Here is a 72,089-nt window from a genome sequence, read left to right as displayed (position 1 = left end):
AACAACAACACCCATCATGCATTGTGTCAAATTGCAGACCGAACAAAGATACCAAAAACCATTGTGGGAGAGAGTGTGTTCTTAGTCTGTTTGAGTCTTTTGAACCCCTTAGAAACACGTAGGAAAGCCATTGACTTTAGATCTTCTACTGTACGTGTCATCTACTGTACGTCTTCTGTTTCTGACATCTATTTCTTCTTTTCTCAAATGCTTTAACTGTTTAAAATGATTGAAAACAAACAAAAACAGCAATATGTATAGCAGTGTTTGTTCATTTCGTAATTTAAATCAATAATTATAATAAAAAAGCATTTTCAACAAAGAATTCTTGATCAGTTGTTGTGTTGGCCTGTTCATCTTGTGTCCACAAACTGTGTCCCATGAGCAATACAGTGTCCTTACATTTGTCGCACTGAATATTAGGCACATTTTATTTCAAAGGCGACGTACCCCTAAACTACTTAGTGGGGTAGATAGACTAAACCACCTGTTATGTTATATCTCATGCAACAGCAGGATATAACACTGCCTTAAAAAATGCAATAATTGACAGCGTGGGAAATATCTTTATTATACATGCAGACTTTTTGGTTGGTCATTCAGTGGTCAGTTTGTCAGAACCTATCTACAGTGACAACCATAAAAAAAACGGCACTTTTTGACCATATGCCTGAATGGCCAATTAAACATTTACAAGTAAGTGATAGGTGTCATTATCCTTCTCGTTTCAAACGTTTTTATCCATTTCACAGTTTATACTTATTTCTAGTGGTTAAAATGAGACATAGAGGATAGAGAACATCTGTAAATCCAACGTCACAGGGTATGTTTGAGATTCTTTGAATATAATTCAATCATGAAAAAGAGTCAATGACTTTATCAACCCTAAACCCTTGGTAGAGAGGCTCAGTGAATGTGGAGCCAGAATGTGTACAAGTGTGCCAGTGGAGACGCTGTAGAAGGACCAACCAGTCCAGATACCCCCACCTGCAACAGAGTCGTAGTGTATGTATGGTAGTCTGCGTATAGTTGTGCCATAAAGAATATGTAGTTAGAGCACAGCAGACTCCATGACTTATCATTGTGTCAAAATCCTCTCCTCTCCCGCTAAGTCTTTTACATGTCACCCCTACAAGAGCCCATATCCCACTCCAGTTTGCCTCCCAATAACAGTACCCGGTCAGCCCTTGTCTACACAGCAACTGTGGCCACACCTCAAAATCACAGGAGGTTGGTGGCACCTTAATTGGGAAAGATGGGCTTGTGGTAAAGGCTGGAGCGGAATAAGTGGAATGGTATGGACGACATCAAACACATGGTTTCCATGTATTCCATTTGCGCCGTTCCAGCCATTATGAGCCGTCCTCCCCTCAGCAGGCGCCTGTGCTTAAATATCTTAGAGTGATCACAATATGGCTGTGTTTTGGTCCTGTGTGACCTCAAAGGCATCAGTAACACTTCAAGTCTCCAGGTATAGTACTTTATTACTTGTTATAAGCATGTAAAAGCCTTTATAATGTGTTATTGAAATGCTTATAATAAGTTTATGTCTATGTCGAAAATCGTTGAGTCATTGACTCAAAATGTCTGGTATTTAGTCAGAATCATTATGAGATGGTTATAAGCATTATATGGGGTCATACTTGCTTATGACAAAACCGCATCATAATGAATTATACCTGTAGGCTTTATGTAAAGTTCCCTTCACATCATGATGTTGTTAGTCACTTTCGTTACTGTAATGACCAAAAAAGATATTATTAATAAATTATGAACTTAATCACCATATACAAATATCAAAGACTTATGGCAAATATAGGTGCTCAATACAATTGGAACAACACTGCTGTCACGTCCTGACCAGAAAAGGGGTCATTTTGTTATTGTAGTTGGTCAGGACGTGACAGGGGTGTGTTTGTTTTGTGTGTTTTTTGGGGTTATGTTCTATGTTTACATATTTCTATGTTTGTTCTAGTTCTTATATTTCTATGTTTAGTTTATTGGGCTGACCTTCAATTGGAGGCAGCTGTTCCTCGTTGCCTCTAATTGAAGGTCCTATTTAGTTGGGGTGTTTTTTGTGGGTAGTTGGGTTTTGTGGGTAGTTGTTCCGTGTATAGCTGTGTAGCCTTACAGGACTGTTTTTGTCGTTGTTTGTTATTTTTGTTATTTTTGTTCTAAGTGTTCACGTTTATCCAAATAAAAAGGAAGATGAGCACGATACCCGCTGCGCCTTGGTCCACTTTTTACGACGCACCTGACAGAACTACCCACCAAACGAGGACCAAGCAGCGGAGAAAGGAGCAGCAAAGGAGCTATAGGGTGTCATCGACCTGATGAGTTGTTGTTAGGTTGGGGACTAGGGCCAGAACCAGAGCCACCTCCGTAGGGGGGAGTATTGGGGAAGGGGGGGTGTTTGCACAGGAACCGTCGGTGACGGTGGCCACCCACCCTTCCCTCCCTGTAGTTTTGGGTTTTTGTTGTGGGGTTTTGTTTGTCTTATGGTTAAGGTGCATTCGTTGTCTGCACCTTTTGGGGGGGGGGGGGGGGGGTACTGTCACGTCCTGACCAGAAAAGGGGTCATTTTGTTATTGTAGTTGGTCAGGACGTGACAGTGGTGTGTTTGTTTTGTGTGTTTCGGGTGTTTTTGGGTTATGTTCTATGTTTATATATTTCTATGTTTGTTCTTATATTTCTATGTTTAGTTTATTGGGCTGACCTTCAATTGGAGGCAGCTGTTCCTCGTTGCCTCTAATTGAAGGTCCTATTTAGTTGGGGTGTTTTTCCATGGGTTTTGTGGGTAGTTGTTCTGTGTATAGCTGTGTAGCCTTACAGGACTGTTTTCGTCGTTGTTTGTTATTTTTGTTCTAAGTGTTCACGTTTATCCAAATAAAAAGGAAGATGAGCACGATACCCGCTGCGCCTTGGTCCACTTTTTACGACGCACCTGACAACTGCAGTTTTTAGGCAGTAGCTTCTTAAAGGTTACTTAAACCCTTTACTACTACCAGGTAGCCTGCCCTTAAGTGTGCACAGGTAATAGTTTCTCCAGTTTAGTAGAGACCAACTTCCTTCCAGAGTCTCCCGGGTTATTGTAGCTCACATCCAGCTCTCTCATATGTGAGGGGTTTGACTTTAGAGCTGAGGCCAGTGAAGCACAACCTCCCTCTGCGACAATCTACAAATTGATATAACAATCAGAGTAAAGCTGGCTCACACTAGGCATCGATTACAACAATAACGTCAATGTACTATAATACCCATTCTAATGTCTCATTAACCACATAATACCTTCGCTCAGTGTTTACAGAGTGGACTCGAGTTAAGCAGAGAGCAGCTTCACTCCTGAATCCTGCAGGTCGTTGTCCCTTAGGTCCAGCTGCCTCGGGTGTAAGGAGTTTGAGCTGAGAAATGAGGCCAGCTCTTCACAGCATCTTTCTGTGAAGTTACATTTCAACAGCCTGAGTGGGAGAAAAAATGACATATTTTAAACCAGAATTCAATCAGGATGTGCAATATGATGCTTTAAAGGGGAAGTTCAGGAGTTTACAACTTGATGATTCCTCACCTTGAAAGTAGTCTATGAGCAAGGAGAACATGTAATCCATGATTCGGTTTTCTTTATACAGCCATTACAAACTTCAACTAACTTTAGCCACCGCTAGCTTAACATCAATAGAAGTGATAGGGGTAATTGTTTAGTTTAAAAAAAAACGCCAAATCACCTTTTACACTAGAACTGCTTGGCTTCTCAGCCTTCAAGTACCCGCTAGAAAACGTGCTGTCAGGCGTCCCCTTTAGCCTACATATCAGATGAATCTACTGTTGTTATTAGAGGGTGGCTATATTCATAATCATATCTGTAAATTGACAGTTGATACTCATGATGGGAAAAAAACGTAAGGTTATTATGTCTAAGTACCCATCTCCATGCAGGTTTATATAGCTGCAGGTTAGGACCAGCACGCAGAGGTGTGTGTGTGACTGTGTGTCCTGTTCTCAAAACTGTCACATACAAGGGTGTCATCACTCAGTCAGAATGTGCATCAGCGTTTCTACTGATTTATCATAGTGGCAGGCTAACAGGAGGCAGCAGCAATCTAAATGATCAGACCGAAACGTGATGAGAAGTGATCGGGTGAAATATGAAGCTACAAGAGAGTGAACGAAGACAGCTTTGGGTGAAATATGAGACCGGTCAACTATCCAATCAGAGCAGCAGGATCAACATGGAGCCCGTCCTTCTCTTATTATACAGCATGTTGCTTTCAAAATGGCAGATTTATTTTCCTTACAAAATCAAACATCTATGGCCAACGCCCCCAGACGTAACATCGAACCAAATATGGAGTTTATTTGAATTGATTTTGCCATTATATTTTGACAATTGCATGATTGCCTCTAACACTTATGTTATGTTTTCGCTAGCAGAGGCTAAAGTTGAAGTGTTTAGTGGCAGTTTAGAGGAAACCAAACCATGGATTACACTTTCTCCTAGCCCATGGACTACTTTCTGGGTGAGGAACCATCTAACATCAAGTTGTAAAATCTTGAATTTCCCCTTTAATTGAATTTGCAAGAATATTATGTGATTCAAACAAAAGTATGTGCACTTTATTGATTTATTACAACAATAACCATGAAAATTTCTCACTTCATTGTCTCTAGTTTACAGAAGTGAAATCCCTAGTCCAATAGAAAGCAGTTTCACTCCTGAATCCTGCAGGTCGTTGTCACTCATGTCCAGCTCCTTCAGGTGTGAGGAGTTTGCGCTGAGAACTGAGGCCAACACTTCACAGCTTCTTTCTGTGAGGTTACATTGTCTGAGCATGAAATAAGAATAATTACACACAGTGAAACTATATCACAATAACTTGAACTAGAGCTCAAGAAAGAATGAGGAAAACTTGTGGAAGTTATAAAAGAAAATGAAACAAGATGTATTATGGGGTATACAACAGGGAAATAGCTATTGGGATGGCAGCGTAGCCTAGTGGTTAGAGCGTTAGACTAGTAACCGAAAGGTTGCAAGATCAAATCCCCGAGCTGACAAGGTACAAATCTGTCATTCTGAACAAGGCAGTTCACTTTTCCTAGGCTGTCATTGAAAATAAGAATTTGTTCTTATCTGACCTGCCTAGTTAAATAAAGGTAAAAAGTTATTCAAGCACTCATTTAACTGTTCTAGAGGCTTTGACCACTGGCACCAGCCTCAGAAGACTCTCATTTGAGGGTCAAACACATCCAGATTATTTTCTGAAGTCAGTAACAAAGACCAGAACTGACCACTGTCCAGGTGAGAGTTTGGTTTCTGAGAAACTCCCTGAGCTCAGGTAGCTTTATATTCCCTCCACCAGATAATGGTCATACAGCTCATTCAGACAGTGGAACAGATTGATACACCTCTCTGGAAAGGGATTCTCTCTGATCTTATTTTTGATGTATTTGACTGTGTCCTTGGGGGTCTGTGGGCTCCTTGTTTGTGTCAGTAGGCCTCATAGGAGAGTTTGATTGAACTCCAGTCAGAGGCCAATAAGGAAGCGGAGGAAGAGATCCAGGCGTCCATTCTTGCTCTGTAAGGTCTTCTTCACTGCGCTATTGTGTAAATTGTTAATTGATTTGTGCCTGAAAGGTAATGTAGATTACCAGGATAATGATCTCTGTATCGCCAGTAGATTTGTGCTGCTGTTGGTGAATGTGAGGAAAACTTATAAAGCAGCCAGAAACTCCTGGATGCTCAGGGGAACAAAGGAGTACACCCCTCCTCTCTGAATATCTGTGTGCACACTCCTGAGTACACTGACACTTCTGTAACATCAATGCCATTGTTCTTGAGCAGGTCGGGGTTTAAAGAAGTCATTACATTTGATTGGCATGTTGTGTGTTGTTAGTCTCCTGGATGCTGTTTCAATATGTTTCACCTGGATTGGGCCAAGGACCTTAGCTAAAACTCCCATCTGATTCTGGTTCATTATATATGAAGCTCATCTGAATGGTCAAACAAAACACAAAACTTTAGTACTCATAGATGCTTTGCGTTTCAGATTTTTTATCCAGTAATATTTATTATCTTTGGAAACACAGTTCACACATATTTCCCCCTTTAGGAGGCAATGAGGCCTTTTATTTTCAATCACGTTTAGGTGATAATGTACATTTCTAAGTGAAAATAACGAACCAGTAATCACAGTGAATACAATACGGCACAGTGAACTAGATTGCTTACCTTTCTCCATTATGTCAGCTGGCTCCTTCTGGTTCATGTTCCTCAGGAAATGCAGTGTGATCTGCCGAGCCCCCTCTCTGGCAAATGCTCTCCTGCTTCTCATCTTCAGCGTCCACCATTTCTGCATCCTCCCTCTGACTCTCAAAGCATTCTGGAAGATCAGGACTCAGAAACATTTTGAACCTCTTCAGCTCTTTCATCACAAAATAGATAGTGGTCTTCGAGCATCTGAAATCAACAATTCAATAGGAAAAGACAGAGAAATGAAGTGAAGGATAAAGCTGATATTATATGGGTTTTTAACAAGCACTTCATATCTGCTGGTTCAGTTTTTGATAATGGTGGGGCCCAGGCCTCTAATGTAAGCTCTGTTACAGTCAACTATGACATAGACCCTCATGTGAACCATTTTAACTTTGAGTCTGTTTCTTATACGGAGGTCTATAAAGTCTTCAGGTCCAGACAACTTGGACCCCTACCTCTTAAAGATAGCATCTGGTATTATTACTGAACCTGTGGCTCACATTTTCACTTGAGTCTCTTGACCAATTCCCTACCCAGCATTTTGAAATCAGCTTAGGTCCTCCCAATGCTAAAAGGTGGAGATCTCTCAGATGCTAATAATTATCATCCTATCTCCAAACTCCCTATCCTGGCCAAAGTCTATGAATCCCTAGTCAACTCACAGTTAAAAAAACTTCTTAATTGAAAAGAACATAGTGAGCGGGGTTCAGTCTGGCTTTAGATCGGGGCACAGCACCACAACTGCAGCTATGGCAGTGGCAAATTACATCATTAATGCACTGGATAAAAAGCAACATTGTGCTGCTCTGTTTGTGGATTTATCAAAGGCCTTTGATTCAGCTGACCATGAATTGTTGCTAGCTAGACTCAGAAACATTGGTCTCAGTGAAGGGGCAGGAAATTGGTTTAGGAACTATCTTTCTGTCAGAACACAATCTGTACAGTACGTACTGACAAACACAAGTCTAGCTTTCTTGAGATTAATAGAGGTGTGCCCCAGGGTTCCATTTTAGCTCCTGTGTTGTTCTCCATTTTTATTAATGATTTGGGAAATGGGATGCAACCAGCAAAGTTACATCTATATGCAGATGATACAGTCATATATTCATGTGCTCCTTCTCTGGTTCAGGCTGTTGAGCTCCAGACTGCTTTTCAGTCACTGCAGGCCTCCCTTTATGGTCTCAAACTGGTATTGAATGTACAAAAAACTAAATTCATGACCTTTAGCAGAGCTAGAACTCTGCCAGAGAAGGTTAGCATTGTCACATCTGGTGGCTTATCCACTGAAAAAATGTCATCTTACAAATACCTAGGTATTTGGTTGGATGACAAGTTGTCCTTTAAAGTTCATGTGGATAATCTTGTGACAAAACTTAAATTGGGTTTTTATTTTTGTAATAAGGCTTGCTTCCCGCTTATGGCTAGAAAGAAGCTTGTTCAGGCCACTTTTCTCTCTGTAATTGATTACGGTGACTTGTTATATATGCATGCAGCCTCCTCCGTCTTACAGAGACTGGACTCTGTTTATCATGCATCCTTGCGCTTTATTACAAATGCCAAGTCACACACCCACCATTGCACATTGTACCAAATGGTAGGTTGGACCTCACTTTATATGCGCAGAAAGATACATTTGATGTGTTCATCTATAAAGTCCTTTTGGGTAAACTCCCTCGACCTCTGTGGTCTGGTCTCCTTCACCATCAGCAGTTACCATACCCGGTCTGCTAGGTGGTTGCTACTTAAAGTCCCCGGGACATTCACAGTATTAGTCAAGACTGCCTTCTCTTCTTGTGCATCAGAGGCATGGAATAGTCTACAATCCATGCTTCATCTAGATATGTTAGTCCCACTGAATGAATGTAAAATATTGATGGGAGACTGTTACGGGGGGGTGTAAATGCTTTTTTTTGTTTTCGTGTTGTATGTTTTAATTATGTAATGTATTGTTTGTTGCTGACACCTTTGCCAGGTCTCCCTTGAAAAAGAGACTCTGGGTCTCAATGGGCTTTTCCTGGTTAAATAAAATAAAAATAGAGCAATGAAAATAAAATGAATAATTGAAATGTTTGCTGCTGCTATTTTCTTTTCTTTAGCTGTAATACTAAAGTGTTTGACCATTAATGGTCAGGTTTCTACGTAGCTTTTAAATCCCACCCATTTTCTATTTCATACGAGCTCACTGAATATGGAGGCTATTTCTGTATGATGACTCTGGGTAGACTGACCACTGAGAATCTGTGAGTCTGATCTCTCCTCTTGGTTTCTGTGAGATACTGTATGTGTAAAGACATGAAAACAAGCCATTTTATCCAGACATTGTACTTAAGAAAACAAGGGTGTAATTTTGCAAAAATGCCTTACAGGCATTGACTTCAGTACAAAGTAAAATTAGTAGAGTAAAATGTCACCCTTCCCACAAAAAATATATGAATAAGTATTTACCCTTGTTTTGTCTGGAAGACTGCCTGTCTGAATTCTATAGGCAGCTTCATTGACTGGTCACTCTTCATGGACACAGCTGGGTACAGGTGAGTCTGATCTCTCCTGCTGGACCCTGTCAAAAACAAAACATTGAATATTACAATCACTAAACAGAAAGAATATTATGCCCTTTTGGTTATGTCAAGTCACTCTCTTTCAGATTTATTAATAGTGTACTTTCCATCTGACAGTGTTTTGATTTGTATGTGTCATTTCAAATGTAGCTAATAACATTGTTACATTTCATACCTTTATCCCATAGAGTCCTGTAGAGAGTAAAATTAGTAAAGTAGAGTAAAATGTCACCCACCGCACAAAAAAGATATGCACGGGTATTTACCCTTGTTTTGTAGGGAAGGCTTTCTGTCTGAATTCTATAGACAGTATCATAGACTGGTCACTCTTCATGGACACACAGCTGGATTCAGGTGAGTCTGATCTTCCCTGCTGGGCCCTTTCAAAAACAAAATGTTTAATATCAGATCAACCATCTCACAGAAAGAATATTATGCCTTTTTAGTAAATGTGATGTCAGGTTACTCTCTTCCAGGTGAATAATAATGTATTTCCCATTTCACAGTGTTTTGACTTCTATGTGCCGTTTCAAATGTCATAACAATGTTACATTTCAGACTTTTGTCCTGAAGAGTCCATAAAAAAATATATGTATAGGAATTGACCCTTGTTTTATAGGCTGGCTGTCTGAATTCAGTTGGCAGCTTCATTGACTGGTCACTCTTCACGGGCACACAGCTGGGTATAGGTGAATCTGGTCTCTCCTTGTCGATTGGGCTTCAGGACAACACAGAAAATTCTAAGTCCATAGACAATGTTATTGCGTTGAGCTCCTTGAAAGATTTCAGATCTCAAGTCATATCTGCACACACAGACACTCAAACATACAGCACATCTTAGCTCCATGGTGGGGGTCATTGTCCACAGAAGGACTAATTTCAGAGGCTGAACCCCTCTCCTTGAGAGACTCCTTTTCTTGAGAGACTCTATCTCCACCTAGAGAGACTCCTGATATCTCCTTGCACAGTGAATGCATATGCAGTACATTACAGGTGGAATTTACCCCTTTGGATGCATTTTCTCATGCCTATAAATCTGCGCCATTGTTTGTTGTATTCAGTCACATATAGCATCTACTGTGGTTGCAATTAAAACTACTATCTTAAGGAATCTGCAACACACACGCAGAGAGAGAGAGAAAACAGCAACTTATGGTTGTGATCTCTGCTTGCTGCTCTGCTTTAGCATCCTGCTTTGATAAGTGAAGGGAGTCACCTTGGTCACAGCATAGACGCAGTAAAGGAGTCAATGGAATGCAGACATTGGCGCATTCATCAAATCCATCATGATTTATGTATTGTAACAGGCCCACAATCAGATTTGGATGTATTTGGTTGTTTTCTCTGAATAGCATGTAGAAGTTGTCCCTTTTCAGGTTTAGAAGTAGTGACTGCTAATTGCTAACTCCCATTCGCATAAGCTCGTTAGCATTGCTAGCATCCAAAAATCGGTGGTGGTCGTCAAAGCCGTTTTTAACTGTAATGCAGTTGATTGGTAATGATGACCTGAGACTGTGACCTGCTGGCGTAACCTGAGACTGTGAGTAGCTGGCACACACATTCCTCTATAACCGCAACCAGAGGTCATAAGGGCACAGAGACTGTACAATACGTTTTTGGACTACACAATAACCTAAATTAATATTAGCTAGATCACCAATCTTTATACTGTATGCATGCCTCATCTAACAAGATTGAGGCTGTAAAATTATCTTCAATATGGAGTTAGCTTACTGCCACCGCACCTGCAAGGGGTGTATACTTGTATCTTACTGTACATTTATGTACTTTGCATTCTTCTTGACTTTGTGTGTCCACCATCATCACCATCATGTGATGTGGTTACAAAAAATATTTTATGGGTGGTTGATTGTATGTAGGGCTCCCGAGTGGCACAACGGTCTAAGGCACTGCATCTCAGTGCAAGAGGCGTCACTATAGTACCTGGTTCGAATCCAGGCTGTATCACATCCAGCCATGATTGGGAGTCCCATAAGGCAGCGCACAATTGGCCCAGCGTCGTCATAACAATATACGCTGAGAGTTGGGAAGCAAGTTCAGGGAGTAAATATTACATTTACGTCATTTAGCAGACGCTCTTATCTAGAGCGACTTACAAATTGGTGCATTCACCTTATGATATCCAGTGGAACAACCACTTTACAATAGTACATCTATATATTTTTTTGGGGGGGTGGTTAGAAGGATTACTTTATCCTATCCCAGGTATTCCTTAAAAAGGTGGGGTTTCAGGTGTCTCCGGAAGGTGGTGATTGACTCCGCTGTCCTGGCGTCGTGAGGGAGCTTGTTCCACCATTGGGGTGCCACAGCAGCGAACAGTTTTGACTGGGCTGAGCATGAACTGTGCTTCCGCAGAGGTAGGGGGGCCAGCAGGCCAGAGGTGGATGAACGCAGTGCCTTTCTTTGGGTGTAGGGACTGATCAGAGCCTGAAGGTACGGAGGTGCCATTCCCCTCACAGCTCCGTAGGCAAGCACCATGGTCTTGTAGCAGATGCGAGCTTCAACTGGAAGCCAGTGGAGTGTGCAGAGGAGTGGGCTGACGTGAGAGAACTTGGGAAGGTTGAACACCAGATGGGCTGCGGCGTTCTGGATGAGTTGTGAATATGTTTCATAAATAAACGAGCATGACCAAAACAAAAACCACGAACAGTGCACCACCGTGAAACAGTTACAGAAACAATAATGCCTGGGGAAGGAACCAAAGGGAGTGACATAAATAGGGCAGGTAATCAAGGAGGTGATGAAGTCCAGGTGAGTGTCAATAAGCACTGGTGATGGTGACAGGTGTGTGTAATAATCAGCAGTCTGGAGACCTAGAGGCCAGAGAGTGTGCAAAGCTGTCATCAAGGCAAAGGGTGGCTATTTGAAGAATATAAAATATATTTTGATTTGTTTAACACTTTTTTGGTTACTACATGATTCCATATGTGTTATTTCATAGTTTTGATGTCTTCACTGCTATTCTAAAATGTAGAAAATAGTAAAAATAATGAAAAACCCTTGAGTGAGTAGGTGTTCTAAAACTTTTGACCGGTAGCATATATCTAGCTGGTTTTTCTATGCATCTTCAAGACCGAACGGTAGTTTCAGAAAAGGTTAAGGGAGGAGGTGTGTCTCTTTGTCAACAACAGCTGGTGCACGATCTCTAATGTTAAGGAAGTTTTGCTCACGGTTTTGCTCACCTGAGTTAGAATACCTCATGATAAACTGCACACCATACTATTTATAGAGAGAGCTTTCATCTATATTTTTCATAGCTGTCTATTTACCACCACAAACCGATCCTGGCACTAAGACCACATTCAACACAGTGTATAGGGTCATAAGCAAACAAGAAAATGCACATCCAAAAGTGCTGCTCCTATTGGCCGATGATTTTAATGCAGGGAAACTGAAATCTGTCTTACATAATTTTTACCAGCTTGTGAACTGTGCAACAAGAGGTGAAAAAACTCTAAATCACCTTTACTCCACACACAGAAACGCAGACAAAGCTCTCCCTCGCCCTCCATTTGGCAAATCTGACCATATCTCTATGCTCCTGATTGCTGCTTACAAGGAAAAACTCCAACAGGAAGTACCAGTGACGTCCTCAGATGAAGATGAAGTGGATGCCAAGCTACAGGACTGTTTCGCTAGAACAGACTGGGATATGTTCCAGGATTCATCCAATAACATTGAGGAGTTCACTACATTTTTGTATTTATTTTTATTTTTATTTTACCTTTATTTAACCAGGTAGGCAAGTTGAGAACAAGTTCTCATTTACAATTGCGACCTGGCCAAGATAAAGCCAAGCAGTTCGACACATACAACAACACAGAGTTACACATGGAGTAAAACAAACATAAAGTCAATAATACAGTATAAAAATAAGTCTATATACAATGTGAGCAAATGATATACAATGTGAGCAAGTGAGATAAGGGAGGTAAAGGCCATTAGTCCCCAGCATCGTTAATAAGTGCATCGACGACATCGTCCCCACATTGACCATACGTACATATCCCATCCAGAACCCATGGATTACAGGCAACATCCGCAATGACCTAAAGGCTAGAGCTATCACTTTTAAGGAGCGGGACAGTAATCCTGACGCTTATAAGAAATCCAACTATGACCTCGACGAGCCATCAAAACAGTCAAAACGTAAAATACAGGACTAAGATCGAATCCTACTACGATCTGATGCTTGTCGGATGTGACAGGGCTTGCAAACTATCACGGATTACAAAGGGAAACCTGGCCGTAAGCTGCCCAGTCACACGAGTTTACCAGAAGACCTAAATTCCTTCTATGCTCGCGTCGAGGCAAACACCACTGAACCGTGCATGAGAGCACCAGCTGTTCCAGACGATTATGTGATCTCGCTCTACGTAGCCGATGTGAGTAAGACATTTAAACAGATTAACATTCACAAGGCCGCAGGGACAGATGGATTACCAGGACACGTACTCAGAGCATGCACTGACCAGCTGGCATCTTCACTGACATTTTCAACCTCTCCCTGAGTTTGTAATACCTACCTGTTTCAAGCAGACCACCATAGGTTAGCATGGCATTCTTGGGCACAGGGACTGTCTAAATGACTATCGCCCCGTAGCACTCACATTTCGTAACCATGAAATGGCTCACATCAACACCATCATCCCAGACACCCTGGACCCACTCCAATTTGCATACCACCCCAACAGATCCACAGGTGACCGAATCTCTATTGCACTCCACACTGCCCTCTCCCACCTGGACAAGAGGAACACCTACGTGAGAATGCTGTTCATTGACTATAGCTCAGCGTTCAACACCAGAGCGCCTTCCAAGTTCATCACTAAGCTCAGGACCATGGGACTGAACACCTCCCTCTGCAACTGGATCCTGGATGTCCTGACGGGAAACCCCAGGTGGTGAGGGTAGGCAACAACACATTCGTCACGCTGCCCCTCAACAATGGTTGCGTGCTTAGTCCCCTCCTGTACTCCCTGATCACTCACGACTCAAGAAGCTGATCAAACAGCATGATCATTACACAGATGCACCATGTGCTGCGGACAATAAAAGGCCACTCTAAAATGTGCAGTTTCGTCACACAAAATAATGCCACAGATGTCTGAAGTTTTGAGGGAGTGTGGAATTGGCATGCTGACTGTAGGAATGTCCACCAGAGCTGTTGCGAGAGAATTGAAATGCCAGATATTACCCCTTAGAGGGGTGCCCTGTTCCAAAGAGACACACAGGACACATCAAACTTCTCAAATCGGGTGAGACGCAACACATGCTCCTTCTGCTCCTCAGAAGAAGGACAAAGATCTTGTGATCCTTAAAGCCTTCACTTCACCGAGCACTCTCTCCACCAGTTTGGATATATCAAATGGATTCTTCAAAATTGGTAATCCAATCAGCTGCTCCTTATTAACAAAACGTACTCCTACAAAATAAGAAGGGACATTCTCATCACTGTATGCCATTTTCTATTCTTTTGGACAATACTCCAATTCTCCTTGATTCCCCCACCATTATATTCACATTCCACATCAGCGTGCGCTTCAGCAATCCTTTCCATCCACTCACCGATCCTCTTACTTGGATTAAAGCGTCTGCTAAGGGGGCTCCCGAGTGGCACAGCAGTCTAGAGGCGGTGCTAGAGGCGTCACTACAGACCCTGATAATAAGGATCCCAAAAAGGAAAACATTTGGGTAAAAATAAAAGATCATTCAACCTACCAATTACCTCAAACTACCTCATTCTAATCAGGTCCCAACACAGGTTCAGAAGCCTCCTGTGAGGGTGGGACATTTCCTAGCGACAATAGTCCTTGTAGTGCTTCTGCCATGAAGTCTTGGAGCCCCAAAAACTTCTCGGCTGCAGATATAATGATATCCAGCTTCTTGGACTTCTTAGACACTTGTGCTGTACAATTAATTACTGTGGCTATAAATGCCACAAAATCCACCTTCTTCACAATGAGCGTATCCAGATTACTTGATTGACTTAAAACACTAGCAACTGGTTGCAATGCATCCACCGCCATATCTTCAACACTGTTGCCTCTTGCTCCTTAGACTCACTTCACCGCCTCCACATAGGAAATCTGCTGCACAGCCCTGATCCTTGACACCTCAACCTCTTTCACCCTAACAGGGCACTCAAGGAAGTCCAGAGTGTGATCCCCACCACAGTTGCAACATTTTCCATTCACAGATTCTTCAATATCATACTTCTCCAATCTGCAAACATATAACATGTGCCCATATACTTTACCATTCCCACACTGTAATGGTTTGGACACAAATGCTCTCACAGCATACCCTCACATTTCCAAGCTTCACATATTCAGGTTGAGTCTCCTCAAACAACAAGAATATCGACAGGGTTTTCTCCTTCATTCCATTTACCATACGGGTCAGGCAACATGCACTGACCACTCCTGGGATTTTCTGACTAAGGTACTCCTCATCTATATCCAACGAGACTCCAGGCTATATGACAGCATAGTAGTTAGAGTGTTGGGTCAGTAACCGAAAGGTTGCTGGATTGAATTTCCGAGCTGACAAGGTAAAAATCTGTCGTTCTGCCCCTGAGCAAGGCAGTTAACCCACTGTTCCCCAGGCACCGTGGATGTCAATTAAGGCAGCCCCCCGCACCTCTCTGATTCAGAGGGGTTGGGTTGAATGCGGAAGACGTTTCAGTTGAAGGCATTTAGTTGTACAACTGACTAGGTATCTCCTTTCCCTTTATAATGCCTTTGGTAGGCACCCTCTTCCGAAGATTAAATGAAACTTCTGACGTGGACAATTTTGCTTGGCCACGCAGTTGTGGGTGAACAGGGAGTACATGAGGGGACTAAGCACGCACCCCTGAGGGGACCCCGTGTTGAGGATCAACATGGCAGATGTGTTGTTGCCTACCCTTACCACCTGGGGCAGCCCGTCAGGAAGTCCAGGATCCAGTTGCAAAGGGAGGTGTTTTGTCCCAGGGTCCTTAGCTTAGTGATGAGCTTTGTGGGCACTATGGTGTTGAACACTGAGCTGTAGTCAATGAACAGCGTTCTCACATAGGTGTTCCTTTTGTCCAGGTGGAAAAGGGCAGTGTGGAGTGCGATTGAGATTGTGTCATCTGCGGATCTGTTGGGGCGGTATGCGAATTGAAGTGGGTCTAGGTTTTCCCGGGATGATGATGTTGATGTGAGCCATGACCAGCCTTTCGAAGCCCTTTATGGCTACCGACGTGAGTGCTACGGGGCAGTAGTCATTTAGGTAGGTTCCCTTCACTTTCTTGGGTACAGGGATTATGGTGGTCTGTTTGAAACATGTAGTGATTACAGACTCGGTCACACTTTCCAGTCCGCGCATGCTCTGAGTACACGTCCTGGTAATCTGTCTGGCCCTGCGGCCTTGTGAATATTGACCTGTTTAAAGGTCTTGCTCACTTCGGCTACGGAGAGTGTGATCACACAGTCGTCCGGAACAGCTGGTGCGGTAGAGAGAGAGTCGAAAACAGCATGTCCGGTGAACAGGTCAGGGTTCCATAGCCGCAGGTAGAACAGTTTAAACTGGAGCAGCAGCACGACCAGGTAGACTGGGGACAGCAAGGAGTCATCAGCCCAGGTAGTCCTAAAGCATGGTCCTAGGGCTCTGGTCCTCCGAAAGAGAGAATTAGAGGGGGCATACTTAAAATCACACTGGACACCGGATAAGACAGGAGAAATACTCCAGATATAACAGACTGACCCTAGCCCCCCGACACAAACTATTGCAGCATAAATACTGGAGGATGAGACAGGAGGGGTCGGGAGACACTATGGCCCCGTCCGACGATACCCCCGGACAGGGCCAACCAGGCAGGATATAACCCCACCCACTTTGCCAAAGCACAGCCCCCACACCACTTCACTTGCCGCACTTTCGGATTCAAGCACACTCGTCATTTCCTCTAGACCGACCTCACTCCAACTCTCTCACCAAGGAGCCATGCTGGCGTTGTATAAGAACTCTCCCTTGTTCTTCTACCAACTTGGGCACATCGCCCTCGTGTGGCAACATTTGCAAACACAGAAAAGGGTCTAGATTTTCAATGTTAACTTCAATTGGATAGTGACATCCCAAGGATCCCTCATTGAAATTCCCATTTATTTACAGAGAGCAGCTAAGAGCACGTCTACGTGGTGATCGAAGAAGAATAAGTTATTTTTTTTCAAGCAAAGAATAAGGGAGTTGTACTCCAGTCTGGTAGGTGGCGGTAATGCAACATTTATTGGATTCCAACCGCCGTTAAACGTCATCGTGGTGACGGTTTGTCTCTGGTCACGTGACTCATCCGAAAGGTAGCAGCATGGCGGAAACGCATGTGGAACCTCAAAACAAACTCCTGCAATTGTACAGTTTTAGCTAGCAAACCACCGAAACCGAGCGACAGGCCGGGGCACCGGCGCCCGAGTACACTGCAAGATGGACGAGGAGAATAAGCTTCAGTTCCCGTCCCTTCCTCCGTGTAAGGAGGATCTATTGGTAAGTTCTAGCATGCAAAGCTAACGCAGCTAGCTAAATGTACAAGTTAGCGTACTCAAAAACAGCCCTTGTTAGATTAACGTCACGTTCATTTTACATGTCATCTCTCACTCGACAAATGTGACTAACGTTAGTTAAATGTAATCTTGTCTGAAGCATTTTTAAATGACCGTTAATGATATTTCTGCTCAAATTAGATGTGTTCCGCGAACTAGCTACCCAACGTCAGCTAACTGTCAAGTTAGTTTGTATGGCTAATATACCACGGCGAAAGGTTGTTGGGCACGACACAACGCCTAAATGCTATTATAAACTGCTTACAAACGTAATTAAAAATAAACAAAAAAGTTGTCATGCGTATTTTATATGGTCTCATACTACGGGTATGACAAAACATTATTATTTTTTTTTTTACAGCTCTAATTACTTTGGTAACCAGTTTAATAACAATAGGTTGTGGTATATGGCCAATATACCACGGATAAGGGCTGTTCTTACACACGACGCATCGCAGCTTGCCTGGACACAGCCCTTAGCCGTGGTATATTGGCCATATACCACACCCCCTCGTGCATTATTGCATAAATATACCGTTAAGTAGCTAGTTAGCCTGCCAGCTAACATCCCTTGATTTTTCTGATATCTTCCACAGGATTGGGCGTATCCAATGAGACGAGAAATGCAGGTAGCTATGCCCTTTTCTCCCCAAAGTGGAATTCTTGAAACGGGCAACAGAATTGCTGAGTCATCATATCTCATAATGATGCCAAAACATGTTTCTCCGTTGTGTTAGGAAATTCTACCAGGCCTATTTTTAGGTCCCTACTCAGCTGCTATGAAAAGCAAGGTAAGTTGGTATACTGTAAGTAAAACAGGGGTGGCTATACTGATCTGCGAGGGCAGGTGTGGGTGCAGACCTTTGTTCCAGACCAGTCAAGCAGTAACACCTCATTCAATAAGTCAGTCTTGACTGACGATGGGGGGTAATTCATTAGTAGAATCAGGTGTGTTTCTGCTTGGCTGAAACAAAAGCCTTTACGTGTAAAGGGCCATCCACACCAAGGACGATAAACATTGAAGTAGTTCTAATTCAAGTGAACAGCAGCGTTCACACGACGACAATAACTACAAAAACGGTGGAAAACTATGGCTATCATTGGGGTCACTTTCAGAGTGCGGTCAACAATCAAATCAAAACGTCTTCTGAAGCGTTCTAACTCGGAATAGCTGCGGAGAGGACAGGAGGCAGAGCGCACGGTGAGCTTTCCTGAATAACTGGTTGTGTGAGCATGTTGTTGGCCACATTAATTATAGGATGACTTGGGAGACTGATTCTCCACGACAGACAGCACATCTGTGTCAGAAGCCAATTTCTTCCAAAATACACCATATGAGGGGCCTGCTAATATACCATTCTGAACCTTGTAAACCACTTGTGTCCCACTCATTGTATGGCGGGCTGAGTGTATGTGGGTTTTTGCTCTTCCTTACTTGATTGATGAATATTAGTAAGGAACTCTGCACACCTGGTAGTCAAGGGCTTAATTGAAAGGAAAAAACTAAAACCTGCAGACACTAGGTCCTATGGAAAGCCTTTGACAGCCCTGTTGTAAACTGTCGAATAGACCCATAACTGATCCAAATGGTTGCATAATCAGGCCTTGACTATGCAGTTATTTCGGCATGAGGCATGCATTCAAAATAGGACTTTTGAGCTGTTATTCAAATTAGTCTACGTCACTGCAGTTTACAGCCTAGACAATAATTGTGTTGCCTACTTACTTGATAACAATAATACAATTTCTAATTTTACTGTTAGCCTAGGTAGAGTAATTTTGTTTAAAACGTAGGCCTAATCAATAGTGCAACTTTGGTCTGCAGAGCGCAGCCATTTTCATAATGTTAACTCCTTTTTTTCCCTCTCTGACAGGTAAATATTTATAGCCCTAATATTTAATGAATGGCTTAATATCTTGCTTATATTTAGTTTTTTACTGGCTACACATCTTCAATCTTCCCTCTTCCAACTGTTCCCCGGCTCAGTAGGCTACAGGCTACGCAACCCTCTCCACTATTCCTCGTTTCGTGGAGTCCCAGGAAAAGCTATAGGCTACAAAAGCTATAGGACATTTATTTTGAGATTTTTTGTAAGACTAGGCCTGTTCAAGGAGAGAAGCAGGTTTGCTCTTGCTTATTGCTGAATGTAAAATAGGCCTACAGCATAGGCCAAAATAATATTAACTTCAGTTATATAATGCTTTTCAATACAAGTAACAATGCTTAATATAATAAAAGTACTAAAGAAACAAAGACTGGAGGATGGAGAATGAAAAAAGATGGCTTATTAAAATCATACTTTGAAATCATCTTTATAAAAGTGTCTTCAGCAGGGATTTAAAGAGGCACTGAATTTGCATGCCTGATCTCCTCTGGCAGATCATTCCAAAGTTTTAGGGGGCCTAATTGCAAATTCCCGGTTTCCTTTTGTGTTCAACCTAGACTTTGGAATGGTCAACAGTGCCCTGCCAAAGAATCTCCGGTTACATCCTGGCTCGTAAGGAGATTAAAATATCAGAGATATAGGATGGGGCTAAACCAAGCCTTAAACTTGATTAATGCAATTATAAAATGTATTCTGAAAGGGACTGGTAGCCAGTGTAGAGAAGCTAAACTCTCAGCTACAGCATGACAAGTGGTACCGGAGAGCCAAGTCTTAGACCAAAAGGCTCCTTAACAGCTTCTACCCCCAAGCCATAAGACTGCTGAACATTTAATCAAATGGCTTCCCGGACTATTTGCATTGACCCTTTATTTTATTAGTTATTATACTTTTTTTGTTGTTGCTCAGGCTCGATGTACACTCACTGGACCCTAACCACACACAGACATGCATATTAACGCCACACGTATACATTCACACCCTTCACATATGCTGCTGCTACTCTGTTTATCTATGCATTGTCACTTTACCCCTACCTACATGTACATATTACCTTGACTAACTCGTACCCCTTGCTATTGTTACTTTATTGTTCCAAGTTTTCCTTTAGTTATTTGTCAAATTTTAAAAAAAATACTTGGAAAAAACAACGTCCCACTCTATTCAACAGCCAGTGGAAGAGCGTGGCGCGAAATACGAAAACCAAAAAAAAACTATAATTTCAATATTTCAAACATACGACTATTTTACACCATTTGAAAGATAAGACTCTCGTTAATCTAACCACATTGTCCGATATCAAAAAGGGTTTACAGCGATAGCAGACATTAGATTATGTTAGGAGAGTACATAGACACAAATAATCACACAGCCATTTTTCAAGCAAGCATATATGTCACAAAAACCCAAAACACAGCTAAATGCAGCACTAACCTTTGATGATCTTCATCAGATGACACTCCTAGGACATTGTTATACAATACATGCATGTTTTGTTCAATCAAGTTCATATTTATATCAAAAAACAGCTTTTTACATTGGCGTGTGATGTCCAGAAATTGTATTCCCACCGAAAACCTCCGTTGAATTTACTAAATTACTCATGATAAACGTTGACAAAATACATAACAATTATTTTAAGAATTATAGATACAGAACTCCTTTATGCAATCGCTATGTCAGATTTTAAAATAGCTTTTCGGCGAAAGCACATTTTGCAATATTCTGAGTACATAGCTCAGCCATCACGGCGAGCTAATTTGACACCCCCAGTTCGAGGCTCACTAAACTCAGAATTAGTGTTCGAAAAATTGGATTACCTTTGCTGTTCTTTGTCAGAATGCACTCCCAGGACTGCTACTTCCCCAACAAATGTTGTTTTTGTTCCAAATAATCCATAGTTATGTGCAAATACCTCCGTTTTGTTTGTGCGTTCAGGTCACTATCCAAAGGGTAACGCGCGACCGCATTTCGAGACAAATGTCAAAGTTCCATTACCGTACTTAGAAGCACGTCAAACGCTGTTTAACCTGTTATGGCTAGGGGGCAGTATTTTCACGGCTGGATAAAAAACGTACCCGATTTAATCTGGTTACTACTCCTGCCCAGTAACTAGAATATGCATATAATTATTGGCTTTGGATAGAAAACACCCTAAAGTTTCTAAAACTGTTTGAATGGTGTCTGTGAGTATAACAGAACTCATATGGCAGGCAAAAACCTGAAGATTTCATGCAGGAAGTGGCCTGTCTGACAAGGTGTCGTTCTTCTTGTCTCTGTTTATTGAAGAGTGAGGATCTTAGCTGTCCCGTGACACTTCCTACGGCTGTCATAGGTTCTCAGAAGGCGGCAAAATGCTGGATCGTGGCTTTGCAGGCTCTGGCTGAAACAAAGTAGCGCGTTTGGGTAGTGGCTGGTTACAGTACTGTGAGACTCAGGCTCGTGCCCGCGTCGACCGAAAGCTTTCTTTTCTTTCCTCTGTTTAGCTAAATGGACATTCCCGGTCGGAATATTATCGCTTTTTTACGAGAAAAATTGCATAAAAATGGATTTTAAACAGCGGTTGACATGCTTCGAAGTACGGTAATGGAATATTTAGATTTTTTTTTGTCACGAATTGCGCCATGCGCACGACCCTTCTTTACCATTCGGATAGTGTCTGGGACGCACCAACAAAATGCCGCTATTCGGATATAACGATGGATTTTTTTTTAACCAAACCAACATTTGTTATTGAAGTAGAAGTCCTGGGAGTGCATTCTGACGAAGAACAGCAAAGGTAATCAAATTTTTCTTATAGTAAATCTGAGTTTGGTGAGTGCCAAACTTGGTGGGTGTCAAAATAGCTAGCCCGTGATGGCGAGCTATCTACTCAGAATATTGCAAAATGTGCTTTTGCCGAAAAGCTATTTTAAAATCGGACATAGCGATTGCATAAAGGAGTTCTGTATCTATAATTCTTAAAATAATTATGTTTTTTGTGAACGTTTATCGTGAGTAATTTAGTAAATTCACCGGAAGTTTGCGGTGGGAATGCTAGTCACATGCTAGTCACATGCTAATGTAAAAAGCTGGTTTTTGATATAAATATGAACTTGATTGAACAAAACATGCATGTATTGTATAACATAATGTCCTAGGGTTGTCATCTGATGAAGATCATCAAAGGTTAGTGCTGCATTTAGCTGTGGTTTGGGTTTATGTGACATTATATGCTAGCTTGAAAAATGGGTGTCTGATTATTTCTGGCTGGGTACTCTGCTGACATAATCTAATGTTTTGCTTTCGTTTTAAAGCCTTTTTGAAATCGGACAGTGTGGTTAGATTAACGAGAGTCTTGTCTTTAAAATGGTGTAAAATAGTCATATGTTTGAGAAATTGAAGTAATAGCAATTCTAAGGTATTTGAATATCGCGCCACGGGATTCCACTGGCTGTTGAGTAGGTGGGACGATTTCGTCCCACATACCCTAGAGAGGTTAACAGTTTTGGAAACTTTAGTGTTTTCTATCCAAATCTACCAATTATATGCATATCCTAGCTTCTGGGCCTGAGTAGCAGGCAGTTTAGTTTGGGCACGCTTTTCATCCAAAAATTCCAAATACTGCCCCCTATCCTAGTGAAGTTAACTGACTTGCCTAGTTAAATAAAGGTTACACACACACCACTGACCAAAAAGTTTTGTTGCCATTTACGTATGTCCCCATTACCAGTAAAGCATAATCAAAACCTATTTCTTTCACTTATTTGCTGTTTCATTGTTTATTTGTTCAGTCGTTTCATTCTCAACCAGGATTTCTATGGAACGCCGTTTGGGTCTTTGCATGTCAAAAAAGATACACGTCAAATAAGCTTGTTGACCAATCAGGACCTGAATATGACTGCACATCACATAATAAGTTAACGGGTTGGTTCATTTTTTACGCAGTTATTACACATTGATTACACTATCACTCGTATTTCATGTCACAACGATTCATCGATACATATACTATGATGCTGGTGAAGTTGTCTCGCGCACCTACAGTGCTGGTTATAAAAAAAAGAAAACCGCTAGCTAGCTCATGGATGCAAACAATGTTCTTCCCAAAAACAGCGCAAAACGACAATCTGTTTCAGTAGCTATAGTTAGCTAGCTAACAATATAGCTAGGTGTTAGGTTCTAATTCTCAGAGTAAAAAACTCAAAGGACACTATAAAAGCTTTCCCCAGAGGAACAATACAGCTGTATTAGACACAAACATTTTCACACAAGCACTGATATTTAACCCTTCCTCCTAGGCTGAGTCTCCTCCTTCACATCTGTACAAACATTGTCTTTACTGCTAGGCAGGACACTGAGTGATGTGGGCCGTAAACTTTTATTTCTCCTTTAACCTGACCTGATCTCGAACCCCCCCCCCCCCCATCGCGAATCCATGGCTCTCTCCCGTTATCAATGCCTGCCACGTGATCGCTTCCCTGCACTCAATATTTCAATAGGATACCTGATATAATGTAAATGTTACACATTACCCTTATTACCCTTCTTATTTGATTAATGGTGGTCGGACCCATCTATGTGACGCTAGCCACAATAGTGGACTTTGCGGTTAGCCTTCAAAATAAGTGTCATTGACAGTGATGCAAATGAATACAAATCGTAGAATTATGCCAGAATTGAATAGATCATGCAAACGAGGTTGGAATGTTATATACAAACAACAAAAGACAATTTATTTGACAATCTGTTTAAATCACACTAGATGTATTATACTTTAGAATTAAATTGGGGGCATACTTATTTCACTGTACAGCCTTACCTATGGATTGTGGATCAATGACATGGGGTATCAGTCTACTCAGTGACACCCAGAGAACATTAGCATTGTAGCTCTTATTGTGGGATTCAAACAACTGTGGATTGAGCCACATTTATTGTCAACCTATGTGTATTGAACACTATTCCCAAGGAAAAACAATACTGTGTGGATGTTTTGGAGTCTGATAACTCACAGGAGGACGTTGGGGGGAAAAATGTATTGAGTAGACTGATACCTAAGGATTGGTGATCAATGAAATGGGGTAAGGCTGTACAGTGCAATATGAATGTCAATACACACAATAGGCTGACTGGGGAGATGATTTGACATTAGAGGTCGACCGATTAATCGGAATGGCCGATTAATTAGGGCCGATTTCAGGTTTTCATAACAATCGGTATTTTTGGCCACCGATTTGCCGAATGATTTATTATTATATTATTATATATATATATAAAAAAAAATTTTTAAACCTTTATTTAACTAGGCAAGTCAGTTAAAGAACACACATTCTTATTTTCAATGACGGCCTAGGAACGGTGGGTTAACTGCCTTGTTCAGGGGCAGAACGACAGATTTTTACCTTGTCAGCTTGGATGCAACCTTACGTTAACTAGCCCAACGCTCTAATGACCTGCTTTACGTTGCCAAGGTAAGTTGCTAGCTAGCATTAAACTTATCTTATAAAAAAACAATCAATCAATCATAAACACTAGTTAACTACACATGGTTGATGATATTACTAGTTTATCTAGCCTATCCTGCTTTGCATATAATCGATGTGGTGCGTATTCGCGAGAAAGGACTGTCTTTTCTCCGACGTGTACCTAACCATAAACATCAATGTCTTTCTTAAAATCAATACACAAGTATATATTTTTAAACCTGCATATTTAGTTAATATTGCCTGCTAACATGAATTTCTTTTAACTAGGGAAAATGTGTCACTTCTCTTGCAAACAGAGTCAGGGTATATGCAGCAGTTTGGGCCGCCTGGCTTGTTGCGAACTGTGAAGACTATTTCTTCCTAACAAAGACAGCAGACTTCGCCAAACGGGGATGATTTAACAAAAGCGCATTTGCGAAAAAAAGCACAATCGTTGCACGACTGTACCTAACCATAAACATCAATGCCTTTCTTAAAATCAATACACAGAAGTATATATTTTTAAACCTGCATATTTAGCTAAAAGAAATCCAGGTTAGCAGGCAATATTAACCAGGTGAAATTGTGTCAGTTCTCTTGCGTTCGTTGCACGCAGAATCAGGGTATACAGAATCTGTCTCGTTGCGAACTAATTTGCCAGAATTTTACGGAACTATGAAATAACATTGTAGGTTGTGCGATGTAACAGGAATATTTAGACTTATGGATGCCACCCGTTAGATAAAATACGGAACGGTTCCGTATGTCACTGAAAGAATGTTTTCGAGATGATAGTTTCCGGATTTGACCATATTAATGACCTAAGGTTTATTATATTATAGTTAAGTCTATGATTTGATAGAGCCGTCTGACTGAGTGGTGGTAGGCAGCAGCAGGCTCGTAATAGTCAAAGGTATATGGTTTAGAGAGAGAGTTCCTGTAATAACATAATTCCTGTAATAACTTGCGGCTGAACTTGAAAGGGGTTCCTTCGTTATTTTACCGTTCATGTCTTCCATAGAGAATGTCTTGATCTACTTCAAATAAGGTCTGTGTTTTGTGCTTAAACCGCCTCGGCGTTTTGATACCTGTGTAAATCTCACTAGGTAACGTTTGTCAACATATTTTCATAAATCCACTCTACAAAAAAAAAATTATTCGCTTATATTGATCAGGTTATATCCTATGGATATCTACACAGTTATAAAATTGGCAAGGTGGTGTAAGCCTAAACCAAACACAGACCTTATTTTAAGTTAATCTAAAAATATCCTATGGAATAAATGAAGGAACCGCTTTTCAGATTTTGCTAGAAGGTGTCATGGGAATTGTGACTCGCACTTTGGTAGTCAATTCTTACCATGCCCATTATTAAAATAGGATTTCCTGCATATATAAATTACAGTTTTTGTTTTCAGCATTCATCACAGGTAACTTCAACTCTATTTTTATTATTTAAACAATATATATATATATATATATATATATATATATATATATATATATATATATATATATATATTAAAAATAATCGGCCGATTAACCTCTCTAGGCTATGTGGGACGAAATCGTCCCACCTACTCAACAGCCAGTGGAATCTCGTGGCGCGTTATTCAAATACCTTAGAAATGCTATTACTTCAATTTCTCAAACATGACTATTTTACACCATTTTAAAGACAAGACTCTCGTTAATCTAACCACACTGTCCGATTTCAAAAAGGCTTTACAACGAAGGCTTTACAACGAAAGCAAAACATTAGATTATGTCAGCAGAGTACCCAGCCAGAAATAATCAGACACCCATTTTTCAAGCTACCATATGTCACATAAACCCAAACCACAGCTAAATGCAGCACTAACCTTTGATGATCTTCATCAGATGACACTCCTAGGATATTATGTTATACAATACATGCATGTTTTGTTCAATCAAGTTCATATTTATATCAAAAAACAGCTTTTTAGATTAGCATGTGACGTTCAGAACTAGTATACCCACCGCAAACTTCCGGTGAATTTACTAAATTACTCACGATAAACGTTCACAAAAAACATAATTATTTTAAGAATTATAGATACAGAACTCCTTTATGCAATCGCTATGTCCGATTTTAATATAGCTTTTCGGCAAAAGCACATTTTGCAGTATTCTCAGTAGATAGCCCGGCCATCACGGCTAGCTAATTTGACACCCACCAAGTTTGGCCCTCACCAAACTCCGATTTACTATTAGAAAAATGTGATTACCTTTGCTGTTCTTCGTCAGAATGCACTCCCAGGACTTCTACTTCAATAACAAATGTTGGTTTGGTTCAAAATAATCCATAGTTATGTTCAAATATCCTCTGTTTTGTTCGTGCGTTCAAGACACTATCCGAAGGGTGACGCGCCCGACGCGTTTCGTGGCAAAATAATTCTAAATATTCCATTACCGTACTTCGAAGCATGTCAACCGCTGTTCAAAAGCAATTTTTATGCGATTTTTCTCGTAAAAAAGCGATAATATTCCGACCGGGAAACCCTGTTTTTTTTGTTCAAAGACGAAAAAATAAAAACATGGTGTCGCCTCGTGCACGCGCCTCAGTCTCATTGTTCTGTGATCGACCACTATCCAAATGCGCTACTGTTTTTCAGCCAGGGGCTCCAAAGGCATCATTCACTGTTTTGCCGCCTTCTGAGAGCCTATGGGAGCCGTAGGAAGTGTCACGTTACAGCAGAGATTCAATAGTGTAGAAGCCCAAGAAATGGTCAGAGGGCACTTCCTGTAAGGAATCTTCTCAGGTTTTTGCCTGCCATATGAGTTCTGTTATACTCAGACACCATTCAAACAGTTTTAGAAACTTTAGGGTGTTTTCTATCCAAAGCCAATAATTATATGCATATTCTAGTTTCTGGGCAGTAGTAATAACCAGATTAAATCGGGTACGTTTTTTATCCGGCCGTGAAAATACTGCCCCCTACCCTAGAGAGGTTAATCGGTATCGGCTTTTTTGGTCCTCCAAAAATCGGCATCGGCGTTGAAAAATCATAATCGGTCAACCTCTATTTAACATAGTCACAGTCCCGCGATTAGAGCTACAACCCTAATATTTGTGTAAACCCTTCAGTTGTGTTCTGTGTGTGTCACTGAGTAGACTGATTCCCCATTTCATTGCTTCACATTCCAACTTTGTTTAACATTATGGAGTGTAAATATGGCATGATTCCACCAATTGTAACCTTCTGAATCACTTTCAAAGAGGTACTTTTATTTTGAAGGCAAACCGCAAATTCCACTTCCACCGTTCTTATTGTGGCTAGCTTCACAACACATAACCTGGTCATTTCGAGCCTCACTAGCCAGATGAAGCTAGCTGGCTCCTTGTAATGTTAGATTTCGGCAACAGGGTTAAATAGCTGGCTAGCTATTTATGTTCATGAACTGAAGTTCAATTTCAATTTGCGAACAAGTGTCTACCTAGCTAATACTTACTCACAAGGATTCCTAAATCATTGCTAAGAATAGTGAAAATGACTGCAGTTTCTACTGGTCATTATTTTCAGGCTGGTTGTATTGGTGCTAGCTAGCTAGGTACCAAGCTAAAGCTTGCAAGGTACCCCAGAAGTTGCGGTCAAACAAATAATGCTTTATTACCAACGTGGTATTGTAAACGCATCGTTCGTGGCCGGTGTTTGCAGACTTTTTTGCACAGCTTTGACAGTGCTACTGATGGTAGTGGTGGTGCTTGGCTTACATGTGAATTCTGAACACAACATTCTATAATAGAACTGTTATTTTACGTGTCAAATGAAAAGCTTATTTAACACATCAAATAGTGTTATTGTCAAATAGTATTATTTGACGTGTATCTTTCTTGACATGCAAAGAGCCAAACGGCGTTCCATAGTATGTCGTGAAGCAAGTAGCAGTGACGCTATTACTGTGTAACTCCGGTAGGGAAACATTTTGAACAATGGCGCACTTGGTAACGTTAGTGTGTACCGGTGCTCGACCAGTCGCGAAAGCCAACATCCCACGGCAGAACGACTGATTGTCAAGGGCAACGAATTACATTATCTTGACGTTAATGGATTTGGCCTTGGAGTTGTCTCGCTGAAATATTCCTGCTCTTTCAAATGACTGCTCGATCCACACAGCAGACACTGGGCTCGGTTAGGAATGCTGTGTTGCACATGTAGCACAACATTTTACGTGGCTTCATTGCGTCATGTACCTACGTTATATAGGTATGCACGTCAGCATTGACATCGGTTTTTCACATCGGCGTTAAACTAAACATTGCGCCGATACCGATATCTTCACCGATATATCGTGCATCGCTAATTATCACCGCATATTGGCTTTGTTTGAATTGCCATTTAAAAATATATATATTTCCAAATTTGAGGTAGGTTATGATCACACTTTAGAAAAGTGCAATCACTTTGAAGATGAAGATTAGGGGCTCAATTAAATCCAACCCACATTGCACTATTTACGCAGTAACTCTTTTTCCAATGGTCAAATGTATTCAGACTGGTCATGGGTACTGTATAAAAACCTACAACTACTACCAGGGCGACCCCTCTCACAGGTATGCTTTCACTTTTCATCATTAGAAGTGTGTGGGCGCAGGATTAATATTTTAAAGAGAGGATTAAAAAATAACATATCTTCCCCATGTGGGTTTAGAACTCACAACCATTGAACTATAAGCCAACTGTATTTAGTGGACTGTGCCAACAATCGGTTATAGCAGTTTGGAAAAATAATACGAGTTGACATGACTACCATTGTCATCTATTTCTTGTGCCGATGGATGTAGCTACAAATATAAATCCTCATAGCCTACATGTTTTCTTTGTAAAAGCACATAGATGTGTATGAAACGGTAAGCAAAAACTTTGAATTTGGTCATATGCGGAAATGTGCCTTACTGCCTTTAGAATTGTGTAACATCAATAGCTTAGTCAAGGTAGCATCATGAAAAATACATTTGCACACAGCAGCAACACCATTGCCAAATAAGGTGCACAGTCACCTGCTAACTAAACCTAAAACATCTGGATTTAAATGTTTTTTTCCCATTTTTTTTCAGAAGTTACTCTTTAAGTAACCTTCTGTCTTATGTAACCATAACATACTAATTTGAGTTTGCCAGATTTACATTTACTACGTCTAGTCTGAGACCAGGCTGTATTAATAGGCCTACAGCGTGCAGTAGGATGTGTTGATCAGTTGATTGACAGATGTACTGTAGAACGATGACCTTTCCTCTAGTGTGGATGTTCGCCAACATTTTCTAGTTGTGTAGTTTATTCTCATAGTTATAGTTAGCGTCTTTGGGGTGGATGGCCCTTAAAATTAGTTATCCAAATGTTGAAGGTCCTGGACCATAAAAATACATTTTGAGTTTGTACAATGTGCTGTTAACTGAACCTTTTTGTCCTCTTTTAGCTTTCCATCCTTGAAAGACAGGAGATAACGCATTTAGTGTGTGTTCGCCAAGATATTGAGGCAAATTTTATAAAGCCCAACTTCCCACATAAATTTAGGTAAGAAACAAACTGAGAATGGGTACGTGTTTTAAAATTCAGCTACATGACATCTCTCACTTAATCAGCTAATTCATGTTGCCTTCTTTCTTCTGTTTTCAGGTACCTCGTTTTAGATATTGCTGACAATCCTGTGGAAAACATAATTAGATATTTCCCTATGGTGAGTTTCAGCATGAGCTAAATGTGGTGGGTAATGTTACAATGTACTGCAGCCTAACCTGCCATGTTATTGTTAGTAGGCCTAAATGTATTTTCTCCTCTATCCACAGACTAAAGAATTTATTGATGGCTGTTTAGCAAGCGGAGGTAATAAAAATGTATTTAATTGGATTGAATATTGTCTTTAGAATTTCATTCCAAAAACCTGAGCATACAACAATGTGCAGGTACTTATTTTCCTTCTACAGTGCCTTCAGAAAGTATTCACACCCCTCAAATTTTTTCAACTTTTGTTAGTCTGAAATTTTTATTGATTACATTCATGTTTTGTCACTGGCCTACACACAATATCCCATAATGTCAAATTGGAATTATGTTTTTCAAAAATGTCTTGTCAATAAGTATTCAACCCCTTTGTTTATGGCAAGCCGTAAAAATTGGCTTGAATAAAAAATAAAGCAGACATTGAATATCCCTTTGAATTTATTAATTACACTTTGGATGGTGTATCAATACACCCAGTCATTACAAAGATACAGGCGTCCTTCATAACTCCGTTGCCGGAGAGTAAGGAAACTGCTCAGGGATTTCACCATGAGGCCAATGTTGACTTTAAAACAGTGACAGAGTTTTTAATGGCTGCGATAGGAAAACCTGAGGATGGATCAACAACACAATACTAACTTAATTGACAGATTGAAAAGAAGGAAGCCTGTATATAATATTTACGGTACTGGTAAAAAAGTTTGGACACGTACTCATTCAAGGGTTAAAAAAAATAATGACATTCTAGAATAATAGTGAAGACAAAACTATGAAATAGCACATATGGAATCATGTAGCAACCAAAAAAGTGTTAAATAATATAGATGTAATAATTCATAGATTTGAGATACTTCAAATAGCCACCCTTTGCCTTGATGACAGCTTTACACACTCTTGCCATTCTCTCAACCAGTTTCATGAGGTAATCACCTGGAATGCATTTCCAAAAGTCTTGAAGGAGTTAACATATGCTGAGCACTTGTTAGCTGCTTTTCCTTCACTCTGCAGTCCAACTCATCTCAATTGTGTTGAGGTTGGGTGATTTGTGGAGACTAGGTCATCTCATGCAGTACTCCATCACTCTCCTCCTTGGTTAAATAACCCTTATACAGCCTGGAGGTGTGTTGGGTCATTGTCATGTTGAAAAACAAAAGATAGTCCCACTAAGTGCAAACCAGATGGGATGGCGTATTGCTGCAGAATGCTGTGGTAGCCATGCTGGTTAAGTGTGCCTTGAATTCTAAATAAATCACTGATAGTGTGGGCAGCAAAGCACCATCACACCACCTCCATGCTTCACGGTGGGAACCACACATGCAGAGATCATCCATTCACCTACTCTGCATCTCACAAAGACACAGTGGTTGGAACCAAAAATCTCATATTTGGACTCATCAGACCAAAGGACAGATTTCCAGGGGTCTAATGTCCATTGCTCGTGTTTCTTGGCCCAATCAAGTCTCTTCTTTTTGTTTGTGTCGTTTTAGTAGTGGTTTCTTTGCAGCAATTCGACCGAGAAGGCCTGATTTCATGCAGTCTCCTCGGAACGTTGATGTTGATGTCTGTTACTTGCACTCTGAAGCATTTATTTGGTCTGGAATTTCTGAGTCTGGTAACGAATGAACTTATCCTCTGCAGCAGAAGTAACTCGGGGTCTTCCTTTCCTGTGCGGTCCTCATGAGAGCCAGTTTCATTATAGCGCTTGGTCTTGGCGACTGCATTTTGAAAACGTTCAAATTTCTTGACATTTTCCGGATTGACTGACCTTCATGTCTTAAAGTAATGATGGAATGACGTTTCTCACCATAGTATGGACTTCGTCTTTTACCAAATAGGGTTATCTTTTGTATACCAACCCTGCCTTGTCACAACACAACTGATTGGCACAAATGCATTAAGATATTCCACAAATTAACTTTTAACAAGGCACACCTGTTAATTGAAATGCATTCCAGGTGACTACCTCATGAAGCTGGTTGAGAGAAAGCCAAGCGTGTGCAAAGCTGCCATCAAGGCAATGGGGGGCTAGTTTGAAGAATCTCAAATGTAAAATATATTTTGATTTAACACATGTTTGGTTACTACACTGCTCAAAAAAATAAAGGGAACACTTAAACAACACAATGTAACTCCAAGTCAATCACACTTCTGTGAAATCAAACTGTCCACTTAGGAAGCAACACTGATTGACAATAAATTTCACATGCTGTTGTGCAAATGGAATAGACAACAGGTGGAAATTATAGGCAATTAGCAAGACATCCCCAATAAAGGAGTGGTTCGACAGGTGGTGACCACAGACCACGTCTCAGTTCTTATGCTTCCTGGCTGATGTTTTGGTCACTTGAATGCTGGCGGTGCTTTCACTCTAGTGGTAGCATGAGACGGAGTCTACAACCCACACAAGTGGCTCAGGTAGTGCAGCTCATCCAGGATGGCACATCAATGCGAGCTGTGGCAAGAAGGTTTGCTGTGTCTGTCAGCGTAGTGTCCAGAGCATGGAGGCGCTACCAGGAGACAGGCCAGTACATCAGGAGATGTGGAGGAGGCCGTAGGAGGGCAACAACCCAGCAGCAGGACCGCTACCTCCGCCTTTGCAAGTAGGAGCACTGCCAGAGCCCTGCAAAATGACCTCCAGCAGGCCACAAATGTGCATGTCTGCGCAAACGGGCAGAAACAGACTCCATGAGGGTGGTATGAGGGCCCGACGTCCACAGGTGGGGATTGTGCTTACAGCCCAACACCGTGCAGGACGTTTGGCATTTGCCAGAGAACACCAAGATTGGCAAATTCGCCACTGGCGCCCTGTGCTCTTCACAGATGAAAGCAGGTTCACACTGAGCACATGTGACAGTCTGGAGACGCCGTGGAGAACATTCTGCTGCCTGCAACATCCTCCAGCATGACCGGTTTGGTTGTGGGTCAGTCGTGGGGTGGGGTGGCATTTCTTTGGGGGGCCGCACAGCCCTCCATGTGCTCGCCAGAGGTAGCCTGACTGCCATTAGGTACCGAGATGAGATCCTCAGACCCCTTGTGAGTCCATATGCTGGTGCGGTTGGCCCTGGGTTCCTCCTAATGCAAGACAATGCTAGACTTCATGTGGCTGGAGTGTGTCAGCAGTTCCTGCAAGAGGAAGGCATTGATGCTATGGACTGGCCCGCCCGTTCCCCAGACCTGAATCCAATTGAGCACATCTGGGACATCATGTCTCGCTCCATCCACCAACGCCACGTTGCACCACAGATTGTCCAGGAGCTGGCGGATGCTTTAGTCCAGGACTGGGAGGAGATCCCTCAGGAGACCATCCGCCACCTCATCAGGAGCATGCCCAGGCGTTGTAGGGAGGTCATACAGGCACGTGGAGGCCACACACACTACTGAGCCTCATTTTGACTTGTTTCAAGGACATTACATCAAGTTGGATCAGCCTGTCGTGTGGTTTTCCACTTTAATTTTGAGTGTGACTCCAAATCCAGACCTCCATGGGTTGATAAATTGGATTTCCATTGATTCTTTTTGTGTGATTTTTGTTGTCAGCACATTCAACTATGTAAAGCAAAAAGTATTTAATAAGATTATTTCATTCAGATCTAGGATGTTATTTTAGTGTTCCCTTTATTTTTTTGAGCAGTGTATATGACTCCATATGTGTTATTTCTACAATGTAGAAAATAGTCAAAATAAAAACCCAGGAATTAGTAGGTGTCAGCTTTTGACTGGTACTGTATATATTCCAAAACATGCATCCTTTTTGGCACTAAAGTAATACTGTGAAAATGTGTCAAAGCAATTAGCTTTTTGTCCTGAATACAGTTGTTTGGGACAAATCCAATACAACACATTACTGTTTACCACTCTCCATATTTTCAACCATAGTGGTGGCTGCATCACGTTAATGGGTATGCTTGTAATCGTTAAGGACTCAAGTTTTTCAGGATTAAAAAGAAACGGAGCGAAGCCAAGGCAAAATCCTAGAGGAAAACCTGGTCCAGTCTGGTTTCCACCAGACACTGGGAGATTAAATCACCTAAAACACAAGGCCAAATCTACACTGGAGTATCTTACCAAGAAGACAGTGACTGTTCCTGAGTGGCCGAGTTAGTTTTGACCTAAATCTGCTTGAAAATATCTCAAGACCTGAAAATGGTTGTCTAGCGATGATCAACAACCAAGTTGACAGAGCTTGAAGTATTTTGAAAGGAATAATGGGCAAATGTTACACAATCCAGGTGTGCGCCAGCTGCCAGTAAGATCTTAATCGCTGCCGAAGGTGATTGTAATACGCATGGACTCGGGGTTGAATACTAATCTATACTGAAAAGAAATATTAACGCAACATGCAACAATTCTAAAGATTTTGCAGGGTTACAGTTCATATTAGGAAATCAGTCAATTGAAATACTTTCATTAGGCCCTAATCTATGGATTTCACATGACTGGGCAGGGCTGTGGCCATGGGTGGGCCAGGGAGGGCATGCGCTCACCCACTTGGGAGCCTAGCCAATCAGAACTAGTTTTTCCCCACAAAAGGACTTTATTACAGACAACTACTCCCTTTGACAATCACGCAGGTGAAGAAGCTGCATATGGAGGTCCTGGGCTGGCGTGGTTACAGGTGGTCTGCGGTTGTGAGGCCGGTTGGACGTAATGCCAAATTCTCTAAAATGATGTTGGAGGGTGGTTTATGCTAGAGAAATCAACATGAAATTCTCTGGCAACAGCTCTGGTGGACATTCCTGCCGTCAGTATGACAATTGCACGCTTCCTCAATTTGACATCTATGGCATTGTGTTGGGACAACTGCACATTTTAGAATGGCCTTTTATTGTGCCCAGAATAAGGTGCACCTGTGTAATGATAATCAGCCTCTTGATATGCCACATCTGCCAGGTGGATGGATTATCTTGCCAAAGGATTAAATGCTCACTAACAGGGATGTAAACAAATTTGTGCACAACATTTGACAGAAAGAAGCTTTTTGTGCATATGGACATTTTTATTTAATCTCGTGAAACATGGGACCAGCACTTTACATGTTGCGTTTATATATTTGTTAAGTGTAGATAGTGCTTTATTCTGACACTTTGACATTTGAGTATTTTGTGTAGATCATTGACCAAAAATTACAATTAAATCAATTTCAATCCCACTTTGTAACACGAGAATTTGCAAAACGTCTTTCAGAAGGCACTGTATATGACATTTCTTGTAGTCTGCACCTGGATAATTGTTGGATTGTGCGAAACAGTGCTTTTGAATTATTACTATTTCCCTGTAGATTTCTATCTTGACCCTTGTCTTGTTCACATAGGAAAGGTACTAGTTCATGGAAACGCAGGGATATCGAGAAGGTTGGTTACCTCGTGTGAAATATTTGATTTTGAACAGATCCAGTATTTTGAAAATTGCCTGCTTGTCTATTGATCTGGATTGATCTTCCTGAATCTGACTCTTACTAAAGATGAAGATTGGTATCTATCTTAATCTAAATCATTCTCTCTTCTTTCAGTGCTGCCTTGGTTATTGCATACCTTATGGAGACATTTGGTGTAAAATACAGGTAAGTCCGATCAACAAACCAAGCAGGCTTCATCTATTGCTAGCTAGTTCAGAGTAGTAGAGCTGGAATGATAAACCGAAAATGTCCAACACTGACATTGCATTCCTCTTACCAAAGCAAATGTCGGTGATTTTGCTACACAACGTTCGTGTAGATGGTTATAAAACCATAATTTGTTCAACAGTAAAATCCTTTCGGAACGTGCGGAGGAGAGAGCGATGTATTCTGAGTAGCACAAGCATGTGAATGTTGTTCAAAATGCTATTGCGGGAAAAATACAGTTTTCAATGCAGCTATTGTTCTAGTTACAGAGAGGAGATTCGCCGTTTTCTGTGAGTGTGTGTATATACAGTTCATTCGGAAAGTATTAGGCCCCCTTGACTTTCTACATTGTTACGTTACAGCCTTCTTCTTAAATTGATTTTCCCCTCATCAGTCTACACACAATACCCCATAAAGACAAAGCAAAAACAGCAAAAAAATGTTTTTCAAATGTATTAAAAATAAAAACACTGTCACATTTACATTATTATTCAGACCCTTTACTCAGTATTTTGTTGAAGCACCTTTGGCAGCGATTACAGTCTCGGGTCTTCTTGGGTATGACACTACAAGCTTGACACACCTGTATTTGGGGAGTTTCTCCTGTTCTTCTCAGCAGATCCTCTCAAGCTCTGTCATGGAAGTTTTGCTGCCAAGCTATTATCAGGTCTCTCCTGAGATGTTTGATAAGGTTCAAGTCTGGGCTCTGGCTGGGCCACTCAAGGACATTCAGAGACTCCTGTATTGCCTTGGCTGTGTGCTAAGGGTCATTATCCTGTTGGAAGGTGAATCCTTGGCCCCAGTCTGAGGTCCGGAGCAGGTCTTCATCAAGGATCTCTCTACTTGCCTCCGTTCATCTTTCCCTTGATCTTGACTAGTCTCCCAGTCCCTGCCACTGAAAAACATCCCCACACCATGATGCTGCCACCACCATGCTTCACCGTAGGGATGGTGCCAGGTTTCTTCCAGATGTGACGCTTGGCTTTTAGACCAAAGAGTTAAATATTGATTTCATCAAACCAGAGAATCTTGTTTCTCATGGTCTGAGAGTCCTTTAGGTGCCTTTTGGCAAACTCCAAGCAGGCTGTCATGTGCCTTTTACTGAGTGGCTTCCGTCTGGCCACTCTACCATAAAGGCCTGATTGGTGGAGTGCTGCAGAGAGGGTTGTCCTTCTGCAAGGTTCTCCCATCTTCAGAGGAACTCTGGCGCTCTGTCAGTGACCATCGGGTTCTTGGTCACCTCCCTGACCAAGGCCCTTCTCCCCTGATTCCTCAGTTTGGCCTGGGTGGACAGCTCTAGTAATAGTATTGGTGGCTCTAAATTTCTTCCATTTAAGAATGATGGAGGCCACTGTGTTCTTGGGGACCTTCAATGCTGCAGAAATGTTTTGGTACCCTTCCCCAGATCTGTGCCTCGACACAATCCTGTCTTGGAGCTCTACGGACAATTCCTTCGACCTCATGGCTTGGTTTTTGTTCTGACATGTACTGTCAACTGTGGGAGCTTATATAGACGGGTATGTGCCTTTCCAAATCATGTCCAATAAATTGAATTTACCACAGGTGGACTCCAATCAAGTTGTAGAAACAGGATGCCCCAGAGCTCAATTTCGAGTCTCATAGCAAAGGGTCTGAATAATTATGCAAATACGTTATATATATATATATATATATATATATATATATATTTTTTTTTATATATATATATATATATATATTTGTAAATGTATCCCCTGTTTTCGCTTTGTCATTATGGGGTGTTGTGTGTAGGTTGGTGTACACTGAGGAGTATTTCTGTCTGTAATAAAGCCCTTTTGTGATGAACTCATTCTGATTGGCTAGGCCTGGCTCCCCAGTGGGTGGGCCTGCACCCTTGCCTAGTCATGTGAAATTCATAGAATGGGTCCTAAGGAATTGATTTCAATTGACTGATTTTTTTTTGCTACTATCTCTCCCAAAAAGTATTTACTGTAATTTATCGCTGATTATTGCAATATGGATTTTTTTTGTCCACATCGCTCTAGTTCATAGACATTATAATAAGTTCACTCCATGTATTGCTTCTGTCCAGATGCATGGTGACCAAAGATCTAGTCATATGTCCTGCTTTATTTTGCTGGTTCTTCTGCAGGGATGCTTTCAGCCACGTTCAGGAGAGGAGATTCTGCATCAACCCTAACGTCGGCTTTGTGCATCAATTACAGGTAGGGTCCTCTGTATCAAGTTGTGGACTCAACCTTCCAAACAGCTCTGACCAATGTCTGCTCAAAACAAGACATTTCTGTCTGAATGTTTAACATTGCGCCCTCCATATGTGGGTTTTCTAGGAATATGAAGCGATCTACTCAGCTAAACTGACCATCAAGATGTCACCAATACAGCTGGGCAGATCATTCTCCCTGCATGCTGGAATGCCAGGTCAGTGTGTGCAACTTGCATTCAGGTGACAGTTCCAAGAACCTGGGCTTGTGTCACCGTCGGTGCATTTGAGATGACTTACAAACTGCCTAGAAAGAAGTCTATTGCAGTTGAGGGTGCTTATGCACCAACACTTTCTGTGGTTTTCCAACAGCAAGGCTCATTTCAACATGGCTGTGTCATCATAGCGACCATTGTTCATGTTTTTCATTAATGTCAAGAAGTTATTCTCTACCCCATATCATCCTAGCACATTCGTGGTACAATCAATGGGTGCAAGTCAGATAATTCCTATAATGCAACATATTGAAAGTAGCTGATTATTATTGATCAGTGACTGGGCAGAATGTATCCACTCATATGCCCAATTACAAATGGTTTTCATCCCATGAAGTTGATTTTTACAGTTTATTAATCTCGTCACCAGTCTATGGATTTTTGACTCTGAATCTGTACCTCACAGGCAGCCTGAAACGAAGCCTGGAAGAAGACGAGGATTTTGGGGGAATGCAGGTCGCCGCTGAGCAGAACGGATAGGCTTATTATGCAGATAGCCGTCATCACATACAGTGCACTTTTTTTAAAAACATTTTTATTGATATAATAAATGTAAATATTAAATTTCTAAAGGGGGTCGGAGAGCATTGGGGTCCACTTCCTGACGTCTGAGACAGAAGGGAGAGGGATACAATTTCATAAGTGACTTGTTTTTCTTGAGCTGTATGCACTGAAGGTTTTATAGTATTTTGCATTTGCAGCAGGACAGTATTGCACTTTTGATACTTGAATTATTTTTTTGCCAGAAGGGGGCAGTTGGTAAGGTACAGTAATAGGAAGTAAATGCCCAATGCTGAGCCCCACGTTAGGGAATTGGGAATGTTGGACAGATCAGGTTTACAATTGAGAAACAGCTTGCCAGAGAAATAACGACCCACTGCTCAATAAACAAACATCTAACTTGTCTTTTGTACTGTTATTTTGCCAGTTTCTAGCATTCTTAATCATTTCAACACAATGCCCTCAAATATTATACATTAGGTCTTTGTATTTTGACCAACAAAGTAACAACCAGTGTAAAAATAATTTATTAGCATTTTACATAGAATAAATGTCCCCAGTTGTACAGCATAATTATGAAACTAAAAAACCTAAGGTTGAATAAATAAGCTTTCACTACAATTACCCATATCTTCATACCAAATGTAGCTATGTATTTTCTAGAACAGAATTCCCTCAAACCTATACATGATTTTACTTGTGTACAACTTGAACTTCCTGAGGTTTGAAATAGCCCATGTACCATTGATCACTAAAAGCATATATCAAACTTCACAGTAATTCTGTGCTGCCCAATAGGTTGCAAGCACAGTTAGTGTAAAGGGCACAGAGATCAAAGTCTTTCCCAATGAACAGAAAATACAATTTCCCAAAATAAATATGCAGTACCTTAGCATAATCAATGTCCCAAATTTTCTGCCCTACATTAAGATATCAATGTTACCAAATGGTCTTTGTAGTACGTGTGTCACTTGCCTTCGCATATCTCACATGTGGACCAGTCTGCAAACCTTAAATTGCAATTAACATATGTAAATATTAACTAAACCCTCTTAACACATACATTTATGAATCAAAAAACAGAAAAATATCTATAAAGCACAGAGAGCACTTTATTGCATGTGCAGAAGTCCCAAATTCCCGAATGGATTGACATTCCTTTGTGGGGAAGCCAGGGACACAATGCCAAATCTCCCCCACGTGAGGTAGCTTTGTGACCAGAGGGACGGTGACTCTGACGGTGGGGAGACGACTTGAACGTTGGGGGATCCTAGGATGTTGAACCAATATGACAATGTCCTGGAACCAATTTCTTCAAGTCAAATCCCAGGGAGGGAGAACAACACTCAATCAAAGAACCGACACTGCATGTAAGTCTCGTCTGATGCGGAGTAGCTAAACTTTGTGTAGAAGGCCACGTTCTTGGGTGCACATTCCAATGTTATTTTATAGCAATCTAGTTTTTTGCTGAGGAGAGTGAGGGTCGACACTAACCTGAAATTGGTGAGAGAAAACAAGAACCGTTAACGAAGAGTTTAACAAAGGACAAGAGCCCGCCTTGTTTTGCGAGACAAGTTGGCTAAAGCTACAACCTCACTGTGAAATGTAACACCCATGTTAACCAAATAGTATTACAGAACAGGGGTTGGAAGAGAGGCAAGAACTACCAATTAAGTCAAACTATATTTTGGTAATTCTTTTCATTAGTTTACTGTTCATATAGTCCCTAAATATTATGCACGTCAGCAGTCAAGTCATCATGATGGGGCAGCAGGTAGCCTCGTGGTTAGAGAGTTGGGCCAGTAACCGAAAGGTTGCTAGATCGAATCCCCGAGCTGACAAGGTAAAAATCTTCGTTCTGCCCCTGAACAAGGCAGTTAACCCACTGTTCCTAGGCCGTCATTGTAAATAAGAATTTGTTCTTAACTAGTTACATTTTTGAAAATGTGGCAAGTAACACTGCTTCTTGTCAATAGGATTTTCAAGAAGCAAACTGACTGCTGACATGCAAATATTGAGACTCAACAGTGGAATTGTTGTTTGTGGATTTTTCCTTTAAGCTCAGTGGAGACTACTCACAGTTTCCCCAGCTGTTTTCCCCGGCACACGTCACTGACAACTACCTCCTCCACCCTTCCTCTCTGTGAATGAGACAAAATGTCAGACATTTAGAAGTCTTCAATGGGCTGAATAACTATGTGACAAACGTGTGGTTTTGAGCAAAATATCCCAGTCATCAATGCAATGTTACATGTGTGTCTGTCACTATTCGGCCCGATAAGATTAGACCAAGTACATCAAACAAAAAGGAGTTGACATAGATCCAGGGAGGGTTTACTGTGTATTGCTTGTTGGTAAATCCTACCTTTGCACAGGAATGAATGAATTTGTGCTCTGTGATCAATGTGGCCGTGGCAACAATCTGTCCCAGGTTTGTGTCCTCCACCACGATGACATAGTAGTCCCCAGTCTTTTTCATGTGCTCAAATTTCTCTATGAGAGAACATACAGGATCATTTTGGGTAGTGTGTGCATCTATATCTGATGGACAGGATATCATATGGCAAAAGGCTTATTGAGGACCTTTTTACTGAAGAATGTGCGTTTTCTATGATTGTGTATTGATGTGTATACAAGGCTCATCTGTAAAAGAGACCTTGGTCTCGGCCTGACTCCGTCAAAATAAATGTTAAATAAAATAGTTCTTAGCAGTAAATGCTAGTAAGGCTCTTCAGCATATACATTTTTTTAAATGTTTGTTTTAGGATTTACATACCATGCCGTTGATAAATCTGAATGTACATTCACTTTACAACATGTCAAAATCAACCAGTCAATGTGTATTGCCATACCTAGGCTTCGATTGGAACTTACTAATAAACTGCTCTGGCGTAACATCTCCTACAGTTGTGAGTTGGGATAACACCTTGTAGAATCCTGTGTAGAAAAAACAACATTGGAACTATTAGGAAACTTACATTCAACATTTTATTTTAGACAAAGAATAGAATGCACGACTGTTGAACCAGACAGGTCAGTCTCTTATTGTGAAAACACTGACTTTCAGGAATGCCACTATTGTAAGGGACAAGTTAGTCAGTCTCTTATTGTTGTTCAGCTAAGTCAGTCTTATTATTTGGAATATGTCAGTCAGGGTCGTGCTCATAAGGGAACACTGTAGCAAAAGGTTTTGCAACGGAAAACTCAAATGACCGTTCCTGCTTCAGTCCGTTTTCTTCCGGTTGGTGCCGAATGCACACAACCCAGATAAAGCAGTGTGTTGTAGTGGCCCTTCCTTCCTTACCCCTGTTGAAGTCGGCTGTGCAGAGGGGCCTGAGGACCAGACCTTCCCCAGGCTGGGAGGGGGAGATTGGGGGAGAGAAGGACACGGTCTTGCTACTCCAGTCCAGCTCCTGGAGGAGAGCTGGCTCGAATAGTGGCGTCTCATCCAGCAGCATCCCACAGGCTCTGCACACACACACACACAGTTTAATGTTAGCAAAACTGTGACCTAAAGGTGTGGGAATAAAATGTATGTACTAATCAAATACTAACTGTATATAGTGTGTAAATCCTTTCTCCAAGATTAGCTTAATATGTTTACTTTTGAAGTGACGAATTCAGTTCTGATGTACAGACAGTGGACTTTGACCGAGCAAATACGGTATAAAATAGTAATGAGGATCAAAATGAGTCTAAATTTGGGTTGAAAGACACTCAGGGCAGTTTCCAAAATGGTAGACAATGTCAGTGAGTGACTAACATTCAACTTGAGGAAATTGTATGAATCATTTCATGACACCATTCTCTCCTCTTGGCTTTGTCAGGTGAAATAACTCCTTATCTCCCATGTTCCATTTGCTGGGATTGAATTACAACTGTATTGTGTTCAGGATATGTCCTCCTATCCAGGACGTGTAACAGGAGTTGGACCTACCCCACTATGTGGACACACTTGGGTGCAGCCATAGAACAAGAATTTAGGCCTACCGTCCACCTTTTGCCAAGTAAGGGAACTGACTGATGGTGGTCAAAGTCAATTGTCTTGCCTAGAATTGTTTCATAAACAGCAAAGGACTGGTCTAGTTATGGAAGTGTTTATATCTTTCCCTTGATGAATCTAGAAGAGTAAGGTTAGTTCAATGCTAGCAGTCTGTGGTAAAACGTACTTAAGTAGAAATACTTTAAAGTACTACTTAAGTCGTATCTGCACTTCACTATTTATATTTTTTACTTCACTACATTCGTAAAGAAAATAATTGACTTCGTACTCCATCTATTTTTCCTGACACCCAAAAGTACTCGTTACATTTTGAATGCTTAGCAGGACAGGAAAATGGTCCAATGCAAGCACTTATCAAGAGAACATCCCTGGCCATCCCTACTGCCTCTGACCTGGTGGACTCACAAAGCACAAATACTTCATTTGTAAATGATGTCTGAGTGTTGATGTGTGCCCCTGGCAATCTGTAAATAAAACAAGAAAATGGTGTCCTCTGGTTTTCTTAACATATGGGATTTGAAATGATTTCTACTTTTACTTTTGATACTTATGTATATTTAAAACCAAATATTTTACTTTTACTCAAGTAGTACTTTACTGGGTGACTTTCACTTTTACTTCGAGTCATTTTCTATTAAAAGGTATCTATACTTTTACTCAAGTATGACCATTGGGTACTTTTTACACCACTGCTAGCAGTCATAAAATGTTCACTATTATTTATTTAAACTTATGCCATAAGTTTCCATAGTACCACAATCTTTTTCCTGACAAATGTTTTCCCTGACAAGCTAACGTTACAACTAGCTAGTGAGAGTAACTACCTTTCCGTTTTCTGACACTTGCTAACATGCCATCTCTTGCTAACATGTTTATTATAGCTAGGTAGTTAGCTAACCCTAAATTAATTAATCTGAGATCTACTGGCTAGCTAACGTTAGCTACACTTCACAACATTGCTCTTCAGCTATGCTAATGTAGCTAGCTAAATCAAGAAAATATGTCAATGTACTTACGGTGACATCAATGTAAGGACACGTACAGATGAATAAATATCGGAATGAGATGAATGAATACTTGATCGATCTCCTTTTTCGAGTGTATCACTAGTTTACGTCACTGATCGAAACAGAATATTTTTTTCTTCCTCCTTCTTCTGATATCACTCCTATATGACGTGGCAGAGATGCTAGAGCCAGAGACGGAAGAGGAAGTGAGACATCCCACTCCGATTTTTTCTGTTTCATTGGAAGTCAATGAACTAAGTAGACCAGACCAAGAGCCGTATGCAGCGCTTTCAGAACATATTCATGCCTCTTGACTTATTCCACCTTTTGGTTGTGTTACAGCCTGAATTCAAAATTGATTAAATAGCGTATTTTTCCTCTCTCTCACCCTTCTACACACAATAACCAAGTAAAAACATGTTTTTAGAAAACTTTGCAAATGTATTGAAAAGGAAATAGCTAATTTACATAAGTATTGATACCCATGAGTCAGTAATTTGTAGAAGCAACTTTGGCAGCGACTACAGGCGTGAGTCTTTTTGGGTATGTCTCTAAGAGTTTTCCACACCTGGATTGTGCAACATTTGCCCATTATTATTTTCTAAATTCTTCAAGCGCTGTCAAATTCGTTGTTGATCATAGCTTGACACCATATTCAGGTCTTGCCATACATTTTCAAGTAGATTTAAGTCAACACTAACTTGGCCACTCAAGAACATTCAACGTCTTCTTCGTAAGCAACTCCAGTGCAGATTTGACTTGTGTTTTAGTTTATTGTCCTGCTGGAAGGTGAATTAATCTCCCAATGTCTAGAGGAAAGTAGACAACCAGGTTTTCCTCTAAGATATTGCCTGTGCTTAGCTCCATTCAGTTTATCCTGAAAAACTCCCCAGTCCTTAACGTTTACAAGTATACCCATAACATTATGCAGCCACCACTATGCTTGAAAATATGGAGTGGTACTCAGTAATGTGTTGTATTGGATTTGTCCCAAACATAACACTTTGTATTCAGGACAAAAAGTGAATTGTTTTGCAACATTTTTTGCAGTATTACTTTAGTGCCTTGTTGCAAGCAGGATGCATTTTTTTGAATATTTTGTATTATGTACAGGCTTCCTTCTTTTCACTCCGTCAATTAGTTTAGCATTGTGGAGTAACTACTATAATGTTATTGATCCATCCTCAGTTTTTTCCTATCACAGCCATTAAATTCTGTAACTGTTTTAATGTCAACATTGGCCTCATGGTGAAAACCCTGAGCGTTTCCTTCCTCTCCAGCAACTGAGTTAGGAAAGACACCTGTATCTTTGTATTGACTGGGTGTATTGATACACAATCCAAACTGAAATTAAGAACTTCACAATGCTCAAAGGGATATTCAATGTCTGCTTTTTTTTACCAAAAGGTGCCCGCCCTTCTTTGCGAGGCATTTTAAAACCTCCCTGGTCTTTGTGGGTGAATCTGTGTTTGAAATGCACAGCTCGACTGAGGGACCTTACAGATAATTGTATGTGTGGGGTACAGAGATGACATATTAATTTAAAAATCATGTTAAACACTATTATTCCTTGCAATTTATGTGACTTGTTAAGCAAATCTTTTCCACAACAAAATGTGGAAAAGGTCAAGGGGTGTGAATACTTTCTGAAGTAGTATGGCCAGGTTTCAGAATAGCTGCCATGTTTGCACCGTTATTCTTAACATTTTGGTGATGTAACAATACGAGAGCACCTCCCACAATTCCCCTATGAAATTACTGCTGTAAACGAGCAGAAAAGAGTTGCAAATTTAAGATGTTTTTATTGATTAGCATTTTGGATAATGTGTATCCAAGTCTGTACTATGTTGTGTTGTCAACAAATTGCATATCTGCTTTCACTGGACATCTTCATAGGTTTTGAAGACTACCTGAAATAATCAGCACAACAAAGGGTCAATTATCACTTAGTAATGGCTATGGAGGAGAAAGTGGCACTCTAAATGTTCTGACAGAAACCGCAATGGCCCAACTCTCTATATACAGTGCCTTCAGAAAGTATTCAGACACCTTGACTTTTTCCACATACAGCCTTATTCTAAAATGGATTAAATAAAAACATTTCCTCTGAAATCTACTCACAATACCCCATAATGACAAAGCGAAAACAGGTTCTTAGAAATATTTGCAAAAAAATTAAATAAAACGAAATACCTTATTTACGTAGTAAGTGTTCACACCCTTTGCTATGAGACTCGAAATTGAGCTCAGGTGCATCCTGTTTCCGTTGATCATCCTTGAGATGTTTCTACAACTTGATTGGAGTCCACCTGTGGTAAATTCAATTGATTGGACATGATTTGGAAAGGCACACACACACACACACACACACACACACACACACACACACACACACACACACCGTCTATATAGGGTCCCAAAGTTGACAGTGCATTTCAGAGCAAAGACCAAGTCAATTGTCCGAAGAGCTCCGAGACAGGATTGTGTCGAGGCACAGATCTGGGCAAGGGTGCCAAAAAAAATTCAGCAGTACTGACGGTCCCCAAGAACAAAGTGGCCTCCATCATTCTTAAACGGAAGAAGTTTGAAACCACCCGACCAAACTAGGCAATCGGGGGAGAAGGGCCTTGGTCAGGGAGGTGACCAGGAACCCGATGGTCACTCTGATAGAGTTCTAGAGTTCCTCTGTGGAGATGGGAGAACCTTCCAGAAGGACAAGCATCTCTGCAGCACTCCACCAATCAGGCCTTTATGGTAGAGTGGCCAGACAGAAGCCACTCCTCAGTAAAAAGGCACATTTCAGCCCGCTTGGAGTTTGCCAAAAGGCACCTAAAGACTCTCAGACCATGAGAAACAAGATTCTCTGGTCAAATGAAACCAAGATGGAACTCTTTGGACTGAATGCCAAGCGTCACATCTGGAGGAACTTGGCACCATCCCTACGGTGAAGCATGGTGGTGGCAGCATCATGCTGTGGGGATGTTTTTCAGCGGTAGGGACTGGGAAACTAGCCAGAATTGAAGGAAACATGAACAGAGCAAAGTACAGACAGATACTTGATGAAAACCTGCTCCAGATCGCTCAGGACCTCAGACTGAGCCAAAGGTTCACATTACAACAGGACAATGACCCTAAGCACACAGCAAGACAACACAGGAGTGGCTTCGGGACAAGTCTCTGAATGTCCTTGAGTGGCCCAGCCAGAGCCCAGACTTGAACCTGATCGAACATTTCTGGAGAGACTTAAAAATAGCTTGGCAGCAACGCTCCCCATCCAACCTGACAGAGCTTGAGAGAGTCTGCAGAGAAAAATGGGAGAAACTCCCCAAATACAGGTCTGCCAAGCTTGTAGCGTCATACCCAAGAAGACTCAATGCTGTAATCGCTGCCAAAGGTGCTTCAACAAAGTACTGAGTAAAGGGTCTGTATACTTACACTACCGGTCAAAAGTTTTAGAACACCTACTCATTCAAGTGTATTTCTTTATTTGTACTATTTTCTACATTGTAGAATAATAGTGAAGACATCAAAACTATGAAATAACACATATGGAATCATGTATTAACCAAATACGTGTTAAACAAATCAAAATCTATTTTATATTTGAGATTCTTCAACTAGCCACCCTTTGTCTTGATGACAGCTTTGCGCACACTTGGCATTCTCTCAACCAGCACCACCAACAGTAGGTCTAAATTATGAGGGGAAAATGGAGCAAATTATTAGGGTGAGGCACATGGGCTACTAACAGCTTACTACACAACATACACTAAGTATTACTTTCTTAGCTACAGTGTATATATCTCCCTGGCATATTACAATTTATGCAGCAGTATACAAGACATCTTGTTGTGCTGTGCTCACTTGAACAGGGAGGTGGCGCGGTGGTCCTTCGTGGTAAAATTGATCATCAAATCTTGTCAAAGTCTAGCATTCTCTGGATTTATGGTGCTTTCAAGACAACTAGGAACTCAGGAAAAAAAACAAGGTTGAATCATGACCTCAGTGATCTTCAGGTCAGAGCTCTAGAAAGAGGCCCGAGTTCCCGACTTGGAATTCCGAGTTGGATGACTGTTCAAAACTTATTTTCTCAGTCGGAGCTAGTTTTTTTCCCAAAGTTTCCAGTTGTCTTGAACTCACTGAAGTCGGATTTCCCAGTTCCGAGTTTCCAGTTGTTTCGAACGCGGCAGAAGTCATGCTGGATTGACAGCATGTCCAATGTTGAATGTTTATCCTTTTAAGGTTGGAAAAGAGACCCTGAAACCCTGACTTGGACCATACATCCACTCCACTGTACTGTTGCTATGCTTGCAGTTAGTTAGCCACTGATTCCTTCCAAACCACTCATTGTTGTGTAATGTTTACGTCCAATGGCCGATGAGCACCGATACGTTTTACCTATAATTTCTCTTCATATGACAAGGATTGAAAAGGATTTGCCAGTAGATTGTCGACTTGATTCATAATGATGACTGCTAGGCTAGATTCTGAAAGTATGATGTTGACATGGTCAGTCCAATCAAAGCCACGGTACATATAACGTGATTTGACATCATTTTATCTGTGGTCAATGACCTTGAGCATTCTTGGATGGGCCCTTAAAAAAAAATATATATATATATTATTTAACAATTTCGTAATTACCATCTTGTCTCATCGCTGCCACTCCCCAGCGAGCTCGGGAAACACAAAGGTTGAGTCATGCATCCTCCGAAACATGACCTCGTTTCTTAATACCCACTCGCTTAACCCGGAAGCCAGCTGCACCAATGTGTCGGAGGAAACACTGTTTAACCTCTCTGGGCTAGGTGGGACGCTTGCGTCCCACCTACTCAACAGCCAGTGTAATCCCGTGGCGCGATATTCAAATACCTCAAAAATGCAAAAACTTCAATTTTTCAAACATATGACTATTTTACACCATTTTAAAGACAAGACTCTCGTTAATCTAACCACACTGTCCGATTTCAAAAAGGCTTTACAACGAAAGCAAAACATTAGATTATGTCAGCAGAGTACCCAGCCAGAAATAATCAGACACCCATTTTTCAAGCTAGCATATAATGTCACATAAACCCAAACCACAGCTAAATGCAGCACTAACCTTTGATGATCTTCATCAGATGACAACCCTAGGACATTATGTTATACAATACATGCATGTTTTGTTCAATCAAGTTCATATTTATATAAAAAACCAGCTTTTTACATTAGCATGTGATCTTCAGAACTAGCATACTTCCGGTGAATTTACTAAATTACTCACGATTAACGTTCACAAAATACATAACAATTATTTTAAGAATTATAGATACAGAACTCCTTTATGCAATCGCGGTGTCAGATTTTAAAATAGCTTTTCGGTGAAAGCACATTTTGCAATATTCTGAGTAGATAGCCCGGCCATCACAGCTAGCTAATTTGACACCCACCAAGTTTGGCCCTCACCAAACTCAGATTTACTATAAGAAAAATTGGATTACCTTTGCTGTTCTTCGTCAGAATGCACTCCCAGGACTTCTACTTAAACAACAAATGTTGTTTTGGTTCCAAATAATCCATAGTTATATTGAAATGGCTCCGTTTTGTTCGTGCGTTTAGGTCACAATCCGAAGGGTGACGCGCGAGCGCATTTCGTGACAAAAAATTCCAAATTATTCCATTACCGTACTTAGCCTCTTGGCGTTCCCCCTAGGATAGGGGGCGCTAAAGCGATTTTTGAAAACAATTCGTGCCCATTTTAAACGGCCTCCTACTCAAACTCAGAAGCTAGGATATGCATATAATTAATACTTGTGGATAGAAAACACCCTAAAGTTTCTAAAACTGTTTGAATGGTGTCTGTGAGTATAACAGAACCAGAGAAGATTCCAAACAGGAAGCGCTCTCTCTGACTATTTCTTGGCCTTCTTGATCATCTCTATCCAAAACAGGGGATCTCTGGCATAACGTGACATTTTCTAACGCTCCCATAGGCTCTCAGAAGGCGCCAGAACGTTGAATGATGACTTTGCAGGCCATGGCTGAAAAACAGTAGCGCATTTGGATAGTGGTCGATCTGAGAACAATGAGACTGGGGGCGCGTGCACGAGACGACTCCATGTTTTTATTTTTTCGTCTTTGAACGAAAACAGGGTTTCCCGGTCTGAATATTATCGCTTTTTTACGAGAAAAATCGCATAAAAATTGATTTTAAACAGCGTTTGACATGCTTCGAAGTACGGTAATGGAATATTTTGATTTTTTTTTGGTCACGAAACGCGCCGGGCGCGTCACCCTTCTTTACCCTTCGGATAGTGTCTTGAACGCACGAACAAAACGCCGCTATTTGGATATAACTATGGATTATTTGGAACCAAACCAACATTTGTTATTGAAGTAGAAGTCCTGGGAGTGCATTCTGACGAAGAACAGCAAATGTAATCCAATTTGTCTTATAGTAAATCTGAGTTTGGTGAGTACCACACTTGGTGGGTGTCAAAATAGCTAGCCTGTGATGGCCGGGCTATCTACTCAGAATATTGCAAAATGTGCTTTCACTGAAAAGCTATTTTAAAATCGGACACCGCAATTGCATAAAGGAGTTCTGTATCTATAATTCTTAAAATAATTGTTATGTTTTTTGTGAACGTTTATCGTGAGTAATTTAGTAAATTCACCGGAAGTGTTCGGTGGGAATGCTAGTCACATGCTAGTCACATGCTAATGTAAAAAGCTGTTTTTTGATGTAAATATGAACTTGATTGAACAAAACATGCATGTATTGTATAACATAATGTCCCAGGAGTGTCATCTGATGAAGATCATCAAAGGTTAGTGCTGCATTTAGCTGTGGTTTTGGTTTTTGTGACATTATATGCTAGCTTGAAAAATGGGTGTCTGATTATTTCTGGCTGGGTACTCTGCTGACATAATCTAATGTTTTGCTTTCGTTGTAAAGCCTTTTTGAAATCGGACAGTGTGGTTAGATTAACGAGAGTCTTGTCTTTAAAATGGTGTAAAATATTCATATGTTTGAGAAATTGAAGTAATAGCATTTCTAAGGTATTTGAATATCGCGCCACAGCATTCCACTGGCTGTTGAGTAGGTGGGACGCAAGCGTCCCACCTAGCCCATAGAGGTTAAATAGTACCCTCAAAACACCAGTCTCAACAGTGAAGAGGTGACTCCGGGATGCTGGTATTCTAGGCAGAGTTGCAAAGAAAAAGCCATATCTCAGGCTGGCCAATAAAAATAAAAGATTAACATGGGCAAAAGAATACAGTCACTGGACAGAGGAACTCTCCCTAGAAGGCCAGCATCCCAGAGTCGCCTCTTCACTGTTGACGTTGAGACTGATGTTTTGCGGGTACTATTTAATGAAGCTGCCAGTTGAGGACTTGTGAGGAGTCTGTTTCTCAAACTAGACACTCTAATGTACTTGATCAATTAGCCTTTTAAAATTATAAACTTGAATTAGCTAACACAACGTGCCATTGGAAGACAGGACTGATGGTTGCTGATAATGGGCCTCTGTACGCCTATGTAGAGATTCCATACAAAATCTGCCATTTCCAGCTACAATAGTAATTTACAACATTAATAATGTCTACACTGTATTTCTGACCAATTTTATGTTATTTTAATGGACAAAAAAAAATAAAAAATCTTTAAAAAACAAGGACATTTAAGTGACCCCAAACTTTTGAACGGTAGTGTGTATTTGCATTCAATGTAAAAAAAATTTTTAAAAAATGTATCATTGAGTTAATAAAGCTGCGTACAAACATGGTCTCTTTTTTTGCTTTCTTGAATAAGGCAGCTAAATGCGTTTTTCAGCCTAGCTCAGTGCTTTCTGTGGTGGTGGGACAGCCAGCGGAAAATACGGAGCGTAGGGGTTGGTAATGTTCTCTAGGTGCGCCGTGATTGGCTCAGTGTTCTGTCACTCACGGGGACACTTCGTCACTGCAAAATCTATGGGGAGTTTGGCCGGTGGGGCTTTACTTGGCTTATCGCGCTCTAGCGACTCCTTGTGGCTGTCTGGGTGCCTGCAGGCTGACTGTCAGTTAACCTGTTGGGGATAGGGGGCAGTATTTACACGGCCGGATAAAAAACGTACCCGATTTAATCTGGTTACTACTCCTGCTTACTTTGAAAATGGCTGTGTGATTATTTTTGGTAGGGTACTCTCCTGACAATCTAATGTTTTGCTTTCGCTGTAAAGCCCTTTTAAAAATCGGACAATGTGGTTAGATTAACGAGAGTCGTCTTTAAAATGGTGTAAAATAGTCATATGTTTGAAAAATTGAAGTTTAGCATTTGAGGTATTTGTATTCCGCGCCACGCGATTCCACTGGCTGTTGACAAGCGTCCCACCTTGCCCAGCGAGGTTAAGGTCACAGTTATGAAAACATAGGACACTAAAGAGGCCTTTCTACTGACTCTGAAAAACACCAAAAGAAAGATGCCCAGGGTCCCTGCTCATCTGCGGAACGTGCCTTAGGCATTCTGGAGGCATGAGGACTGCAAATGTGGCCAGGGCAATAAATTGCAATGTCTGTACTGTGAGACGCCTAAGGCAGCGCTACAGGGAGACAGGACGGACAGCTGATCATCCTCCACTGTTCCCCCATGTTTGTTTGTGAGTGATTGTTTGTTTGTAATACGGTCCGTTATTGTGGGCTCTAATTATTGCGTTGTATTTGTGAATATTTGAGTAAATTACGTTTATTACTCATATCTGCTGTCCTGCGCCTGACTCCTCTACACCAGCTACACACAGGCAATATTACAATTTTGAAAGAAAACAAATACAGTTTGTGATCCCAGGTCTTTCTCTCAATATACAGTATGGTCTTACACTAATTTAAAGTCATTGAGGATAGCATGAAAACGTCAGATGGTGTCAAAGCCCATTGTGGTTCTCGTTTGTGAGAGCAAGCAGGACACGACAGGTGTTGTCCGGTACATTCGGCCACCCCAGCTAATAGAGAAGCCCTGCTGAGACATTGAAGCCAATCACAGGTATGACATTCCTGGATTCAAACACAGGCCTATTGAATTCCAGGAAATACATTCTAGGAAGCAAAGGAAATAACATCTTGTTTGTGTGATCGTGTCTGCCATTGGAACTTTGTCACATTCTTAGCTGCACAATAAACTGGTGAACTGTAAAGCAAGTGAAGTGAAGTGCAACGCAAGAGTGAGGAATTCACTGAATGACACCAACCACTCCACAATCAATCTCTTGAACAGAACACTATCCCTAAAAAAATGGTGTATTATTAGACAAGACACTGCTCAAACAATGACTCATCATGCACAGTCATCCTAACCATATGTCAAGAGAATTTTCAATCCCAATGATAATAACTAACAATCAATAAGCTTTGACTAATCCCCAAGGTTTGTAAGACACTGGGTTAATAATAATAATAATAATTAGGCAAAGACTCAGCTTCTGCAAAAGGTTCGTACAGTTTATTCAGAGAACGTTCTGAAGTCCATAATACAGAGACATCCATTTTATAGTTCACTCCTTCCTTACGCACATACATCCACACAAACAGTAGATATCCTACGCACATACATACACACACACGAACAGTAGGTGAGTTGTATCCCTCCCAAGAGTTCTCACCACTGTTTATCACTACCCAGCACTGTCCGTTCCATTCCCCAGAGATTAGAGGAACCTTGAGAAGTACTCCCTGTCCTATCATAAGTCTCTCAGAGTTCGAGTCAAACAGTTTTAATTGTTCTCGGTATTTTCTTGGACACACACACACACACACACACACACACACACACACACACACACACACACACACACACACACACACACACACACACACACACACACACACCACCTCTTCCTCACAGGTCTCTACTGAACCTTATGGGACTTACGTTTAGTACTTTAATTATTCATTATACATGCTACATAAACTAATAATCACTAATAGTCAGGTTTCAGGGTATAATTATTTAATCATTACATTTAAACATATAAATCCCTTATCACCATAGCATTATAATGACTCCTAACAACTAACAGTGCATCATGTCAGTCCGACCATTTATGCCGTAACACTATCGAGAGCATCTTGGTTGCCACAGCAGTGGCTGCAGTTTGGCCCCTGCTGTGACAGAGATAGAGCAAAGAGAGAGAGAGGGATACAGAGAGAGAGGCAGAGAGAGAGAGCTGAGCTAAGATCAATGGAGCCAGAGACTTCCTCTCTGATTCAATTTAGCTCTCAGTGCAATTCACAAGGCAAGGCCAAACACTGCCTATCCCCTACTGCCTCCCTCTCACTCCTTCTCCCCATTGCCTCATGAATGGCAGCCCAGTGATAACGTCGCCACACAGAGTAGTAGTGTATGTGAATTGTGAATGGAAAGGTACGTTAGGGACTGTGGTTAAAACAGACATGCCTGATTCTGCAACATTTTACAGGTTTACTTTACCCACATAATGCATTATGTGGTTATAATGCATTGTAAGAATTTTCACAAGTATACATTATAATGTGATTTTATCATCTCATAGTGATCATGACTAAATAATAGCCAACTAAAGTCTGTTTAAAATTTGCTACAACTAATTATAAGACAGGAGGGAGGTGTTAGACAACTTCAGAAGAGGCAAAAGCTAAAGGCTCATGAAATAAAGCCGCTTATAAATCCCTCCCTCCCTTCCCATTCATCTACTCAGGCACATCAATTATTTATAGAGGTTGTTGTTAATTGTGCTGTTCATCAGAATCAGATTGATTCCACTGTAATATGGGAGCCCCTCTGTCCCTGGTCTGGTCCCTGTGCTGCACTGCTATGATGAACTGTGCCCGCTTAGTGGGCACAGTAATGGGCATACTGGGTTTCCACTTTCCAAACACTTCCTGAGCAAAGCTATTGTATCCTGGTGAGATGAGGAGAAACGGCTGTGTTTTACACGCCTGGCAAATTGCAATAACACTTACGCTGATTCACACTAGTGGAAAGTGGATATGTCATTTAATTATTCTGTTTACCTATTGTTTTATGTATCCAGTAAAAATGTTTAGACATACTATAGTGCCTTTTCAGTCTGGGACCCCCAAGCCATATGATAGAAACATGATGCAGTAACATTCTGCAGTACAATATGTTTATTCCTCTCTTTCTTTCATCTATCAAACACATTTTAATGCATGCTGTCAATTAAAATATAGTTCATGTCCTCATGGTCTCTGGTTCGTGTTACTAGAATCAATCCAAACATTTTGATCAAATTATTATTCATTTTTTTTATGAGACATGGCAGACCTTTTGAGACTGTCGAAGAATCGTGACACAGGCAGCGTATTAAGAACAGAGCGATAGACATTCTCAAATTCCTTGACAGTGACACGACCTAAAAATCGGCATTTTGTCGTGTTCTATTATGTTCATCGCTTCCTGTTTCATTCACAGGGTCTTCCCGCTCTGCCACATCCCCCGTTGTGTTGATCTCCCGTGTCACCTTGATGGAGCTTGTGTATGTGTGTGTGTGCCTGTCTATGTTTCATGATTAACTACTCATGGTGTAATTGTGATAACATACAGGAAGTCAAGTCCTTTTGTTCACCTGACCTACAATACCTCACAATCAAATGCCGACCGTATTACCTCCCAAGAGAATTATTTTAGGTTATAATCACAACCGTGTATATTCCCCCTCAAGCCAATACCACGACGGCACTCAAAGAACTTCACTGGATTTATGCAAACTGCAACCACATATCCTGAGGCCGCATTTATTGTAGTTGGGGATTTTAACAAAGCAAATTTGAGAAAAATGCTACCTAAGTTCTATCAACACATTGACTGTAGTACTCGCGCAGCTAAAACACTCGACCACTGCTACTACAAGGCCCTCCCGTCGGCAAATCTGATCACGACTCTATTTTGCTCCTCCCTTCTTACAGGCCTCAAACAGGAAGTACCTGTGCTAAGGACTATTCAACGCTGGTCTGACCAATCAGAATCCACACTTCAAGATTGTTTTGATCATGCGGACTGGGATATGTTCCGGGTAGCCTCCGAGAATAACATTGACGAATACACCGATACGGCGACTGAGTTTATCAGGAAGTGTGTAGGAGATGTTGTACCCACTGTGACTATTAAAACCTACCCTAACCAGAAACCGTGGATGGATGGCAGCATTCACGCAAAACTGAAAGAGCTTTTAACCATGGCAAGGTGACTGGGAATATGGCCGAATACAAACAGTGTATTTATTCCTTCCTTAAGGCAATCAAACAGGCAAAACGTCAGTATAGAGATTCAATCCAATGGCTCAGACACGAGACGTATGTGGCAAGGTCCACAGACAATCATGGACAACAAAAGGACACCAGCCACGTCGCGGTCACCAACGTCTTGCTTCTGGACAAGCTAAACACATTCTTCGCCGCTTTGAGGATAACACAGTGCCACCGATGTGGCCCTCTACCAACGACTATGGGCTCTCCTTCTCTGTGGCCGACATGAGTAAAACATTTAAGACTGTTAACCCTCGCAAGACTACCAGCCCAGACGGCATCCCTAGCCGCGTCCTCACAGCATGTGCAGACCAGATGGCTGGAGTGTTTACGGACATATTCAATCTTTCCCTATCCCAGTCTGCTGTCCCCACATGCTTCAAGATGTCCACCATTGTTCCTGTTCCTAAGAAAACAAAGGTAACTGAACTAAATGACTATTGCCCCGTAGCACTCACTTCTGTCATCATGATGTGCTTTGAGATACTAGTCAAGGATCATATCACCTCTACCTTACCTGACACCCTAGACACACTTCAATTTGCTTACCGCCCCAATAGATCCACAGACGATGCAATCGCCATCGTACTGCACACTTCCCTATCCCATCTGGACAAGAGGAATACCTATGTAAGAATGCTGTTAATTGACTACAGCTCAGCATTCAACACCGTAGTACTCTCCAAGCTCATCATTAAGCTCGAGGGCCTGGGTCTGAACCCCGCCCTGTGCAACTGGGTCCCGGACTTCCTGACGGGCTGCCCCCAGGTGGTGAAGGTAGGAAACAACATCTCCACCCCACAAGGGTGCGTGCTCAGCGCCCTTCTGTACTCCCTGTTCACCCATGACTGCGTGGCCATGCACGCCTCCAACTCAATCGTCAAGTTTGCAGACGACACAACAGTAGTAGGCTTGATTACCAACAACAACGAGACAGCCTACAGGTAGAAGGTGAGGGCACTCGGAGTGTGGTGTCAGGAAAACAACCTCTCACCCAACGTCAACAAAACAAAGGAGTTGATCGTGGACTTCTGGAATTAGCAGAGGGAGCACCCCCTAATCCACATCAACGGGACCACAGTGGAGAAGGTGGAAAGCTTCAAGTTCCTCGGCGTACACATCACTGACAAACTGAAATGGTCCACCCACAGACCGTGTGGTGAAGACGGTGCAACAGCGCCTCTTCAACCTCAGGAGACTGAAGAAATTTGTCTTGGCACCTAAAACCCTCAAACTTTACAGATGCACAATTGAGAGCATCCGGTCAGGCTGCATCACCACCTGGTACGGCAACTGCACCGCCCGCAACCGCAGGGCTCTCCAGAGGGTGGTGCAGTCTGCCCAACGCATCACAGGGGGCAAACTACCTGCCCTCCAGGACACCTACAGTACCCGATGTCACAGGAAGGCCAAAAAGCTCATCAAGGACAACAACCACCCGAGCCACTGTCTGTTCACCCCACTATTTGTATTTGCCAAGGCAGCAGCTACTCTTCCTGGGGTCCAAACACACCAAAGCACCCACATTACGTATAGAACAAAATATAAAACAGTGAACTGTGTTTGTACTGAATGAGCTAAAGATAAAACAGTACATCACATAACATCCCTACACCACCACATATCCTCAACACAAAATGTTCAATACCACCATACAACAATATCACAATGTGTGCGTATGCATGTGTCTGTACCTTTGTGTGTGCCTCTTCACAGTTCCCGTTGTTCCATGAGGTGTATTTTTAACTGCTTTTTAAATTCTGCTATCATCAAGAAGGCGAGGTCAGTACAGGTGCATTAAAGCTGGGACCGAGAGACTGAAAAACAGCTTCTGTCAAATAGCCATCACTAGCACATTAGAGGCTGCTGCCTATATACATAGACATGAAATCATCATTGGCTACTTTAATAAATGGAACACTAGTCACTTTAATAACGTTTACACATTTGTCATTACTCATCTCATATGTATATACTGTATTCTATTCTACTGTATCTTAGTCTATGCCGCTCTGACATTGCTCATCCATATATTTATATATTCTTAATTCCTTTACTTAGATTTGTGTGCATTGTTCTGAAATTGTTATATTACTGCACTGTTGGAGATACTGTAGAAACACAACCATTTCGCTACACCCACAATAGCATCTGCTGAACACGTGTATGTGACAAATAAAATGTGATTTGATTTGAGTGTACCAGTGTGCTTGTGTGTGTATGCATTCGGCCTGTGCGTGCATGTGTGCGTGTGTGTATAACTGGGGGTGTAGTGTGTGGTTCATGCAACACCGGTAGTGCTGCTACCCCCATACTATTGAGCTGTTTCAATTGATGGGAGTCAGTACAGAGGACTAAAAGTCAAGCCTTTCCTTCAGTGGGAGGGGTGGAGGAGAACAAATATTTCAGAGGAAACGGGTGGTAAAGGTTGTATGGGTGCGGTTAAGGGTGTGCGAGTCTGATGTCGCTATGAATGGTATCAAAATATAATGCTAAAATAAAACCTTTAACTTGACAAATGCCAGGCATCCTCATGATTGAATGAACTGCTGTGAAAAGACTACCAGGGAATAGCATCATATACACAACAGACTTCCTGAAATGGGACAAAAAGGATACGTGTCATGGCCATATAAGGAGGACACATGAGAGGGAAGGAGAGGAGTCATCCTAGTAGTTCATCAATCGTCACTGATCATTTGACTCAGTAACCAACTACTAACTGGTTTGATTACTCATTTGCTCGGTTGGTAGTCGACTGAAATCTACGCCCCCAGTGCGTAATTTATTGAACATTTTTTACTACTTGAAGAGATGTAGTACTCTATGTGGACTTCATAACGACGCTCATCAAATATTAACCTGCTGTTTCATAGCAGGTGTCACACACACACACACACACACACACACACACACACACACACACACACACACACACACACACACACACACACACACACACACACACACACACACACACACACACACACACACACACACACACACACACACACACACACACACACACACACACACACACACACACACACACACACACACACACACACACACACACACACACACACACACACACACACACACCCCAGTATTTTGGATACGCAATGGTTCCACTTTAATGAATAATACATACAGTACAATATGTCATCCTCTGCTTAATAGGCAGGACCTCTTGTTGAACATGGACATGACATCACCTCATTAATGACAACAAAGGAGGGGCACTTATTGTATTAGTCCCGTTTAACCCTTTAAGTCCAGCAGGATGTCCAGCCTTCAAATGCTTCTTCGATATCTTATACCACAAGTTTCGTAGAATAACAATGGGAAAACTGGGAATGTCATATGGATCACATGCACAGACCTACGTTCAAATACTATTAATCTTTCAAATACTTGCAAACGCTAAAATACTCAAATCTGAGTGTTTGCTTTAGCCTTCCTGGAGTGCCAGATGGGCAGTGTTTGCCGTTTTGAGACTTTTGTATTGGTTCCATTGCAACAGGCAAGCTTAATCAAGCACAGATAAGGTATTTGAAATGTTTTCAGATAGTATATGAACCCAAGTCTGTGTAGTATCAGAGGTTTCTATGTCAAAATGAGTTGTTTTCTAACTTGGAGCCAGTCGAAGATCGCCTGGAAGCAGACAAACCTGTCGGAAGACTCTTATTGATTGTTCAATCAATAAATCAAGTGCTCGACGCAATCTAAAAGCCGGGCCGTTTCCTGTCTAACTAGGTTGAAAGGATAAACAGACAGAGGCTATCATTGTTGCCTAATTATCTCGAGGATGTCGTTAATGTGTGGGTGGGCTTACCATCAGGTGGCATTGAGAACAATATAGGCCTACAGTAATTTCTTTAAAGATAATTATTGATATTTTTTATATTTAACTAGGCAAGTCAGTTAAGAACAAATTCGTATTTACAATGACGGCCTACACCGGCCGAACCCGGACGACGCTGGGCCAATTGTGTGCCGCCCTATAATGAATGAGTGTCAGTTTATTTAAATGATCATTAAAGCGATTCTAAGATCCCAGATTGGACCTTTAAATATAATGGTCTACATAGGCCTAATGCACACAGGCTCTGCTTTCTGAAATAAATGGGCTAGATTGATCAAATTCAAGGCAAAATTCAATCCCTTAAAAATATCATCAGAGGTGTCGGGTAGGAAATATAGGACTATCAAGTAAAATAATAGCATATTGGTTGTGCGTCTTTACACGTATGCGCTGTAGTCTATTACATGCCTACTATATGCTACTGAGTAGAAGATGCAACTTTCTCACTCTCACAACCATCCCCGACAAATGAGGAAACGATCAAATCCCAAGAGGATTTGTCTATAAAGAGAGTGGAACTAGTCTACGCAGGAGATGGGGTCTGGACAGAAGACTGAATGTAAATGGCAAGATTACAATAGAATTTGGCAACATGGACATGGAGAATACGTTGTCTCTCTAAAACGGTTTTTAAAAGGTAAGACCATCTCTAGACAAAAGTAATCAAAAGTTAAATGATTTGTAAGATTTACAAATAAAACAAGGTGTAGGCTACTCAATGTTATTTTAAACAATATAAAACGAGGTTTTCATTTCTTTTTTTGTGGCTATAGGCTAACTCTTTTCAGAGAAAATAACTTTATACATTGCACAACTGTATAGTAAGTGTAATTTTTTTATCATTGATTTGATATAAATCTGTGGGGCACTCTCAAACAAAATGACTTGTCTTGACTCTGAAATTACACTGCCTTTGTCTGGTCCTCTCCTTATATATTCTAGGGCAGTGGTCACCAACCTTTTCTGAGTCAAGATCACTTTCGCAGTCAAAAAGCAGGCTGAGTTCTACTGCTCAGATTTATTTTTACACATTAACCTGACATAAACAGTTTTGTAGGAATGAGGTTTGGGCAGTTGGCCTAACACATCATCACAACATATTGGCTATATGATTGGCCTGCCAATATTGTTAATCAGACCATATTATATTTAAAAACTCGAGCTTTGATAACAAAATTGATCAGTTGGTTTAGCACTTGTGAGGCACTGTAGAGCATGAATTGAAATAATTAGCTTTTTTATTTTACTGGACTGATGGTACCTGCATCTGATGTTCAACGAGGTCAAATCATGACGTCAGTGATCTTCAGGTCGAAAAGTCGGAGCTCTAGAAAGATGCCCGAGTTTCCGACTTGGAATTGATGACTGTTGGATGATTGTTCAAAACGATTTTTCCCAACCGCCTCTCACCGACCCTGCTCTCTCCTTCCTTTCCTCCGGTGAGACTGACCAGAAAGAGGTGGCACCGTCTTCCACCTGATCGCGAAACTCGAGTCACACCGCATCTGCGTCATGCACAAATTCATGTTGTTCCTATGACCAGAGAAAGTTAAATATTCCTTGATATTAAAATCGACACGACGAGCTGCTAAAAATAATAAAACGCAGGGCTATCGATACTTGGCTACTCATTCACTGCGGTTGCAGGCCGAGCGAAAGTACGGAAAAGCTAGTTTTATAAGTGTTGAATAAAAACAGTGACAGTGCTGAATATAAACTTAAACATGAACTCACTCATAAAAACAGCAGGTCTTTGCTGTATTCGTTGACAGTCTCTCTGTGCTCATGGTTTTAAAAGTTATTAAATCTTACGTAGGGTAGTAGCCTACTTGGCTATGGCCAGGGTCATGGAAGCTTTGTAGCCACTAGCCACGGTGATTTGAGCTATCCGATTGGGCAGCGAGGTAGATGCACTCGATTTAGTCACAGAATTGCCGGGTAGGCAGAGTTTGTCTCGAGGGAACACTTCGCTTACCCAGGACTTTTGAATCAAGTGCACCTACTGGTATAAGCTCAACACGATGTTAATAAAGGAGAGCATGCCTTTATCATTCGTTGGCTTTTCTACAGAAATATTTGGTGATCGACTTGGAATGCCTTGAAGATCGACCGGTTTGCGACCACTGTGCTAGGGCATACTTAGGTAAAAGGCAAGAAATCTGTAGCAATAGTATGTCTTCCCAAACTGATTATTAAAAAAATAATATATATATATCGTATTTCAGTATATAGAAGTATGTCTGATTAATATACTTCAGTATATTTAAATGATCAAAATTGGAACAATTTCAAATACATTTAATGTCAACTTTAATAGTGTTTTATTAGCATTTAAGTATATTAAATACATTTACAATGCTCTAAATTGGGACACTTTTTTTCTTCAATCAATCAAATGTATTTATAAAGCCCTTTTTACATCAGCAGATGTCACAAAGTGCTTATACAGAAAGCCAGCCTAAAACCTCAAACAGCAAGCAATGCAGATGTAGAAGCATTGTGGCTAGGAAAAACTGCCGAGAAAGGCAGGAAGGAACCTAGGAAGGAACCTAGGAAGGAACCTAGGAAGGAACCTAGGAAGGAACCTAGGAAGGAACCTAGGAAGGAACCTAGGAAGGAAGGAACCTAGGAAGGAAGGAACCTAGGAAGGAAGGAACCTAGGAAGGAAGGAACCTAGGAAGGAACCTAGGAAGGAACCTAGGAAGGAACCTAGGAAGGAACCTAGGAAGGAAGGAAGGAACCTAGGAAGGAAGGAAGGAACCTAGGAAGGAAGGAAGGAACCTAGGAAGGAAGGAACCAGGCTCTAAGGGATGGCCAGTCTTCTTCTGTTGTCCGGGGTGGAGATTATAAGAGTACCTGGCCATTAAGGCCAGATTGTTCTTCAAGATGTTCAAATGTTTATAGATGACCAGCAGGGTCAAACAATAATCACAGTGGTTGTAAAGGGTCCAACAGGTCCACATCTCAGGAGTAAATGTCAGTTGGCTTTTCATAGCCGAGCATTCAGACAAAGATTTTTATAACTAAACCAAGATAGACCACAGCTTGTCGGTTCAACTGTTTTTATTTTTATTTATTTTTTATTTCACCTTTATTTAACCAGGTAGGCCAGTTGAGAACAAGTTCTCATTTACAACTGTGACGTGGCCAAGATAAAGCAAAGCAGTGCGACACAAACAGAGTTACACATGGGATAAAAAAACGTACAGTCAATAACACAATAGAAAAGTCTATACAGTGTGTGCAAATGTAGTAAGATTAGGGAGGTAAGGCAATAAATAGGCCATAGTGGCAAAATATTACAATTTAGCAATTAAACACTGGAGTGATAGATGTGCATTAGATGAATGTGCAAGTAGAGATACTGGGGTGCAATAGAGCAAAAAATAAATAACAATATGGGGATGAGGTAGTTGGGTGGGCTATTTACAGATGGGCTGTGTACAGGTGCAATGATCGGTAAGCTGCTCTGACAGCTGATGGTTAAAGTTAGTGAAGGAGTTATAAGACTACAGCTTTAGTGATTTTTGCAATTCGTTCCAGTCATTGGCAGCAGATAACTGGAAGGAAAGGCAGCCAAAGGAGGAGTTGGCTTTAGGGATGAGCAGTAAAATATACCTGCTGATGGTTAAAGTTAGTGAAGGAGTTATAAGACTACAGCTTTAGTGATTTTTGCAATTCGTTCCAGTCATTGGCAGCAGATAACTGGAAGGAAAGGCAGCCAAAGGAGGAGTTGGCTTTAGGGATGAGCAGTAAAATATACCTGCTGGAGCGCGTGCTATGGGTGGGTGCTGCTACGGTGACCAGTGAGCTGAGATAAGGAGGGGCTTTACCTAGCAAAGACTTATAGATGACCTGGAGCCAGTGGGTTTGGCGACAAATATGAAGTGAGGGCCAGCCAATGAGAGCATACAGGTCGCAGTGGTGGGTAGTATATGGGGCTTTGGTGACAAAATGGATGGCACTGTGATAGACTACATCCAATTTGCTGAGTAGAGTGTTGGAGACTATTTTGTAAATGACATCACCGAAGTCAAGGATTGGTAGGATGGTCAGTTTTATGAGGGATTGGATTGGAGATGCTTAATGTGAGTCTGGAAGGAGAGTTTACAGCCTAACCAGACACCTAGGTATTTGTAGTTGTCCACATATTCTAAGTCAGAACCGTCCAGAGTAGTGATGCTAGATGGGCGGGCGGGTGCGGGCAGCGATCGGTTGAAGATTTTTCTTTTAGTTTTACTTGCATTTAAGAGCAGTTGGAGGCCACGGAAGGAGTGTTGTATAGCATTGAAGCTCGTCTGGAGGTTTGTTAACACAATGTCCAAAGAAGGAGCAGAAGTATACAGAATGGTGTCGTCTGCGTAGAGGTGGATCAAGGAATCACCAGCAGCAAGAGCGACATCATTGATGTATACAGAGAAAAGAGTCGGCCTGAGAATTGAACCCTGTGGCACCCCCATAGGTCTCTATGGGGGTGCCATAGGTCCGGACAACAGGCCAGAGGTCCGGACAACAGGCCCTCCGAATTGACACACTGAACTCTATCTGAGAAGTAGTTGGTGAACCAGGCGAGGCAGTCATTTGAGAAACCAAGGCTGTTGATTTTGCCGATAAGAATGCGGTGAATGACAGTATCAAAAGCCTTGCCTAGGTCGATGAAGACGGCTGCACAGTATTGTCTTTCATCGATGGCGGTTATGATATCGTTTAGGATCTTGAGCGTGGCTGAGGTGCACCCATGACCAGCTCTGAAACCAGATTGCATAGCGGAGAAGGTATGGTGGGATTCGAAATAGTCGGTGATCTGTTTGTTAACTTGCCTTGCGAAGACTTTAGAAATGCAGGGTAGGATAGATTTAGGTCTGTAACAGTTTGGGTCTAGAGTGTCTCCCCCTTTGAAGAGGGGGATGACCGCAGCAGCTTTCCAATCTTTGGGGATCTCAGACGATATGAAAGAGAGGTTGAACAGGCTAGTAATAGGGGTCGCAACAATTGCGGCCGACAATTTTAGAAAGAGAGGGTCCAGATTGTTTAGCCCGGCTGATTTGTAAGGGTCCAGATTTTGCAGCTCTTTCAGAAGATCAGCTATCTGGATTTGGGAACAAAAAATGTGAACAAATGAGTCATAGTGGGCAAAAGGATGGCCCTCAAGTGGCACAGCGGTCTAAGGCACTGCATCTCAGTGTTAGAGTCCTTACTACAGACCCTGGTTCAATCCTGGGCTGTATCACAACCAGCTGTGATTGGGAGTCCCATAGGGCGGAGCACAATTGGCCTAACATTGTCCAGGGTAGGGGAGGGTTTGGCTGGGGTAGGTCGTCATTGTAAAATAAGCCTTTGTTCTTAACTGACTTGCATAGTAAAATAAAATAAAAACGAGCAAGGTGGGCAGAGCCAAGCATGCGCTAAAGATATCCTATTGCCGCGTTCTAGTATATATCTGCATATTTCCGTTAGGGATTGCCTACTCTGTGAAGTGCGCATGTGCAATAACTCAATTGGCCTTTGCACTCCTAAACAGCGCGACTTTGAATTTTTTTTGCAAAAGGTGAAATCTATAAAACTTAGTCCACTCTGTTCATAACAGATTCTAGATTTGGGAACAGAAAACTGTATTTAGATCAAATATTTAATTGACGAGAAAATGTGCAGAATGTTGGCCAAAATCCATCCCGTTCCATCTTCTCCCACTGCCCAGATGCAGAATGTAAGATGCACACCACATATTCTGAGTATAAGATTTCAAAGTCTTTGACTAACCGCAGCACCACATTTTTGATAAACATTGTGGGAGACTGCTATGAACACCAGAAGCTGCTATTTATTTCTGACCAGCAGATGTCCCTAATGTGCATTGTGTTAAAAGCTCAGTGAAATGAACTGTTTTTCTACACAATTTGGTGAAAGCCATAAATGTTTCAGAATGTTTTCCCATCACAAAAGTTTGATGTAGTTGACCAATCAATGTTATTATATTATTAGTATACTAGCATGATCAGTTATATGCTATTTGAATTCGAATTCCTGTATTTTCTTTACAAATAAAGTGTATTTATGTGTTTTACGTATACTTTTACAAATAGACTTCTACTCATTAGCCACATTTTTAATTACTGTGCACTAGCGGTATTTCACACGTTAGTTGTTCACATTACGGTGATAAATTAACGTTTGAATTTGTTTTTAATGTGTATTTAAAAGTACAACATTATTCAGTTGGAAAATGAACATCAACACTTTTGAATGAGCTAAATACGAGGAACAACATCATATCACAGAGTTTATAAACCCAGAGACGCAACATCGTGAGACTTCCGGGAATGCAGGCCAGGGTTTGGGGATTTGAGAAGTCAATGAGAGAAGTGGAAAATTCTTCCTTACTTGTTAATTTTCTCAATCTAAAGGCACAACCTAGATTCGAGCCAATGTCTTAAGTATTTGAACATGTTATTACTCCAACCTCGTGAAAGTGACAAACTGACACGTTTTATTTTAATCAAAAACGACTTTATAATCGAAGGAGTCCCGTTGATTTGACGGCCTGCACAGGCACAGTTCGGCGCGAGACCGTTACACGGAACCCACACCGGCTGCGCGCGAACGCCATCGTGCGTGTGTCCCCCTACACCAAACGCGATCACGACAGGCAGGTTAAAATATCAAAACAAACTCTGAACCAATGACATTAGTTTGGGGACAGGTCGAAAAGCATTAAACATGTATGGCAATTTAGCTAGTTAGCTTGCACTTGCTAGCTAATTTGTCCTGGGATGTAAACATTGAGTTGTTATTTTACCTGAAATGCACAAGGTCCTCTACTCCACTATTAATCCACACATAAAACGGCCAACCGGATCGTTTCTAGTCATCTCTCCTCCTTCCAGGCTTTTTCATCTTTGAACTTATATAGTGATAGCATCTACACTTTCATAGTATTACCAGACAACCGGCAAAACAGTTCGCCTTTCAATCACCCACATGGGTATTACCAATGAGGAGATGGGAGAGCACGTGGGTACCTGCTTCTATAAACCAATGAGGAGATGGGAGAGCACGTGGGTACCTGCTTCTATAAACCAATGGGGAGATGGGAGAGGCAGAACTTTCAGCGCGTCAGAAATAGAAAGGAGTTCTATTTTAGCCCTTGGCATCGCAGACGCCCGTTGGCGCGCGAGCAGTGTGGGTGCAATAATTGAATAACATGGATTTCTACATTTATTTTGCGACGTGTCCGGTCTGGTCAGCATGTTAGACCCGACGACGTATTTTTATGCATGACTTTAGCTAGTCGTTGCCATGACCTCACTGATAGAATAATGAGACAGATATTTCACCGGATGTATAAATGTGAAGCATCCGCTTGGCGTTTCCGCTCACTCCCAAATATGGTAGTCAGAGGAAGCTCACTGGCTTCCTCTCACCACCATTTGATCTCAATACAGTTTTCTGTTCCCAAAACTATAATACGTTATGAACAAAATTGACTAAGTTTTATAGACTTTACCCTTTGCAAAAAAAAATAAAAAATCACGTTGTTTAGACAGAGTGCAAAGGCTAATTAATTTATGGCACACGCACACTTCACAGAGTATGCATTCCCTAACGGAAATATGCATGCTTTAATGGGATCTCGCTTGCTCATGCGTGGAAATGCCCACCTCCTCGCTTGTTCTGCCCACTATGACTCATTTGTTCCCATTGGAAACGACAGGCTGTGGTCTATCTTGGTTTAGTTATAAAAATATTTATAAAATACCTGATGACATCGCCTACAAGTGTGATCGGGGATTTCTGTTGGAGAAACAGTTTTAGCCTTTCTTCATACTGTACTGTCTTTGATCATATTATAAATCAAAACTTTATCTGCAGAAAAGGATGCTGGGTAATATGCCAAAAATATTTCCACATACTTTCAAGAATTTCAGATCTACATGAGTGCAAGTCTCACCATGGCACGGACCGTGGCGATACGTTGGCACGTGAGAATTATTAGATAATGGCAAATAGTAAATTATTGCCTTCTATCCATGCTGGCTTTTGTGGGCTACCTGAGACATGAAACAGATAGGTGGGAGGGGATACAGGCGTCGCCAATTTATTAATGTGCAATTTGCCCAAATGGATAATGGAAACACTTCAACTACTTCATTTTTATTCGACACTCTAGGTTTTTGCAACAATTTTTTTTTTTAGGTGTGACTTCATTACTTTCAGCTGTTTTTATCGGTACAAGACAGCGGAAACTAACCGTAGTAGTCAATTGTCGCTTTTATTTTCTATGCAAACTTTCTAAATGTCAACAAAAAATCACTGGACAAGTTAATGGGATCATAGCTAATAGGAATTCAGAAAGTACTTTGAAACGCATTATTGGCACTGAAACTATACTTATAGTGTACTTGATCACTCACAAGCAGAGTTTAATAAAAAAAAATCAATGTTTCAACTTAAAAACAACGCTAAATGTATTTGTAATTAAAATACAAAATTACAATTAAGTAGACTTTTAAGTGTAATGTGTTTAAAGGTCAACTGCCCCTTAGAACCAACTTATCTGGTTTTAAACAGCCTATGTGGCATTGATATTTTAACCTTTATTTAACTAGGCAAGTCAGTTAAGAACAAATTCTTATTTACAATGACAGCCTACCCCGCACAAACCCGGATGACACTGGGCCAATTGTGCGCAGCCCTATGGGACTCCCAATCACAGCCAGTTGTGATACAGTCTGGATTCAACCAGGGGCTGAGTGACACCTCTAGCACTGAGAAGCAGTGCCTTAGACCGCTGCGCAACTCAGGAGCCCATGCCATATGTGCCAGAAACATTCATTTTAGTATCAACATTTACTACAATGCGTAAATAGGATAATTTTGGTCATAAAGTCAGTCTCAGCTAAAACTGAGTTTTCTATTTGAGTTAGTCATGACTTACTGGAGGGTTGTGTATAGATTAAGATCATGCCAAGTGCCCAGTAACACGAGAGAAGCAGCTGTGCTGATTGCCCTCTATCAGCTGCACCCACTCTATCCAATAGCAGCCAGAACCTCCAGACAGTGAGACAGACCTGCCCATTACACAGCGCCTCAGACTTGTTTACACAGTACAACACATTACAAGTGGAGTGGCCACTTGCTGATGTGTTTGATAGTGTATTACTCAATCCACCACTTTTTTGGGCAACATTAGAATTGAGATGATCAGAGCATACTTGTATCCGAACTGCAATCCGAGCGACCTGTTTTGTAATATGATTTACTATAAAACACTGCCAGACAGACGCACACTCTGGTAATAGATAGTGAGAAAGTTGTAAAAAACAAAACAGCACCAAAGCATACATGTCGCCACTTGCCAGTGACTTGATAAGCTCATTGTGGCCTGGCTGCTCAATGTGCCTGCTAGCTTGTGTCCATAGCCACAGGAAGTAGGGATGCTGGGGGTGCTGCAGCACCCCCTTAAAATCTGAATAATAATTTTACAAAATCTAAAAAAATCACAAAAGTATTGACCTTTAATAGTCCTGTATCAGGGACCAATATAGCCATCTGCAGCGCGGGCAAAAATATTTGTCCAGTTCCAACGATAATCTTATTCTCCATTTCTTTTAGCCAACCATCAGTCATCTGAGTCAGTGAGTTGAGTGACATTTTATGTATGCATGCTGAAAGTCAGGAGTTAACTTGTTCTCTGTTCTATGTATTTGGTCAAACACAATCCTCTCCATCAGTTTACTAAGAACAGGCAGCAAACTGATTGGGTGGCTGTTAGAGCCAGCAAAAGGATGCTTTACTATTTTTAGGCAGTGGAATTACTTTAGCTTCCTTCCACGCCTGTGGACACACACTCCTTTAGACTTTGGTTAAATATATAGCAAATAGGGGTAGCAATTCAGTCTCCTACTATTGTCATTATACCATGGAATTGTTGAATACTTGTTTCTGATTGGCTTGAAGGGCATTCTAGAGCGTACATTATGTTTGCACGGTAGAATTAAATGGCTATAGTTCATTCTTATATGTTCTATGTCTCAGCTGCTTTTGAAAGCAAAAGTCGAATTGAAAACATTATTGGCGTTGTTGAACTTTCATAATGGGAAACTAGGACTGATGGTTTGGTTAGCTAAACTACAAAGTCTGTTTGTTTGGTTACCACGGCAACTACTGTAGCTATCTAGTAAACTTGCTAGCTACTTCAGTGTATGTTGAACACATTTCTACCAGCAACTGAACACATTTCTAGTGGCAAATGTGTTACAATTATAGTCATGGTATAAAAGGGATAATCAACTCGGGGCTCTATGCGTTCTCTGGAAAATAATTCAGCTCTGTGGAAGGTCAGTTCTCTGTGAACACACCTTCCATGTCGTTTATTATTTTCCATAGAATTCATAGTCCCTCGTTGATTATCCCTTACATAGTTTCCCATCTAGGTTGTCTATACCTGGTGGCTTATCATTATTGATGGAAAACAATAGTTTTTCCACCTCTCCCATACCAACTTGACCAAATTCAAAAAAGCAATCCTTCTCTTTCATTATTAAATATTTTATACAAAAATATGATTTTTCACTGTTCAATGTTGTAATTGTTTCTACCTTACTAGTCAAATAGTCATTGAAATTATTGGCAATATTGAAAGGTTTTCTTATATATGACCCATCAACTTCAATGAACGATGGAGATGAATTGGGTTTTCTGCCCATGATATAATTTAAGGTACTCCAAAGTACCTTTTCTTTTTTATTGTATGTCATTTATTTAAATTTAGTCACAACATTTTTCAATTTACAGTATGTTAACAAATCAGCTGAGCAGCCTGACTTGTTTGCCACCTCTTTTGCATAATTTTCTTTGAACAATACCATTTTCCAATTCATCGTCAACCCAGGGGGCTCTAACAGTTCAAATCAAATCAAATTGAATGTTGTTTGTCACATGCACCAAATTCAACAGGTGTAGACCTTACCGTGAAGTGCTTACTTACAAGTCCTAAACCAACAATGCAGTTTTAAGAAAATACAGTTAAGAAAATATCTACTAAATAAACAAAAGGAAAAAAAAGAAAAAAGTAACACAATAAAATAATAAAAATGAGGCTATATACAGGGGGTACCGGTACCGAGTCAATATGCAGGGGTACAGGTTAGTTGAGGAAATTTCTACAGGTAGGTAGGAGTAAAGTGACTATGCATAGATAATAAACAGCGAGTAGCAACAGTGTAAAAAAAAAAAAGGGGGGGGGGTGGTGGTGGTCATTGTAAATAATCCTGTGGCCATTTGATTAATTGTTCAGCAGTCTTATGGCCTGGGGGTAGAAGCTGTTAAGGAGCCTTTTGGACCTAGACTTTGAGCTCCGGTACCGCTTGCTGTGCGGTAGCAGAGAGAACAGTCTATGACTTGGGTGACTGGAGTCTTTGACAATTTTTTGGGCCTACCTCTGACACCACCTAGTATATAAATGTAGGTCCTGGATGGCAGGAAGCTTTGCCCCAACTCTCGACCCGCTCAACTACAGCCCCGTCGTTATGAATGGGGGCGTGTTCTGCCCTCCTTTTCCTGTAGTCCACGATCATCTCCTTTGTCTTGCTCACGTTGAGGGAGAGGTTATTGTCCTGGCACCACACTACCAGGTCTATAACCTCCTCCCTATAGGCTGTCTCATCGTTGTCGGTGATCAGGCCTACCACCGTTGTGTCTTCAGGAAACTTAATGATGGTTTTGGAGTCATGCTTGGCCACGCAGTCGTGGATGAACAAGGAGAACAGGAGGGGACTAAGCACACACCCCTTAGGGGTCCTGTGTTGAGGATCAGCAATGCAGATTTGTTGTTGCCTACTCTTACCACCTGGGGCCTACCTGTCAGGAAGTCCAGGATCCAGTTGCAGAAGGAAGTGTTTAGTTCCAGGGT

At 41.2% G+C, this 72,089-nt stretch overlaps 3 protein-coding genes across 10 annotated transcripts in view; 2 read left to right on the top strand and 1 right to left on the bottom strand.

The window, feature by feature from the left end:
- fosl2 (FOS like 2, AP-1 transcription factor subunit) overlaps positions 1-325 on the top strand; it is a 9,426-nt gene extending 9,101 nt beyond the window's left edge. For all 4 annotated transcript variants that reach the window (XM_014210013.3, XM_014210012.3, XM_014210014.3 and 1 more), the window contains one exon: positions 1-325. This exon is cut by the window's left edge and continues 1,903 nt beyond it. The gene's annotated coding sequence lies outside the window, so the exon portion shown is untranslated.
- Positions 326-17,148: 16,823 nt separating this feature from the next.
- On the top strand, positions 17,149-39,441 carry styx (serine/threonine/tyrosine interacting protein). The gene is given in 11 exon segments (NM_001141584.1): positions 17,149-17,331; positions 17,984-18,016; positions 18,125-18,178; positions 30,157-30,254; positions 30,357-30,417; positions 30,527-30,563; positions 35,773-35,812; positions 35,971-36,021; positions 38,195-38,267; positions 38,391-38,481; positions 38,945-39,441. Coding segments are annotated over 11 exon segments (672 nt in total). The 5' UTR covers positions 17,149-17,271; the 3' UTR covers positions 39,019-39,441.
- Positions 39,442-39,548: 107 nt separating this feature from the next.
- Positions 39,549-66,993, bottom strand: gnpnat1 (glucosamine-phosphate N-acetyltransferase 1). 5 transcript variants are annotated; one of them, XM_045723285.2, is made up of 7 exons: positions 61,440-61,631; positions 46,243-46,358; positions 42,344-42,507; positions 41,914-41,976; positions 41,405-41,532; positions 41,119-41,180; positions 39,549-40,533 (listed from the first exon to the last, which is right to left on the bottom strand). In XM_045723285.2, the coding sequence occupies exons 3-7, from the start codon at positions 42,495-42,497 to the stop codon at positions 40,386-40,388; spliced, it is 555 nt and encodes a 184-aa protein (XP_045579241.1). In that variant the 5' UTR covers positions 42,498-42,507; positions 46,243-46,358; positions 61,440-61,631; the 3' UTR covers positions 39,549-40,385.
- Between the last annotated feature and the right edge of the window lie 5,096 nt (positions 66,994-72,089).

This window comes from Salmo salar, chromosome 09 (genome assembly GCF_965601325.2).
Source record: "Salmo salar chromosome 09, fSalSal1, whole genome shotgun sequence".
Classification (NCBI taxonomy): Eukaryota; Metazoa; Chordata; class Actinopteri; order Salmoniformes; family Salmonidae; genus Salmo; species Salmo salar.
This window is presented reverse-complemented; position numbering and strand designations above follow the sequence as displayed.

Excerpts from the sequence above, each read along its gene's own strand:
- gnpnat1 (XM_082955461.1), bottom strand. The coding sequence starts at position 61,965 with ATGAGCACAGAGAGACTGTCAACGAATACAGCAAAGACCTGCTGTTTT. Across the intron at positions 41,977-42,343 it reads CACAGCCGACTTCAACAGGG|GATTCTACAAGGTGTTATCC; the intron begins GTAAGGAAGGAA and ends TTTTCTACACAG. Across the intron at positions 41,533-41,913 it reads TACGCCAGAGCAGTTTATTA|AGAAATTTGAGCACATGAAA; the intron begins GTAAGTTCCAAT and ends GTTCTCTCATAG.